Here is a 72,089-nt window from a genome sequence, read left to right as displayed (position 1 = left end):
TCTCAAAGAAGAAATGTTTATTGATTTTGGAATCCTCTAACCATTACAATGGAAACCTTTATCAAAGGGGATTTCTAAATTGGCAAGTTTGCCATTTTTTTGTAATTACAAGCGATAATGGGTAACTGAAATTAATACATTAAATAAGAACTTAAATTACGTAAGACAGTTAGAAAAAAAAAACATCAAGTTACTTTTGAAAAGGTTAAGATTATGAAAGTTGGGGGAGAAGTCTAAGCCATTTCTATATTGTTTCCCATATTAACTTGATCTGATCGATATTAAAGTATGCTAACTCTTGGATCAACTCCTCATCAAGAACACCCAAACTGTATATTAACGTAATGTTCACACATTATAACACAACTACCCAAGTCTTTTTAGAAACTTGTAAGAATGTAATGACTTCGTAGGGTACCAATTAAAACCATTTTTACAAATGGGGTTGTCGCCCATGAGAATGACAATATCTTCATGACATTTTTAGTGTTAAAGGAACTTCCTGATTCTCGAAGAATGAGAGGCAAAGGTTGATTGAGAGAAAAAAATATATATTTTTCTTATTTAGAGGAAAAGGAAATAATTAATTGTTAAATGAAAATTGTAAAAGAATTTTCATAATGAAAAATCATAAGTCATTAAGATATATTTCAATCCCATGCGTAACCACCATTTGTAAAAATGTTATAAAATGATACTTAAAAGTTAAAACTAATCACACTCTTCCAAATTACCGACTACTAAAAGAAGTTCCAAGTTTCCAACTTCTTCTCATGATACTTATTTCACGGAAACATTCAATGTGATAATTCGACACTAACTGCTTCCGGTTCACACTCTACATTGTTGCTTTTGAGTATTCGACTTCATTACGTTAATTTTCACGTATATATAAGGTCCACCTATGTACGATGTTCATTCGGTAGCTGTAAATCAAAGATGGATAGGTTAGTTTCTCCAAAACTCCTAGTCTTGGTGTTTATCTTTCTATTGATCATACTTTATCATCATAATGCCAATGCTGTTCTTTCAGGTAACAAAATCTTTGATCCATTTGTGAATCATTTAATTTGTTAATAATCTTAACTATATATGTTTTGGTGTAATTAGATAATGATTTTGAGAGTAGTCAAAGATCAAGGAAACTGATTCAGGTTGGCAACAGAAACCCGTGGTTCCAAAGAGTCAAAGAATATTAAGAACGGTTACACCAACTCCTCCATCACCACGGCCCGCCCCAGGATAATCCCCGGGGTATTAGCTCCACCACCATGATACGTGCCGAACACATCAGGAATAAAACACATATTTTATACATAAATAGTGTTTTATATATGATGTTACTTGTTTTAAAATGACTGATTATAAAGTCAAGTGTTTTAATAAAAAATTATATAACTAGTTGTGTTTTTTAATATGAATCCTTGAAGAGAACTGAACCAAAGAAAAATTACTACAAAAAAGTAACTCGATAGTCGATACATTCAATCTACTTTTACTAATGTTTCATAACAAAACTCTCGGCTCATATACAGACCGATAAAATAATACAAGTTTACACTCATAATACTTGTACTTGCTCCATCAAAATTGGTTTTTTGAGACTACTTCATCAAGCTCAAATGCTCCACCGATGAATCTAGACCTCAAAAAATGTACTTCGTAGCAATATCATACAGTAGTCGAATCTGGTTCTATTGTTGACCGCAGTCCTTTGCGCATCATCATCTGAGCATAGAATTCTGCGTGTTCCTATTTCACAAGACAAAAAGCGACTTATAAGACACTGGTTTAGTCATTATTTTTATATACTTTTTGTAATCATACTAAACGCGTTATTATTGACTACCCAAACAGCCCATTTTACCACCTCTTGTAAGGGTACATGTATCCTTTTCCATGTATATATAGTTACAGGTAATACAAAACATACCTTGACTGTAACTAGAACAACTGCAAGACCGTTTTCTCGTGATAAAGCGAAGAGTTTTTTAGCATCATCCGGTGTAACAGCTGGAACAGCCTGAGGCAATGCTTTTACAACTACATACACAAATGTAAAAATTTAATTACTAGTCACAAAAGTTTAAGGAGTCCCTAAAACATACTGTTTTAATCATGTGACTGTTCCGCTGTTTATTTTATTTTTCTAGCATGGTAATTAACTAGTAATCTAGCAGCATAACTTTTCTTACATAATTCATAATCCAACATGCTATAATGTCAACAAACTTTAATAAACTAGAAGGAAAGTAACAAAAATTAGAATTTGATGCATATAATCTTGTAGGGGAAAGTGAATACGGTGCTGTCATGCGTGTAAGCTTAGACGCAAAACTCATCAAAACTACGTAGTTTTGATTAAAAATAGTCAAAATTTAATTTTTTACCCTAATCCCTACCATCTATCATCTATTTCTTAACAGCCTGTGATCTCCATCCCACCCACCGTCTCCCAAGGCTTTAATATGAGAGTTCTTCAAGTTTTTTTTTTTGTTTTAGTACCTAATTGATGGGTAGCACTCAATCAATTTTAAAATTGATTTGTATCCATCCTTAATGATTTCATCATATACTTCCAAACTGAATATGCATTCAATCAAAAATCATATTGTTCATTCCCTAAGTTGATCATAAATTCCCCACTTTATGTTTTATTAATATTTTAATTTAATGATAATAATGAGTTATACAACAACTGAATATTTATATTCTTACTTTTGTGGATAGTGGATACAGAACACTAAGTAAACATATTTCAAACAAGTCAACGGATGATATTGATAGAAAAGAGTATTCGGTCTAAAATATACTTTTGATTTAAGGATTGTGTTAATTGCAGATCTAAGCCTTGGGAGACGGTGGGTGGGAGGGAGATCAGACCATTGAGAAATAGATGATAGATGGTAGGAATTAGGGTAAAAACTAAAAAGTAAATTTTGACTATTTTTAATCAAAACTACGTAGTTTTGATGAGTTTTGCGTCTAAGCTTACACGCATGACAGCACCGTATTCACTTTCCCCAATCTTGTATCATAATTACCTAACTTCTCGGTATGACGCTCATCATCGATCAAAAGCACCTTGTAACTATCACCACTACCGGTGTTCTCTCACCCGACCAATATCTCCACCTACAACAAGATAAATATCATCAACATTTGAACATACATTTTCATATCATAACATGCCAAATTTGACACAGAACAATAAATTTACTCTCATTCTTAAAAGGATATAAGTCTATCAAAGTATTTAAGTTTATTATAAGTTTCTTTCTTTCTAGAGTTACACATAGGCCTGTAAACGAACCGAACGTTCGGTAAACTGTTCAAGTTCGTTTATGTTCGTTTATTTAATAAACAAACGAACATGAACAAAAGTTGTGTGTTCGTTTAATTCAACGAACGAACACAAACATATGTTCCGTTCGTTCATTTATGTTCATGAACGTTCATTTATGTTCGTTTATGTAATAATAGAAAATAATTAAATATTATATGGATGAGTCATCTACTTAAAGGTTTTATATCTGTTAATTTGTGTTCATTTAAGTGTTTTCATTTATGTTCGTTTATGTTTGTTTGTGTTCATTTACATTTGTTCATATATGTTCATTTATATCCGTTTATCTTTGTTCAGATATGTTCATTTAGATTCTAAACAAACAAACATAAAAGGACACAAATGCTCATTTTTTATATAAACGGACATGAACATAAATATTTGTTCGATTAAGGGTTCGTGTTCGTTTTAAAGTTAAATGAACGAACACGATTCGTTTACAGGCTTTCATTATTCACATTGATGAATACATCGGTCTTAATCTCTAGGCCCTGCCTTTTATTTGTGTTCGTTTGTGTTCGTGAACATACTCATTTCCTTAATGAATGAACACAAACATAAAATCTCGTTCGGTAAGTGTTCATGAACCGTTCATGAACACATAATTTCCTTAACAAACGAACATGAACAAGGCCTTGTTCGTGTTCGGTTCGTTTATGGGCCCTAGTTGCACATGGTATTACCTTAATTGTATACCTAACTTTGAAACTAATTAATGGTGTAAGGTTCTTAATGGAGCTCTAATTAGGGGTGTAAATGAGCTGAGCCACTTACGAGCTACTCGATATCGGATCGATAAAAAAGCACGAAACAAGCTAAGCCCAAGCCTCAAATAAGGCTCATTTAGTTATTGAGCCCGAACTCAAGCCTTGTATGAGTATACCGTTTAGTGTATTTTTAAGTTTCAACTCTTTTTGACTTCTATATACTAACTTCACACCACACAAACGAGCCCGAGCAGAGCTTTGGCTCGTTTAAGCACTGCACACGAACTCAAGCCGAGCTTCGCTTATAAGGTCTTTCTCAAAATATATAAAAATAACTAAAACTGTGTATAAAATAGTTATAATTAATAAATAATAAACTAGCCAAGCCGGAACTTGAGAAAACGGCTCGTTTACACCCCTTCATGACTTTACAATAGTTTATTATACCAAACAAACATATAACTTTACAGACACCCAAATGAATTTAATTTTGAACATCTTGGGTTAGACCTAAAACCTCAATTAACAATAAAATCAAAAATTAGAATGCTAAACTGAAAGAATTAAACCTTGTTGAACTTGGGTAGCAGGGTCAAACTGAGATTGATCAAAAGAAGGTCTTTCCAACACACCAGCACCTCCCTTTGAAGACCCAAATCTAGCTTTCAAAGACCCATTTGAATTTGAAATCAAAGCTGGAGATGAGTGTACAAGATACAATACAAGATTTTGGAGTTTGTGAGTGATGGATGATGGTTGTAAGAGGCAGAGATGAAGGTGCATTCACTACTGCCATTGGTTTGGTAATGGTTGGTCAGATAACAGCAAATAATTGTTTGGTTGGAAGATAGATGTGAAGGAGTGTGTAAAGTAATGGTCTTGGATTGTGTTGTGCTGTGTTACTTGTGTACTTGTGTTGTGGTGGTTACCTTTTACACATGCTTTTTAAAATAATTGCGGCTATCATTATAAACACATAAAGCCCTTCGCATCACATATATTTTTGAGGCCACCTCTTTTTCTGTGTTTAATAGTTAGTTTTATTTTCTTGATTGTTTTAAAGGATTTTATATTATTTGATGAAAATTGTTCAGATTCGGATTGGGTATTGCTAATCTCGGTATCATATTCGATTGTAAAATCGTGTTTCATAACTAGCCCAATATTTACTGGATATCAAGTATACCCGTTACTTTGTTAGAAAAAAACTTTTTTTTAAGATTTTTAACTGCATTTTCTACCATTATAATCATTATTTACTTTATATTTATACATCAAGTATTACAACTTAAAATACAATACTACATAAATATATATATATGTTTCTATAAAGAAATAAATAATAGCATTAAAACTGTTATATAAGTTTTTTATATATAGTTAATAATATCCGTTCAAAAAAAAAGATACTCCCTCCGTTCCATTAAAAGTGTCCACGTTTTCTTTTTTATTTGTCCTATTACAAATGTCCACTTTCAAAATATATTAGTCAATTTCCAAGTTTACCCTTAAACACACACAAATAATATTAATAAACAATATTGATGGACCTAATTTTCAAGGGCATTATTGTCATTTGGTAAGCAAAGAAAACAATAAGTTTATCTACCTTAAACTTTGTGTTTTTCAAACTAAAACACTCTAACCGGGACGGAGGGAGTAATATACAAAATATCGTTATTTTTCAAACAACATGTAGCACAATAAGTACATTCGTGCGCTATATAGCGTCACATGTTTAGGCATGGGTCACAATTTTATTAAACAATGTTAATAAAACAAATAAAGATACTTTCTTTACGCTTTTGGGAAAGCGTAGTACATGTATCATATACAAAACTAAACGAGAATAACATGAAGCATAACATATATACATATCTTGATTCATACTGAGGACCTTAACGTGTGCTTCAATAGCTAATTCTTGAAATCGGACTGGAGTCAAGTTGATCACCGTGTTGAAAACCGGACCGACACCGAGTTGTTTGAGACCCGAGTATCACCTACGTGACGCGTCTTCTTGTAAGTCCTTGTAACATCCCGAAATTTCCAAAATGATATTAATTATATTACTTAATAATAGAGGGAAAGTTTACTCGGGTTATCGGGAAATAAATAAATAGAGTAGGAGTTGGTATGGGTCGGGCTAGTGTTGGGTAATGGATATGGGTTATGGACTTGGGTTATGAAAGAAGGAAGGAGAGTCCATGGGCTTAAGCCCATGATCCCTAAATATAAATACCATTAACCACCATTTAATCCTCATTCTCACATATTCCATACACACACACCCAAAACACACACGACCCGAACCAAGATCCGAAGGCGAAAACCCGAGCTTGTTGGTGCTGGAACGTTTTGACGGACCAAAACAACATCAAGGCTTAACCGTGTTCGTAGTTCGACTCGTTCAAGGTACGTTTATAGTTAGAAATCGTTCGTATAGGTTCGGTTTGATTTGAGAAATGATAGATCTGAGTTTGTATGGTAAAAACGAATCCAACAAAGCTAATCTTACTGAAAATGGTTATGATTTGATGGGTTAATCGATTGATAAAAAGAACCCGTAACCTATATGCCTAAATCGCACCCTTTAAACATCGATGTTAGGTCGAATTGATGGTTGGGGTTTGTAGGCGCTGGTCAGACGATTCCGTTGATACCTAAATCGAGTTATTTGGTTAAGAAACGAAGGATTTAAGAACGAACAGTAGCTGCAGACGACAACTTCGCCTGCAAGCTAAGTTCGCCTGATGAACTTCGCCTGCAAGCTAAGTTCGCCTGATGACAACTTCGCGTAAAGCCAAGTTCGCCTGATGACAACTTCGCCTAAAGCCAAGTTCGCATGATGACAACTTCGCCTAAAGCTAAGTTCGCCTAGGGTTTAACTTCGCCTAAAGCTAAGTTCGCCTAAGGTTTAACTTCGCCTAAAGTCAAGTTCGATTAGAGAATAGATTAAAACGATAAGTAAAAGTAAGCTAATAGTAGGCCACCAGATTAGATCAGGCGAGTATTGATACGTGTAACTTATACAGTCAGCCGAGCTCAGTTAAAGAAGGGATTTACAACTATCAGAGGAAGAAGCAGAGTTCAGGTGAGTTTCTAGCCCATTCCTTGTTATGTTTTCGGGGCTGTGTGCATACTCGATGTGTTGTTAATACATTTATCCTAAGTGATAAGTGTATGCCATATGTGATATATGTGATGGATATGAATGATTGCTTGTCGGTACGCGAACGATCTTCGGATATTGCGCGTACTGTCAGGTTAAAAATAAAGGTACGAATATTATATATCGAAGATGTATGAATATTACAAATGAATACTTGTCGGGGCGTGAACGATCTTCGGATATTGCACGTAACGACAAGGGGTATGGTTGTTAAATGAAGGATGTAAAGAACGCCTAGAATGTTTTTATGATATAATGTAATTATTGTATATGTGAAGTATGTGTATACAGGTACACGAATGGTATGTGAGTTCTACGTTCGACATAGTAAGTTAAGATGACAAATCCCTCTAGCTTCTGTCGGACATAGACTCGGCTGGTGATGGCGTAGTTAAGGAGTGCGAGCCTTATACGTGATGTAGATGATAGATATAAACGTAGATAGAGACGGTAGGCCTTATACGTGTTATAGGAGATAGACGCCAACGTAGATAAGGACGGCGGACCTTATACGTAACGTAGATAAGGACTGCGGACCTTATATGTAATATAGGTAGGCGTCAGCACAGGAAAGGACTGTGGACCTTATACGTGCTTTAGCATGGGGGAGGACTGCGGACCTCGTACGTGCTATGAATTAGGTTGCAACATAGGGAAGGATCGTGGACCTTGTACGTGTTGTGGATGTATGATGGTATAGGGAAGGATCGCGGACCTTGTACGTACCATGAATGGTGAACATAGGTAAGGACGGCGGACCTTTTACGTGTTCACGACCTTGAGTACAGGTATAGACGGCGGACTATGAACGTACTCTCGGTAGACTGAGGTTAGTGATTGTAGATATGTATGTACGTATGGTAGTAAGTATGTATGTAGAACAGAAGGGTAATTGGTTAAGTATGGATATGTATCTTCAGATATGTATGTATGTGTATGTATTGTGTGGCGTCCGATTAACTAGAACTCACTCAGCGTAGCTGACTTTTAGTATGCACGCAGGTGAGTAGGATGAGGCAGCTCGCTTGAGGAGACACGTGGCACTGAATAAGAGGCTGGCATCGGAAGACTCAAGACGTTTAAGTTAAATGTTTCGATTATTTGAAAGACAAAATGATGTTTTAAGACAAGACGTGTTTTGTTATGAAATGTTTTATGAAAGTTTTTATATTCCGCGAAAGTTTTAATGAACTCTGATTTGTACGAACTGTGTTTATGAGTAAATCCGACGTTAAAGTAGGGCTACCGGGTTCGGGGCCTTACAGTCCTTCACTTTGTGAACCCGTCTTGATCACTTTAAGCCATCTGCACCTTCTTAGCAGCAAGACAAAACAAACTAAAGTTTCCGGGTGTGGCTGAGGATTTATGTTAAACAGAGGTCACTTAAAACAGAGTTTGGGCCACCCAGCGAGCCCGTCTTTTTCTCATGATACAACCACCAAAGCAGTATGTACTGTCGGGATTACAAATTATTTGACAAATTTAATGAAAATTAAAATTAGAAATTCTCAACCATTTGCCTGCAATCTATTTAACCCAAGGCTTGGACAATTATTATTATCATCAACTCTTGTTATTGTTAATGTTATGTACGCATGAATTCTATAACGTCTGGAATCTCATCAGCATCTCATGAGTTCACAATCAATGGCTTCTCTCTGACCAAAGGAATGGGTGGTGGCAAGAGTATGGTGTAACAACTCGGTTTTCGAACTTATACTTTTACCCGACTCGGTTCAATGTTCGGGTTATTTTTATTAAATAAATATAATTGCGTTTATCGAGCTAAATTGATTATTTTATGAATATTTAATTATTTATAATTATATCTTTTAAGTTTTGACATATTTAACCCAATACATAGAGTTTTAACTTCTTTTGTGTCCACCCTCAAACTCCAGGGTTCTTTATGTAAATATCATTATAACCCATATTAGACAATCTGGATATCCATGCTCCAAACCCGGTCCATGTTCTTATATTATACCCGATTTGCATAATCAGTTAACTTGAACCTTAATTTTCATAATAGATATGTTAATTGATCTCCTAAATGTATTATTATTGTTATCATCGATCTCCTAAATGTATTATTATTGTTTCTCGGCCAAAATCGTTAACATTATCCAATTTATCATTTAAACGAAACCCTATAATCATTTCCTATATAAATGATCGTATAAACCTAACCTTCCTAAGCCCTAAATTTAATTGGATTATTATCGTCATTTGATTACTCGTTCATCACATTCTTAGTCGTCACTTGTAGTTGTAGCAGCCAATTAACCTATCTCCGATCGTCTAACGAGGTAGTTGTTTAGTGTTTATGGATTGCAATCAAGTAATTTCAAAAGCCTTATGGTTTGATTAATTAACACTAACATATTTGATCAATTGAATTCATTAGGGTTCTTAATCAAAACTGGTTTAGTTTGCTTCTATTTATATTTAATCAGAACTAGTCTTAGTTGCACGTCGCTGGTAGCCCAGCAGGTTATGTCTCTTGGTTATGGAGGGGGGGGGGGGGGCAGGTCGCGGGTTCGACCCCTGCCACTCCGAATTTTTAGTACTTTTTCTTATTTTCTTTTTACAATCATTTAATAAGTATAATAATAATAATGATGATGATTAAATAAAATTATTTTGTTAAAAACTGACTATAGAACTTGTGTTTTTCTCATATTTCGTTCATGTATGTGTGTATATAAATATATATATATATATATAGTATATGTAATACCACGAAAACTAATATTTATGTTTTAATATATATATCTAACAAGTAAACTTTATATATATATATATATATATATATATGATGAGTATCATTACAGATCCCTTAAATTATTTAAGAACTTAAAGGAACCATTAAAAACTAATGTTTTTTATAAAAAAATTTGTATGTTAGTGTTATTTGAGTGTAGTTTCATCATTTTGTATATCTATATTTATAATTACAGTTTTGAAAATTAGTTATCTATGTTTTATTTTACACCTATGTAAATTTGTTAATACATAAATTTTATACATATGTAAACTTGTGATTGATATATCTAATCAAAATTTTTTATATAAAATATGATAAAACTACTCTTAAATAATGTTAATATATAAAAAAAATTAAAAAAATGTTTGATTGTTTACCAACCCTATATATATATATATATATATATTTATAATTTAACAAACTAACAATATATTTAAAAGATGTATTTTACTTTTATATACTTTATATATAATTTAATAATAAACTTACATATAATATTATATCAATTATGATTAAAAAGAATATGATATTAACTTAATTATAATTATAACTATCGAACTTTCTTATCCGATCTAGTTCATTAACTTGATATCTTCGTATTCTATCTTCCTTATTAGGCTTTATCGTCAACGCGTGATCCTCGGTTGTTATTCTTAATATTCACCTTTCTCTTTTTCTCGTCTATTGAGGTGAGTACCACATTCCCTTATTTCACTTGTTTTCAACGTTTCGGGGACAATGCGTCGATACATTATTTCTCTATGATATATACTCAAACTGCAATTATTGTCACTTGTGTTAACAATTGTGTACCATACTTGTTACGTGCTTACATGTTTATTGTGAATCGCATTCGGAGAGGTCCAACATAATCTTAGAATAGTATGATCATACGACAATTGTAATAGCTTCGTGCTTTTCGACATCTCATTTAATTTACTCATTGGTTGAATTGCTTTTCTCATTTGACTTGTTGCAATATCTATTTTTCTATTATATGTACATTAAAGCTTGTGTGTTGCTCACTCAACCTTGTGTTGACAAATCTACTTTATTTTTAACGCATATGCAGGTTATCGTGTGAAGTGAAGTTAGTTCAAGTTTTGAAAAAACACTTAAGAATAAAAATAGAGAAATTAAACAAGACTTATGTTGTTATGATTTATGTTTGTTTGGTGAACTATTTGTCATTTGGATATTGTATTGAATACTTTGTCTTAATCGAATTTTATTAAATAGATATTAAAATTTCCAATATTGCATTATAGTACCTTGAGAGCTGTGGGCAATCAGTTCACGCCCCGGAATTTCCGCTGTAGGTTGGGGTGTGACAATAAGAAGCTTCACCTTCAAGTCGGGTGGGCATGACTGGGTCATCGGGTCTTAACATGTTTAAACAGGTTAACACGTTTAAGACATGTTTAAATTCGTGTCTTAACATGTTAAAATACCTGTTAACATGATGGTAACATGTGTAGATTCTAATTTTATATATATATATATATATATATATATATATATATATATGGGAGGGATATTTTGAGAACTTGATGAGTTGTGAGAATTTTAAGAACTCAATTTTGGATCACACATTTAATTAAATGAGTTTGAATATGTGGTTGAGATTAAATTTGATTAAAAAATGAATCAGGAGAGAGAATAAGTATTTTTGATAATTACACAAGTTTAAATGTTAGTTACACATGTGTGATAAGTTGATTCGGTGTGTAAAAATTACGGTAATATTTTGTACATTACTTATACTTAAGTATTACACATGTGTAAAAAAATTCAAAAAAAAATTGTTACGTTGAGTTCTTTCGAGTTCTTAAAGCTCAAAGCGGTTCTCAAAAGAAATATATATATATATATATATATATATATATATATATAAAAGTTTATAAGTATCATCATAGCCTTCAACATACAAAAGTTATCATCGTCAACAGACAAACGCCGCCGCCATAAACAGCCGGCGGCGTTTGTCTGTTGACGATGATAACTTTTGTATGTTGAAGGCTATGATGATACTTATAAACTTATCCGAGCCTCTGGTTTATGCAATTTGTTGATTTTCATATGAATTTACAATGATTTCATATATTTTGTGTTATTTTTTTTGTGAATTTACAACGATTTCATATACTTTGCGTGTTTCTTTTTTATGAATTTACAATGGTTTCATTTACTTTTCTGCAATTTTACCGATCTTGTATGATATATGCTTTTACCAAATTAGGTGGTATAGATTGATATAAAGAATTATATCTTTAAAATCTAAAGCCTATAGGTTTGATAAATTTCTTGTATTTTGTTTGGTTTGAGACTTGATATTCAAGTTTGACATTTGGAGGAAGTGCACATTTTTGTAAAATGCGTCATTAGGTTACTGCGTTTTGTAAACTTCGTGAAATGCTCAAATTTGTTTGGTTTGAGTCTATCTTGCTTCCTTGGTAGCGGTTTTATACAAACATATGGTTCTAATGATAGCTTATTTCATGTAAAATACAATAATTTATACCCAACAGAAATTTTGCGTAACTAATAAACCAAATTGTCGACTTCACGACCCCGCCGCGTAGCGCGGGTAATCCAGCTAGTTAACATTTTAAAATATATTGTTAAGGGATTTTCTAATATATGACTTAAGGACACTTGTAAGAAACATTTATTATTATGGAATATTCTTATTAAAACTATCATTTCACATTAATCTTGTAATAACTACCATTATTAAAAGAGAAAATTCCCAAAATAGTCCAAAATATGATAGAGAAATCCAAAATAGTCCAAAAGTTCGCATAATTCCCATTTTAGTCCTTAGAAATTCATCTCCGTCGACGCATTTGGATTCATGATGTGTGATTTCACTAACCACTCAGCTAATGACACGTGTAAATGTGACGTGAGTTTTCCATTGAAATCTGTCTTCTCCGTTAATTTTCAATCCAAAATCATCCCCACAAAAACCATGATTTTCCAATAAAATATATCTTGCCAGTGAGTTTTCAAAAAAAGATGAAATTGGCGTTTTTTTGAAATTCATTTACTCGGATGCATTTTAGATGAATTTAATCTCATCCGGTAAATTTCAAAAAGTTGGAAAAAAACGATAATTTTTTAGTGAATTTATACTTCTTAGATGATTTTCACAAAAGTTTAAAAAAGACGATAATTTCCAAATGAATTTTATCTCCTCAGATGATTTTCATAAAAGTTTTAAAAATCCGATAAATTTTATGTTAACCTTGTTATACTATGTTTTTTTCATTATATTTTCTCCCACTTAAACAAAAATCACTTGTAAAACAATGAAATTTAAGAGATGTGATAGGATTGAAGTTGTTGATATGAGTACTGGGTTCGTCGGTTCGTTTTATGATGGCAACATAGTGTCACGGGTTGGGAAGAAGACCTACGACAAATTCCATAAAATCAACAGATACAACTCAACAATGGTAAATGAAGATGAAGAGATACAATTGAATTTTTTATTTAATAAGTAATAATAAGTGATACAATTTATTGTCAAATTTGTCTTTTACAACACTTTTATGTTAAAATTCATTGGATAGGACACAACACTTCTTTCAAAAAAGTTGTTTTTATACAAAAAAAAAACCATCGAATTCCATTGATTTGTAACAAAATTCATCGGATCTGACAACTATTCTTTCAATGCAAAAAAAAGACGAATTTAATCTAAAAAACCATCGAATTCCATAGATTTAAAAGAAAAATCATCAGATCTGACAACTCATTTTTCAATGCCGAAAAAGATGAATTTAATCTGAAATGCGTCAGAGGAGATAAATTTAAAAAAAACGCGGAACTCGATAACTTTAGAAAACTCATGGGCTAGATAGATTTCATTGGAACACCATGGTTTCTGTGGGGATGATTTTGGATTGAAATTTATCGGGGAAGACAGATTTTAAAGGAATACTCACGTCACTTTTACACGTGTCAATGGCTGACTGGTTAACAAAATCTCACGAATCCAAGTGTGTCGAAGGAGATGAATTTCTAAAGAATAAAATAAGAATTTTGAAAACTATTTTAAATTTCTCCCTCCTATTTTAGACTATTTTAAGAATTTTCCCTAATTAAAATCCTTTGATTATTATTCACATTCCTTTATTATAAACATTGAAGAAACGTGGATCGACTCACTGGTAGACGATCAACTTTCCTCGGGTGTGATTATGCTATTTCACCGATGGATCTCTGGGATCTGGATTCTTCCACCTACAAAATGAACAGCACCGTAAACTTACCCCTCAGAAAGGGGCAGAGGGGTCCTCTTTGGGGTAACCCTCCGGTGTGAGAATAAGAATTTGTAGGAGAAGATAATAATATGAGAGTAAGGGAATTGGAGTGTATTGCTTAATATAGCTGAATACTCTGTAATTGTGTTGTGTCTCCTTGTGGAGTTGATGTGGTATTTATAGTGCTAGGGTTTCCAATGATTGGGCTCAGACCCAATTAGGGCCTTGTTGGCCTCCTCCAATTGCTTTGCGCCACGTGTCCTTGGGGACACCTGGTGCTTTTTCATTGGTTATAATCACGTGGTAGCACATGGGTTATGCTGAGTTGTCCACCTTTCATTGGCAGCTGTCATCATCAGCATATTCTTATTCCTTAAAAACATACCTTCTGGAAGGTTGTCTGACGTGCACAATCAAGGTTGCCCTAATCCTGATTTGGATAAGGACGAGGTTGATTATGTGCATGTGTGATACGCGCCTATCCTGAGGATGCGCGAGGTCTTCTCTTTATTCTCACGCGCAGATGTGATATGCACAAGCATGTGATATGCGCCACGCGCGGATGCGCCACGCGCAGATGTGATATGCGTGAGCATATGTGGTGCGTGAGCATATGTGATGCATGAGCATATGTGATATGCGTGAGCAGATGTGATATGCGTGAGCATATGTGGTGCGTGAGCATAGGTTTTGGCTTTGTGCCTTTATAATATCTTGATTTCAAGCCTCTTGTCTATATCTTGTGGGTTGACCCGCCTCGCTCGGTGTTGAGGCGGGTACATACCTCTTCAAGCCCCCCCAGTCTAATGTGTGTCTTGTCTCGCGTGAGCGAGGTAAGATAGATATTAGACTTAATAGTTTGCTCTTTTAGTAGGGTTTTGTCTTTTTCTTCTTATTACTCGTCGTTGCGCGAAATTCTATCCTTTTGGTTGAAACGAATCGTCTATGTACGTGGTTGGTTGTTGCTGACATGTGTCAGTGATGGAGACGTGTCAGACTTTTCGTGTTCTTGAGGTGCTACAGTTGCCTTTCATGTCCCTTCATATAGTGTCAGGAACACGTGTTGCGCTCGCGTTGGTCCGTACCTGCGAGTGGTGGCGCGTGAACTCTGGCAGCAGCTGTATCGTTTCTTTTCGTGTCCCCTCACACAGTGTCAGGGACACGTGTCGCGCTCGCGTTGGCTTACACCTGCGAGTGGGGGCGCGTGAAGTCCGATCAGTACCAAAATTTCTCTCTCCTGGGCCTATAAAAGCAAGCCCTTAAGAGTTTTTATTCTTCATCTTCCTTGTTGTTTATTCAAAGCTTTCCCTTCTTTCATTCTTTTCCGATTACCTGTCTTCTGCTTCCGGATCTCTGTTCTTCAGAAGCATCCTTTGTCCGTTTTTACAGTTGTATGTCTGATAGCTCAGACAACACAATCTCCCCTATCCATCGCCGTGTGAAATCGTTAGTGATGTCTACGTTGAAGAAGACCGGCAAGGGGAAGAGGGCTGCTGAGGCCTCATCGGAGGATGTAGGGAGGACTAAGGCAGTGAAGAAGTGGGATGAGATCCCCTGCAAACTGAGGCAGGCCGATTTTGACAGCCTTATCGCCTCTCAGGGTTTTCTCCCTGAGTATGGCTGCATGCTGCCGGCGGCCGGGCAAACGGCGGCGGACCCGCCTACCGGCTATATATCCCTTTACTGCCATTTTTTCACCCACTGCAACCTTCGTCTCCCGATGACAAGGTTTGTGGGTGCGGTGCTTAGGTTTTATGGGATTCATATATCCCAAGTCCATCCGTTTGGACTCGTGCGCATGACTCATTTTGAGTTCATGTGCAAATCTCAGCGCGAGGAGCCCACCCCTCGGCGCTTTCAGTTTTTTTATAAGCCCAAGATCCAAGATTCTTGGTTCTCATTTATTCCTCGCAGTCAGAAGGTCAAGTGCTGCACTGTTTCATTCAAGAGCCTTCATGACTGGTCTGAGAGATTTTTCTATATCAGGGCTGGTGTGATCCCCATCCGCATGACCATGCGCGCGATCTCTTCTGCGCCTGCGGATGTGGGTGTCTTCAAGAACCCAACTGGCGCCTGGGTTAAAAAGTTGACTGCCGAACCATCCCCCGCCAAGAACATTTGCGAGGAGGCGCTGGTGGGGGTTGGTATGAGCAGGAGGTGGGCCGACAGTGCGACTGAGCCCGTTATCCAAGTTGACGGCTTGTGTAAGTAATCTCATTGCCTTACTTCTGCGCGAATATAATTCGTTTTGCTGATATCATTTGACTTGTTTTGTGTAGTCAGCAAGGAGTATGTCCACGCCGCCTATGATGAGCATATGGAGGGTGGCTCCGTCGCGCTGGGCGCTGGGGATGTTGGCTTCCCCGATCGCTTCGATGACATGTTCATCCCTGTTGATCTGGGATTTCTCTTTGACAGCGATGCGCCTGGTAAGCCTTTGTACTTATGCTTATGCCTTTATAATACCAGATTTGGCTAACCTTTCTGTTGCGTGTATTGTAGACGCGCTTGAGAACTACGAGCTGGAGCTCGCGGAAGAGGAGGAGGAAGAGGAGGCGCCCCAACTAAAGCGTAAAGCTAAAGGGAAAACTGGCGCAGAGGCCAGTAAGAAACAGAAGAAAGATGATGCCCCTGTTGTTCAGGATCCTCCTACTCAGGCGAAGGGACTTGAGAAGACCCAGGTGTTTACCACCAAGTTTTCCTTGTCTTCCCTGCCTCAAAAAGTGGGCAGACCTCCTGTCCATACGAGGTATGGTGCCGCTACCTCCTCCCTTCGCGCGGCGGAAAAGGGAAGCGGCGTTGCGCCTGCCGTTTCCTCTCCGACAGGTATACTTTGCTTATCATTTATGGTTCTATGAGCGCGATTCTGATAGAATTACTAATGAATCCTTGCTCACTTAAATGTTTGTAGAGCCGGCGACCTTGGTGGACCAACCTCAGGCGCAACAAGGTGCCGAGCCTGCGCCGGAGGTCGCTTCGAAGTCCCCTGTTTTACCCTCAAAAAAGGGGAGAATGGACTTCATGACGATGTTTGCCTCGCGAACGGAGTTGCGCCAAGGTATGTATAGGTTAGGCTAAACGGGGATTCGCCATTGCTGGTTTTGCTTAATGTCCTGTGTGCCCACAGGACATTAGGTAGCTCTTCGACCCAAGAATGGGATTCTCCCTCCAACCTTTTCTTCAGCCCATTTAACAAGCTTTGATTCGCGCGCTCCACTTGGCCATTCCCCTGAGGGTGGTATACCGAAGTGAAGATTTGGTTGATGCGCAATTCCTTGAGCCAGTTGGATATCTTCCTGTCAGTGAATTGTTTGCCATTATCGCTCACAATTTCCATGGGCAAGCCAAAACGGCATATGATGTGGCTCCAGATAAACTGCTTCATCGCTTCAGCTGTGATTTTTGCTAGTGGCTTGGCTTCAACCCATTTTGTAAAATAGTCTACTGCCACTACCAAAAATTTTACTCGCCCTTGCGCTTGCGGTAGGGGACCCACAATATCGATTGCCCATTTGTGGAAAGGCCATGCGGAGGTCACCGGAATCAAGTTGTTCTTTGGCCGCATGGTGTTTGGCGCATAGCTCTGACATGCTTTGCATTTTTGGATCTCTTTTAAAGCGTCCAAGTACATGCCTGGCCAATAGTAACCTGCGCTCATTGCCTTGGCAACCACCATGCGCGGGCCAGCATGTATTCCACAGATTCCTTCGTGTATCTCTCTGATCACATAGCTTGCTTCCTCAGCATCTAGGCATTTCATGAGCGGTCCAAGATAAGAGCGTCGATATAATTTACCATCAAGCAGTTCATAGTTCTGCGACTTGTGTCTTATCTTCCTCGCCTGTGCGCGATCGTCCGGTACTTTTCCCTCCTTCAAGAATTCCATTACTGGAGTTATTCATGATGAAGGGGTTGTATGAGTTACAAGGACAGACTTCGCTCCCACCGACGGGTTGCTCATTACTTCTACCCTGACATCTTTGCCAAAGTGATCGAAGCTGGTTGATGCCATCTTGCTCAGCGCGTCAGCAGATTTGTTTTCACTGCGCGGAATATGAATGATTCTGAAGCAGTCAAATTGCTCGATGAGCTTTTTCGCCTACTCTAGATACAGAGGCATGGTGTTCTCCTTGGCATCGTAAAGGCCATTGACCTGTGCTGCTACCAAGTATGAATCAACATGGGCCTCTAGCTTTTTAACTCCGAATTTGTGCGCGATGCGCAGGCCAGCCAGCAGGGCTTCATACTCAGCTTCGTTGTTGGTGCTCTTGAAGTCCAACCTGATGGCGTAAGTATATTCCTGCTTCTCTGGATCCACCAGCTTGAGGCCTGTGCCGGATCCTTCGTTGTTTGAAGCTCCGTCGGTGAATAATCTCCACACATTTTCTTCATCATTGGCTCGCGGAGGGTCTACCTCGCGCTGAGCCTCTTCAATTTTTCCTTCTGGGACTTCTGCAATGAAATCAGCCAAGACTTGTCCCTTTATTGCTGGACGGGGCTTATAGGCGATCGTGTGTTCTCCTAATTCCAGCGCCCATTTTGTTAGCCTTCCCAAAAGCGCGGGGCGCCGCAAGACTTGCTGGATGTTGTAACCAGTCAGAACTTCAATGGGATGACCATTGAAATATCTATGAAGCTTGCGCGACGCGTGTGTTAGTGACAAAACTAACTTTTCCATGATGGAGTAGCGCGTCTCAGGATCTGTCAGCACCCGACTCACATAGTATATTGGCGTTTGGATTCCCTTGCGATCCACCAACAATACTGCGCCGATGGCGCGCTCTCCTGCTGATAGGTACAATGTCAAAATTTCACCAGGAAGTGGAGCTGTGAGCGCGGGCAAATTTATCAAACATTCTTTTATCTCACTGAAAGCTTGCTCGGCCTCAGGAGTCCATTTGAATTGGCTTTTCTTTAAGCAATTTCTCAATGTGTTGACAAATGGGGTAGATTTGCTTGCATGGTTCGCTAGGAACCTGTTGATTGATACCAATCTACCATTCAGCTTCTGGACTTCTTTCATGGTGGATGGCGAAGGCATGTCAAGGATGGCCTCCACCTTCTCAGGGTTCACCTTGAAACCATCCTTGGTGACCATTACACCTAGAAATTTTCCCTCTTGTACGCCGAAAGTGCATTTGCTCGGATTGAGCTTCATGTTAACTTCCGTTAGGCGCCCAAGGGTTTCTTCGATGTCTTTGAGCATTTGTTTTTCCTCCCTACTTTTGATCACCAAATCATCCACATAGACTTCTAGGTTTCTTCCAATTTGCTCGCTGAAAACGGCATCCATAAGTCTTTGGTAGGTGGCTCCCGCATTCTTCAAACCAAAGGGCATTTTTGTGTAACAAAAAACACCCTTGTCGGTTCTGAAGGCGGTCTTGTCCTCATCTTGTGGTGCCATTTGAATCTGGTGATAGCCCTTGTAGGCATCCAGGAAACATTTTAGCTTGAATGGCGCCACGGAGTCCACCTTTGCGTCGATGTTTGGGAGGGGGTAACAATCTTTTGGGCATGCTTTGTTGAAGTCCTTGAAGTCAATGCACATCCTCCACGACCCGTTACTTTTCTTTACCATCACAGGATTGGCTACCCATGTCTGGTATCGTATCGGGCGGATGATGTTTGCGCGCAATAGATCCTCAACCTGTTCATTCATGGCCCTCGCCTTCTCATCCCCCATGACTCTCTTCTTTTGAGCAATTGGCTCTACAGACTTGAAGGTGTTGAGAGAATGTTGCGCCAGGTCTCGCGGAACCCCAGTCATATCAGAGTGTTGCCACGCGAAGACCGACATATATGCTGTGAGCAATCTTTTCATTCTCAACCTCGTGTCGTCTGATATCGTAGCGCCAATTGTGATTGTTTGCTCCGGGAATTTTGGGTTGAGAATCCATTCCTCTGGCGCGTTGTTTGCCATTGGAAGTTTCAATCTCCCTTCCCGCGGAGTACTTGTCACTGCACACAAATGATCTCGGTATACAAAAGTTACACCTGTTGGTGTTGGGAACCCTAACGCGCCGTGCGCTGGCGACGGTATGGCGTTAAATTGGGCAATCGTTCCCCTACCCAAGATCATATTGTGGCATGAAGTGGTGGGCAAGACCAAGAAGTTGACATCTTCGGCTCGCTTGTGTTTTTCATCCCCCATGGTTAGTTCAAATTGTATTTGACCTAGGGGGTGAATGATTTCATTTGAAACACCAGAGATTGGTGCATTCACAATTTCAAGCCTTGCTTGGTCTGCCGGATCCAACTTCCTGAAACATTGCTCATACATGATGTCTGATTCGCTGCCAGTGTCCACCAGGACTTTTGACACTTCATAATGAGCAATGTGTGTAGTGATGACAAGAGGACTGCTGATGGAAGGGCCTCCCCTGATTCTTGGGAAGATTACTTGTTGCTCGCGCCAATCTCCTTGGATTTGCGCGTTTCTCTTTCTTGATCCTTGCCCTTGCCTTCCTCCCTCGGCTACACAGATTCTTTTGAACTTTTTATTGGCAGAGGCTCCTTCTGGTTGCTCATTTTCTGGTCTTGAGTTTTTCACCAGGTGAGCCAGCTTGCCTGATTTTACATCTTTTTCAATTGCATCCTTCAAGTGGTGGCATGCATCAGTGTTGTGTCCTGTGGACTTGTGAAACTCACAATACTTGCCACTGTTTGATGGTCCCTTGTGGTGTAGTGGCTTGGGGCTTTTGAATTGGACATTCTAAGTGCTTAACACCTGTGAAGGTGTTTTAGTGAGGGGAGTCCATATTCTTGGCAGAGGTCTGTTAGGATCTCTGCCGCCTTCCGTCTTGTCACCCTCCCCGCGATTACGAACGTCTTTTTGGGGCTGGGGTGAGCTTGGTTGCGCCTGCTTTTCTGCGGAAGAAAAACTGGTTGATTGCAACCTGGACCATACAGAGTTCTGTTTGCCCCTTCTTTCGTTGTTGCGCGGTGCCTCTGCTTGATGTCCTCTTTCTCTCGCTCTATCTTGGGCAATTTGTTTTTCATTTCTCGCGAAGACTCGCGATGCTTCCATTAGCTTGGCCCAAGTGGTGGGCATGCCATCTCTGCTTACGAGGGCTCGGCGGAGTTGATCACTGCGCGCGCCTTGTATAAAGGCCACGCGCAATAGTTGATCAGTGATACCTCCGATTGCCAGAGACTCCTGATTGAAACGAGTTATGTAGTCTTCAATCGTTTCATCATTCCTGCGCACGCAGTGCATGATGTCATCATGGTCGCGCGTGTGTCTGCGCTGCTGTACGAAGTGAGCTTGGAACTTTTCCAAAAGTTCCTCGAACCCATCGATTTGCCCAGTCGGCAAGCTTTCGAACCAGACACGCGCCGCGCCCGTGAGGCAGCGAGCAAACATGTAACACCATGTTGGCATCGTCCAGCTTTCTAGGTTTCCCGTGTTGTAAAAACCTTGCAAGAAATCGTCTGGATCTGTTGTGCCGTCATATTTGCCCAAACCACTTGGCATCTTGGTTTTGTGCTGAATGGGGGCCTTCGCGATGCGTTCAGTGAATTTTGAATGTTTCACTAAGATGGCTGGCCTGTACGGTGTGGTTACGTCCACTTGCCCTCTCACTGGTGGGCTGTACGGTGCGTGCAGATCCAGATCGGCTCTGGCTCCAGGCGCCATGTTCATTTGCGCGCGGGGCTGTGAGCCTCCTGCATGAGTATCTCGCGTCCTCCTGACGCTGTGCACTTCTTCATCACTAAACTCAGCGTGTTCAGTGTGAACAGAGTGACCCTCTTCCGGCACGCGCCCCCTTCTTGTTCCATGAACAGTTTGCTTATCAAACGCTTGCCTTTGTGTTTTGTGTTTGACCAGCTCATTGTATTTGTCCATTAGACGCCGTTGCTCGTTTATGAGCCATTCTTTAGGGTCATTAGTTTCATCTTCTGGACCCATTGGTCCTTTTTGTTTCGCGCCGGCAAGATTTTGTAACGTGAGATCGTCTGGAGGAGTTTCAGTCTGGCCATGAGGAGTTGTGATGAAGGGGCGGTTACTGGTGGTGCGCGTAGAATCACGCGGCACCCTCAGAAACTGCTGTCCCTCATTAACATCCTCACGTTCAATATCCTCCAGAACTTGATCGACGTTACGAACACCAGAAACCATGGTGAAAATTATTTTTTTTTGAGATCTGATTAGATTTTGTTGCCGTTGTAACAGTGGATGGCGCCAATGAAGAAACGTGGATCGACTCACTGGTAGACGATCAACTTTCCTCGGGTGTGATTATGCTATTTCACCGATGGATCTCTGGGATCTGGATTCTTCCACCTACAAAATGAACAGCACCGTAAACTTACCCCTCAGAAAGGGACAGAGGGGTCCTCTTTAGGGTAACCCTCCGGTGTGAGAATAAGAATTTGTAGGAGAAGATAATAATATGAGAGTAAGGGAATTGGAGTGTATTGCTTAATATAGCTGAATACTCTGTAATTGTGTTGTGTCTCCTTGTGGAGTTGATGTGGTATTTATAGTGCTAGGGTTTCCAATGATTGGGCTCAGACCCGATTAGGGCCTTGTTGGCCTCCTCCAATTGCTTTGCGCCACGTGTCCTTGGGGACACCTGGTGCTTTTTCATTGGTTATAATCATGTGGTAGCACATGGGTTATGCTGAGTTGTCCACCTTTCATTGGCAGCTGTCATCATCAGCATATTCTTATTCCTTAAAAACATACCTTCTGGAAGGTTGTCTGACGTGCACAATCAAGGTTGCCCTAATCCTGATTTGGATAAGGACGAGGTTGATTATGTGCATGTGTGATACGCGCCTATCCTGAGGATGCGCGAGGTCTTCTCTTTATTCTCACGCGCAGATGTGATATGCACAAGCATGTGATATGCGCCACGCGCGGATGCGCCACGCGCAGATGTGATATGCGTGAGCATATGTGGTGCGTGAGCATATGTGATATGCGTGAGCATATGTGATATGCGCCATGCGCATAGGTTTTGGCTTTGTGCCTTTATAATATCTTGATTTCAAGCCTCTTGTCTATATCTTGTGGGTTGACCCGCCTCGCTCGGTGTTGAGGCGGGTACATACCTCTTCAAACATCATGACCAACAACTCGTTTAAACTATTTTAATACCCACCGTCTAAGCCAATCATCTTGTTTGGGTATGATAGTAATTCAGAAAAAGATGAACTGTGTCTTTCAACTTCCACTAAAATATTAGGAAATTCAAGCCCCGGGGGAGAAGGGGGGGGGATTAAACCCGCATCAATAAAATTTTGACCCATTTATTTATAGTAATTAAGGTAGCGTGGTACCATATATGCATCCAAAGATGGTGTATAATATTTATATATAAAATTCTTCAGTATATACATCTTATAGGTGAAAACTATAATTGAAATTTGTCTTCCCCGATAAATTTCAATCCAAAATATTAGGAAATTCTTCAGGATTTTAATTTACATATATGGTGTATTACATATATGTTAATGATAAATAAAAATTTCAATTTATAATTTATAATTTATAAATTCCTAAATACCTCTTGGTACATGACAATTTGTTTGCATAGGAATTGGATTTGTTTAAATAAGCATACACACTTATGCAAATAGACACGCATACTTAAAACACATACACAAATAAATAGTGTCACACAAAATATATAATACTCAGTTTTGTTCGATGTTAACTACAATTTCAAAAAACAATAAACTAAACTGACTGGGTTGTTTGAGTTAACGAAAAACAAAAAAATTTAATTGCCTGAATAAAACTAAGGTTGTAACCACAAAGTTGGTTTATAGTTGTCCTTTAAGATTTTGCCAAACTTTTATGAGGTAACATAATATTTAAGAAAAACTTGCTATCATTTTTTATTTTTACAAAATTAGAGTTATAAAAAATGTGGGTCTAAATAAACATAAACAAAATGTAACATCTCGACTTTTGGAAACCCTAAAATACTAATTATCAAAACATATTGCCGGGTTTAAACGAGCTACCACCGGTAAAAGGCGACACAAACACGATGTATGCGTTGTTTTCGCAAGCAATCATGATGAAAGAATTTAGTGGCTCAACACTCACATTTAAAATCAACAACAAAACTTGCATTCTTGTGATTGGTTCAGTGGTAAAAAAGTGAACAACATTTTGTTTTGTTTTGCCATTCAATCTTGCATTCTTGAACTCTTGCTACTACTGTAATGATCTCCATGAATATTGAACATTTAAAATCCAAAAGAAATGAACAAAACAAAATAAGTATCAGTCACCATCTTAAGTCATTTTCATTGGAATCTGACCCTGAAAAAGAAAATGTAAGGAAAGCTGAAATTAGGCCTGCCAAAGAAATGTAAGGAAAGCTGAAATTAGGCATGCCAAAATGGGCCAGGTTCAGTGTACGGTACGTTAAACTCCGATACGGCATTTTATTATCTAATATATATAAATTACAAGTTTAGTACCGCTAAGCTGTCATTGGGCCACTTGGCGACATCTTACTTGTCCATACAGTTTTGTTTTTTTTCGTTTTGGTATCGTAACGAATATAACAGAAGCTGGCCGAATGATAATTTAGTTTTTTTTAGTTTGTTTTAATTCCGATATCATAACGAACATGACGAAAACCGACCTAATTCGCATAGACTCAACGTCTCAACGTCCGGGACCGACAACGCTCGATTTTACCAACGCCCGAGTTTACCGACTAACAACACCCCCTTGTCCACTCAATTTTTATATATTTCCCCCCATTTTACCTCTAGTACCGTAACGAACGTAGCCGAAACCGACCGAGTTCGTGTCTAGTTACCGTCTCAATGCCCGGGACTGACAACACTTGATTTTACCACCTCCCGGGTTTACTAACCTAACAAACTTCGTTTTAAACAATTTATTTCTTTATATGTTAATTTGGTGTCTATAACGTAAAGAACGTAAACGATACTAACTGAATTCGCGCTAACTCACCAACGTAACACTCGGGTTTTACCAACACTCAGATTTCAATGTTAAGGTTTTACCAACTGCCCCGGCGCAACGCGCCGTGTGAAAATCTAGTTTATTATATTATGTATTACATTATTCTTGTCTACTAATTAGGCCCATTGGGCTGAGGGTTTGTTGAGGTAACCACTAACCAGGCCTGCCACAATAAAGGTTAGGGTTTCATGATGGTGGCCATGGAGTTCCTATATAAGGAGCCTTCATCATTCATTTGAAGGACCTTCTCGGGGACCCTTGGCCTCCAACATATTATTGTGTCTATAAACAAGAGGAAAACTTTTAGCAGTCACATCCACTCCCCCCAATTTTCAATGTCAGGTCTAGAGCAACCGGAGAAGAAGATCAAGGCGTCAGTTCGTTCATCTCGAAGACTAGGAAACATCGACATGGATCCGACCCCGATTCATTCCATGTTTTGTCATTGCCGCCATCCATGGGACACGACAACGAAGTACTCTTTGATTTTAGTCTCGGTTCTCATATATGTCCATCAAATATTCTAGATCTATGTTTTCTTCTTTCAGATCTGTTCCATGGAAGCTAAAAAAAATCCAAATCTAGAAAATGCTTTCAGATCTATTCCAAGGAACCTAAAAAGTCCATAGATTTGAAAAATTCTTTCAGGTCTGTTGGATTAAAGCTCAAAAGAAAATTTATAGATTTGTTTTAAATTATTGTATATGGATTTATTCTAGATATACATCAACACGGTGGGTAAGAAAGGTGGATTCAAAGAATGAGGTAAAAACATTGGCCGTCACAGTCATAATGGAATTACATTATTTATGTTTTTATAAAAAGCACATATTTTCAGGTCTGGTTTGGGTGGAATAGGAAAATATCAAATAATTTAGTCTCTAGTGGATACATGTCTTATCCAAAGAGACAATTTCTGAAGCAATGACAGAGGCAAAGATGGATAACACCAGCACGCGCCACGGTTGGAGAATGATGGTTGAGAAAACGAATATCATTTCAACAAAAGTTTAGCGTCCACTCTGTCAGCTATTGTGTCGCCGCATAACAAACGATATGGCACCATGTTACGGGCCAGAAATCATTCAGGTCAAAACGTGATCAGCCTGAAACGCACAACAAATAAAAAAAAATCATTTCTTTAACCAACCTGTTCCGACCTCAACCCAGCCCGAATTAAAATACCTACCCGTTTCCTGTTAACTCACCTTAGCATGCACGTTTAGCAGGGGCGGGGGTATAAACATGTTCGTTCAGCTAATACACAATTACTTTTGCTCAATTGCAATGAACACTTACTTGATCTACCAGATGAGTCCTTGGAAGCTGGAATAAAACCGTATGACCTCAATTATTACAGAAACAATCGCGGAACTCTTTTTGGTAATTCACATTCAGTTCCCCTCACGTGTTTCTGTATACGCAATTACAATTTTTATGTTTGCTTTGAAATTGTTATATTTACAGCTAAGGTGGACGCTTATCATCATAGCGAACTAGAAAGTGACGGTACTGTTGGTAATTACAGTTTTTATCGTAACAAAACAGAAAGTGATAGTAGAACTGATGAGCTCCGTGCGCGTTCGTACAAAATGATTCCCGAACGTATTAGTGGTAATTCACATTGGCATCCTTCCGGTTCTCCACATGTGTTTCTATATATGCAACTACAATTCTTATGTTTACTTTACAATAGTGGAGGCTTATGATCATACCGAAACAGAAAGTGACAGTACTAATGCTTCCAAAGACGGTGATGGTACTTGTGACATTCGTCAATTTCGGGTCCTATTTGTATTCGTTTATCATGTAAACCAACCCGTTTTGTAAACCGAAACCCTCGATACAATCAAAATGATGGATTTTATGTTACATATTTGTTTCATACTTGTCGGGTCTCAAAAACACCCTTTTCGGTCCCTAAAATGCCTTTAAAACACTTAAAACGAACTTCAGGGACTAAAACTGCCAAAGTTGAAAATCCGATTTTTCCCTCCGTGACCTTAGCGCCACGCTAAGGTCATGGGCAGAGACCTTAGCGCTGCGCTAAGGGGAGTCTGCACCAGCAGCTCGTTTTGGCTTTTTATGCTTTCTTGTGCTCATAACCAACTCATTTCCATGTATAACACTTTATAAAAGACTTTTTCAACTTACCCTATATATTCAAGACCCTCTTCTTCATTTTAAACCTGCCCATACTCCATTTTCTCTCCCAAATTCTTAAGATTAAAGGTTGTTCTTCATGTTCTTGGCAGTTTGACTTTCCAAAGTCAAACTGACCATAGTCTTTCGTTTTAATCAACGTGTTAGCTCTTATTAATACTTGAAGCTTGTTATACAACATGTATATAATATACACCCCTTGTTACCTTTGGTGGTCACTTATCCGGTCTCGGCCGGTGGAGTGTCGGGCCTCGTAAGGCAAGGCTTCATGGAGGACTCACGTGGTCCTTGTTATATATATAACTATATAACTTGTTTATGCTTACTAACCATGTTTACTTCTGATCATTTTAGTTTGTACATCATATTTATTGAGTTCTATGGTTATGGGTTGTAGAGACTAGCCTCGGTTTAACCGTAAATAGCTCCAAACCATAAACCGAACATTATTTACTAGTTTTGTTAAACAATTGTTTAAACATGTTTTATGTTAGATTTAAGTTTCTAAAATCATTTTTACGAGTTCTATGGTTATGGGTTTGTGGAATCTAACCTCGGTCTTAACCTGAAACAAGATCCGAACCGAAAACCGAACTTTTGTTTAAAGACTTTATTGTTGGATTTTTGGTTGTAAAACTTTAGTATCATCATTTATAAATTATTATACAAGTTCTTTGATGTTTGGGCATGTGGCAACCATTCTTGATCTTATTCCAAGATTGGAAACCGAACCAAACCAAACTAAACCGATTTCACTCGCTTAAGACACACAAGTGTGTTTCTAGCAATCAAGACTAGTATATTTCTTTAAAAATATTTTATAAACTAATTTTAATTATTTTCTTAAAGTACTTGGAATGTTGAATACAACTTGATCTTATAACAAAGTTTGGACCAACGAAACCGAACACTCGCTTAACGGACGTTGTTAATTCTAAAACAATAGAACTACATACTTGGTTAAGTCTTACTAAATTTTATTGAGTTATCTCATAACATTCATTATTTTGGAAAATTGAATTTGGGTTTGACCAATTACCAAGACCCGAACCAACAACTCGAACACTCGTTAAAACCCGTTTTAGTATCTATATTATAAAGGGACTTGCATTCTTGCATTTTTACCCACCTTATTACTTAACATAGGTTGAGTAAATATTAAGGGCTAGATACTTTAATCCGGTTTCGAGCAACTTATATTTTTAAAGACAATTATTGAAATATTTACATATTAAACCTTTAACTTTAAATTGTTTGCTTTTCTTATCTATTATTTTATTTAAAGACTTCCTAGACAACCTTTCTAATACAAGACTTTCTTTCATCTAGGCTTTTGCTCGTAAACCTCATCCTTCCGGTTACTCATTATTTTACCAGTCAAGTTTATTACTTGAATGCGAGTACTTTTATCCCCCATTTTCCATCTTTCATTTTGGGGTGATATTGCATACTTATTCAAACTAAATGTTTTATACTTGAGTTTTAAACCACAAACTTTATTGTATACTTTACTTAAATAAATGCTCTATTTGGTGTTATATGCTTACATGCTTAAAAGCTAATGTGTTTACCGATTTTGGGTTGGTTGATTCATAAATCCGAGTATATTTGGCATTCCCTTATAGAAAGGTGTCGTTAATGTATTCTTATTAACGACTTCATATAAATCCTAGACTATTTGGCATCTCCTTATAGCAAGGTGTCGTTAATGTATTCTTATTAACGATTTCATATTAATCCTGGACTATTTGGCATTCTCTTATAGCAAGGTGTCGTTAATGTATTCTTGTTAACAATTTCATTATCTAAATGGTTGCTATTATTTATTGTTTTGTATACAAGTTGTGGAATTTCCTATTATATACTTATGGTTCGAAACTATGAAATTGCTCATCAACCTTTGTGTTGACAAATTCTATCTTATGCAATGTTACAGGATTGACTTTAGGTTGACTCGAAGACTTGAGGAGAAAACGTTGTCAAGACTATTACGATATTAGCAAAACGAACAATATATTATTTGCTATGTTTGATTTCGGTTATTGTATGAACAACTTATGTGACTTTTTAAGATTTTATGAATTTAAATGAGTTGATTAAATATTGTTACTTTAATAGTATCTTGTGTTCTTAAGCAATCCGTTGCACCCCGGCATGTTCCGCCGCCTTTGGTCAGGGCGTGACAGTACTGGCTACTTCAGTGATGGTAGTGATGAATCCAAAGACAGTGTTGGTACTGATAACTCCAAAGACAGTGATGGTACTGATGACTCTCCTGCTGCCAAAGAAGAGGCTATCCCACCTCTGCCCAAGTAAGCACACAGTGGAAAATATATATATGATCACTTTAGGCTATCTCACTCACTTTTTTTCACTTTTAAGTAATGGTTACATTATAGATTAAATGAAAATAAAATAAAAAACAAGTGTTTGCATGTGATTGGTGAAACACAGATAGATCCCATGCTCAAGCGCCCTCTCACTGTTAACAAGGTAGCGACCAAAGGGGCTCACTGCCCTTGGCGCCCACCCCATTTGGTCTGCAGAGATTAGAATGGTGAAGTGGCTTGGGGCACCACCACACTACACTTAAACCAAGATATGTTTGATAGATGTGAAAACCACATAAGACATGTTCTCATTTTCGTTAGATGTTGGATAATCATTGTTAAGATAGACTTTCAAAATTTGAACCTCGCTCATATTAAACTTTTCCTTTTTCATATTAGTGGTGACTTTATTTGAGAGGGGTAAATGTGAGCTTTTGTTACTCTTCCTTTTCTCTAAACTTAGACCTCTTCTATTGATTTATGAAAAGTTTTTTCAGTTAGTTTTTAGACCAAGCGTAGTGCAGCGTTTTGGCCCAAAACATCGTGGAACACCGCCCCCCCCCCCCCCCCCCCCCCCCCCCCCCCCCCGGCGTTTTGGGGTTTTTTTTGGGACATTTTGTAGATAAAGCGGAGGAAGGCACGGAAATTAAAAAAATATTAAATTACCTTTTAGATGTGAAGGTTAGACAGATGGATGGTGGTGATGGTGAGTTTATGTGGAGGAAGGTGTTGGATAGGGTTAGGGTTAGTGGATTGGAGGTACAGATCAGAAAAGGAGTTACATATCGGTTTATTGTTATGATCGGTGGTGGTGGGTGAGTTACGGTGGTGGTGGTTTATGTTATGATCGGTGGTGGTGGTTTACTGTTAAGGTGGTGGGTGAGTTAGAGATGGAGAAGGAGATGCCTGTAAGGAGATAGAGATGGAGAAGAAGTAGGTGGTTGGTTTATTTATTGTAAAAATAATAATAATAAATAATAGTAATAATAGATTACTAATAATAATAATAGGTGAAACACTAAAAATAAAAAAAAGACAAAAAAATAAAAATAAAAATAAAAGTGACTGGGCGTCACGTGACGCATAACGCCCAGGGGTGAAAAGTTATAACTACGCTATCTTTTTGCAAAAAACCATAACTCTGACTGGGCGTCACGTAGCGCATAATGCCTAGTGAAGAGGCATTATGACTACACATGGTCTTATAAACCATAATCTTTTTAATCTGTTTGTTGCTAACACCTTTTAAAAAGAAATAATTTTTTAATTCTCTAAACTCCAACATCACCGACTCCCTCACACAAACAAAGATTAATCGACTCACGTTGCAATAGTTGTATCCAATAGGCATTTTGACCATTTTGGTAAGGATTTCACCTGAACAGTCCATACAAGATTTTACCCATTTTGATCACTTACCCGACTGGCCATTTTACCACCTCTAGGATCTATAGAGGCATCAACTTCGACCTGTAACTCACACAAAAAGCAATTTGGGTAATATTATATCTTTTAACTTATCAAATGGGTATAATAAAGAAATAACTAAATTTTTGCTATAATAATAATAATAATTCATTCACATCTCATTTTTTTTATATAAATATAAAACCTGAACTAGAATTCTCATGGGTCACGTTGATATACTTGTACTACAATAAATTCCCCATTTGTAGGGTTGTTTTTTATTTATGTTTTGAGTTATGTTTTTTTTTATTGTTTTTCTTGAACTATTTTAGGGTGTTTTCAGGTCACGTATCATATTCACATTTTTTTTGTGTCCCCTTGTATTCCAACGTTCTCCACAAACATAATTGTAATTATGCAATAGAACATATTTTAGTCATTTGTTAAATTTGGCATGTAATAGGACATGCGTTAGTCAAAACTTCTAACTTTTGAAATTATTGAATGCCAAAGACGGTTCGTATAATGAAGACAAGCAAGTATTATTATTATTATTATTATTATTATTATTATTATTATTATTATTCTATTGTATCTTGTTTATATTGAAAGAGTACTTGTATAAAAATACATTTTACCCTATATATACAATAAATTCACATCTCACTTGTTAGTATGGTGTTAGAACATATTTACTATTGTATTGGGACGATATCATTCTCACCATCTAACCTCACATTGTTATTAGATACTTTCCGAAGAATTTGTTTTGACCGACCTTGGCAAACTTCACCATTTTTTAGGTATCACTAGCATTACGTCCGCTCGTGATAAACATGGCCTATTTTTTTTTATCTAAGGCGACTTACACTAGAGACATTTTGCAACAAGCTTTTATGACAACATTCAAACCATGCACCACCGCGGTAGATAAGTCTGCCAAACTCAGTGCTAACGTGAGTAATCTACTACCTGATGGAACTTGCATGAGTCAGTACATCAACAATCATAAATAAAACCTCCATAACAAACCACATTTTTGATAAAAACCACACGATTTTGCCAATCTAAATAAAGCAGGTTTTACATGAAGAAGATTTGGCTCAACGTCTTCTAGTCATAATACTTTTCATCTTAGAAATCAGGGGGAGCCACACTCCCAAGTCCCAAGGTATAAATAGGGGAAATGACTGATTTTAAAAAGAGTGAAATCGTGTGCTTGCTAGTGTGTTACAATGCCTCACGTTCACCCAACCAGATATTACCTACGCCGTCCAACAAGTATGTTTGTTTATATTAAAAGTGTATTTGTATCCAAATAAACTACCGATTCATTCACATCTCTATTGTCAATACAAAGAACCAAGCTAGCCTCGAGACCACCTCCGACACTAAGTCAATCCAGATTTCATGTACATAAAATATAAAACATGAGCTAGAATCAGTGAATCACAGTGCTAGTCAATACACGACCGAAATACCATCCATATTATTAGTAAGCGAGCGTACAGCATAAAAGCATCGATCGCTTCATGCACTAATCAAATATACAGGATCAAACTCTAACCATAACCATAACAGACATCAAGTATACCAAATACAATAAAAAAATATGATGGGCCCGTTTCGGCATTTCCTCCCTTTCATTTACAATCAGAAAGCAAGATCAACAACTCATCATCAGTAATCGCTCCCATCTCCATAGCGCGTTCTAACGCACCCCGCCCACCACCATCTTTGATCGACGCAACCGCCCCTCTGAAACCAGACAACAAGAATCTTAAAACCACATTGAAAAGAGCATGTGTTGGGATTGAGTTTCAAAACAACTTACTGACTTATTGGCTTTTTCCAAAAGCTATTTTTGAATTTGAAAAGCCAGGATTTGTGGCTTTTAGAAAACAGCTTTTTAACCATTTCAAAAAGCTAAAATAAGAAAGATTTTTGTGATTGCCATAAACATGCTTATTGGCTTATTGGTTTTTAAAAAAAGCAATAAGTTAAAAAGGTGTATGGCAATCACAAAAGTCTTTATTATTAGCTTTTTGAAACGGTTAAAAAACTGTTTTCTAAAAGCCACAAATCCTGGCTTTTCAAATTCAAAAATAGCTTTTTTTAAAAAGCCAATAAGTCAATAAGTTGTTTTGAAACTCAATCCCAAACATGCTCTAAATATCATTTTTAACCAACTGTAACTACCTTCTGATCATATACTTAGCGAGTTTGTTACTTCCAGAAAATATACAATGATGAAGTGGGGTCCGGCCATGATAATCCGACATGTTCACATCAGCACCAAACTGTAACAACAGTTCAAGCATCACCTCGTAACCCAAGTCGCATGCTAAATGCAGTAACGTGCAGCCTTGCAGACAGCTTTCTGGTTTGCTGGAATCCTTCATGTTTTTGCAGGTTAACGGGCTGGGCTTTTCAGAGCCTTTGGATGAATCGTGTTCTTGAATGTTGTGAGATAAATCAGCTCCAGAAACCTCGTCGTACGTCGTGTTGATGATGTTTGTGTTTGATGTGACAATAAGGCGGTATACCTCTCGTATATTGTTACTTTCGGTTGCTTTCCAGATTCTAGTGGCGTTGTTCGTGGTTTCTTCTTGAGAGAATAACCGTTTCTCCACATACTGGATTGAAACAAAGTTACAAACCAAAGAAAAATACATGTAGACGGGTCAGATGCGTTGAACGGGTCAATAGATGACCAAAGTGTAACTAACTTTAGTGCATACAACCACCTGTTTTACTTAAAATAGATTATTATTGAAATAATGAGTTTTCTAACGACACTTAAATTAACCATTTTGTCCCTTTACTTACATTTAACCATTTTGACATGTTACTTACATTTAACCGTTTTGACTCAATACTTATATTTTAACCATTTTGACCCGTGTTGACTCATATTTTTATTTATCCACTTTGACCCGTTTTTTGACTCAAATTTAGAAGAAACCAGTTTGACCCGTTATGACTCGTACCTAAATTTAACCATTATGACCCGTTTTGCCTCATACGAAAATTTAACCATTTTGACCCATTTCGACTCATACTTAAACTTTTTATTTATTTACTTATTTCTTCGGAACGGCTGACTCATACTTAGCTATAGCTATTTTGACCCACTGTTTTAACTCGTACTTAAATTTAACCATTTTGGCGTGTTTGCCTCATACTTTAATTCAACATTATCCCGTCACGACTCATACTTAAATTTAACCATTTTGACCCGTTTTGACTCGTGCTTAAAATTAACCATTTTTATCCATCGTGACTCATACTTAACTTTAATCAATTTGACCCGCTTTGACTCGTACTTAATTTAACCATTTGGACCCATTTCCGCACATACTTAAATTAACCATTTTGACCCATCCTAACTCATACTAAACTTTAACCATTTTGACCTGTTTTGACTCATACTTAAATTTAACCATTTTGACCCGTTACGACTCATACTTAACTTTAACCATTTCGAACTGCTTTGACTCATACTTAAATATAACCATTTTGACCCGTTACTTGGCCAGCCCATTTTACCTCAAAATTGCATACTTAAAAATACCTTTGCAATAATATACTTCTCCCTCTGTTGATTTGCATCTCCAGGACTCGGCTTGGTAACATCTAAAGCATTTGATCCATCCTTACTACACATAATTTATTTCAAATAGTTACAGTTAGTAATATATTCGGTCATTAACTTCATAAAACTACATTCTTTTTTGAAATGTAGTTTATACTCACCTATTAGTTTGAAGTAAACCTTCCCATACGGTATTGCAATATGCATTCCCCAAATTCCTAAACAAATCCATCACAGTCGGTTCCCAAACCTTAACATCAAGATTAATCGATCGAACCTGCAATATACAAAACATCACATTAGCTAGATATATAAAAGACTGCATTACTTATTATATAAAGGTACCTTTGATATGTGAACGCCAAGATTTCGGTGGACCCCAGAGCATTCAATGCAGATTAATATGCCTAAATTAAGAGACGCCCAATCAGGGTCAGGTGCACCGCATTCTGCACACGAATCATTTCCAGGAATCTCTTGAAGAATGCTAGAAACAGAATCTTCTGAATGAATAACCATGTCATCATGGATAAATCCCGTGTTATCAGCTTGTGAATACGAAAAATCTTCACCAAGTGCTTCAAGTGCACTTCCCAAACTATTTCTGTTAAAAGGTGTCTGTAAAATAAACACTAGTATAAGAACTTAAGAAGACATATTGCGCTTAATTCAATCCGTTTACTTAAACGAACTGGCTCGGGTTATATTTTATCTTTAATGGTTTTTACCTGTTTAAGGTGGTTGTTCAGAAGAGAGGAAATCACTCCTGTGGTTTTGTTCATCCAGTCAATCCTATCACCTTCATTTTCAGCCTGCATAAACAAAAGAATATGCATTAAAGGGTAAATAGGTAATTTTATTATTGTAAAAAGATACCCTTTATAAATTAATATTTAGATATATACGCTTTATGCTAACTATTTAAAGGTGATGTTATACATACACCACCCAAATCTGCATACCGACGTGCCTGACACATCATACAGGCCACATGAGGTTATACTTCCCGTATGACTTTTGCAGACTGCAGACCTATTGGTTATCGCATCATACGGGCCATATAAAGCAAACTTTTACAGCATACGACACATACGACTTCGAACACAACACACCACTGTCACATCAGTCAGTTTCAGTAAAGTTATACAAGCCCGTATAACAGCTGGTATGATATCTTATACGGGTCTGTATATATATTTTCACCATATCAAACGACCTGTTTGGAGTAATGCATATGAGTATATGACACCATTCTCACCTGCAATGTGTAAGTCTTAACGGGTGAAATAATCCTGAAACACAAACGCAAATCCAAATCCTCAGCATCAACTTTTATTGTTGAAGTACGAAGATCGACAGTATGACATTCTGAGGTTTCATCATCATGTGATGCTGCCCTGTTGTGCCTTGCTCTAAACCTCCCAAACATACGACTATGTTGTTCGGTAGACGTAAGCGAATTCGTTGATTGCGAACCCTTAAACAAGATTTAACACGATCACAATTATAAAAAAACTAAAAAAAAAAATATTGTCATAAAATAAAACTGCAACTAAACCTACCACAGGTTTGTTAGGCAAAACCCTGTGATAATATAAGTTCCCACGGCTATCAAGTATAAAGAATCGTCTTTTCCAATCGGCTCTTAAACTTGAAGATCGTTTTAGAAGATAGCCTTGCTTAATGGTTTGAACCTGAACAAAAAATATATGTTTTAATTATGTGATTTTAAATAATTAGATAACCAAGATTTTGTGCTTACTGCTCCTTTTGTAGTGGACTGCATTATTGCATCTATATTTTTATCAGAGCCCATTCCAACACCATTAGCATTATTAACATGTCCTCAATTAGTAGGCAATGCTTCTTTAATTTCTGTTTGTGTCCAAAATTCTTGAATTTTTTTTTCAAGTTTATCTTGTTCGAGAGTCGCCTGCTCTCTAGATTGTTGAGCATACGTCAATACCTGATGAAAGAAAGGTTCCATTTGACTCAACAAATCATAGCCCTGGAAAGTCAAAGTCAAAACATTGTGGATAGTACAAAGTCAACACATACTATACAAGAAAAAAGATTCATAATATTACAATTTACAAACGAAACGCACCAGTTTAAAGTATCGCAAATGAGCATCCATTATCGCACTCATAGATTCCAAAAACGTGTACTTTTTCGATTCTATATTCATAAGAGAATGTAACTGCAATCCTTAAAAACACCAAGGAGAAAATCTTAAACCTTACACCTTAAATTATGAATAGTATTTAGAACAAATATATACAAGGGAGTGCATATTAACTAGACATACTAGATCGAAACGGCTCGTTTCAAATGCAGATTTTGCGTTTTGTAAGGCCTACAAAAAGGGTATAAAATATAAATAAACTGCATCACATGTATTTTATAGTTTATACAGCAAAATGCAAAACATGAAACATTATTATATTATACATTCATACCTCTTCCAATTCAGCAACAACTTCATCCCGCATACTCTTTTTCAAAGATGCAACCTTTTCACGAGCCTGCAGTAGTAGCTTTTTTGTTAGCTGATAAAAAGTAGAAAGTTTCGGTATACACAAGATTTACATAGAGTCAAACTGGATCAAAATAATAACTCAAAGCAGATATACCTGATCATATGCATATGTAGCTTTGTCCAATCGTTTACGTGCGTCCTGATATTGGATAAATGATTATAATATGAACTATGATAATTTATCTTATATGATAATAAAACTAGTTTTTCTTGAGGAGAATAAGTGAATAACCTTCTGTGCCTTTGATAATTCTACGCATGCAACTAAATTAACGAAAAGATGCGACACTGAATTATTTATTAACAACTAAATTTACAGTGATCGTTAAGGATATTACCCTTTAAAATTTATAGGACGTAAAATAAATATTAAGATCGGTTAAAATGATCACCTTTGTGGCTTGAAGATCATCAGACAAAAACTGATTCAAACCATCAACAAGCACATGTTCAACCTGCAATTATAAAACAATGTTACTATTTAAATCCAAGAGATTAAAGTCAATCTTTAAACACAATTTGTTCACTTACTTGGGTACGAAGAAGCTCCTTAAACGATTCAATCTCGCGAAATGCACTAACAAACTTTGACATCATTGGACCTTGAAAAATACAAACAAAAAATAAGTAACTTTTCATATGCATTTTGAAAGTGAAACTGAATAATCAGAATAAAATAATCAGTTGTAATAAAACAGTTATAAGTAACCTCCAAAAGATGAACTGACAGGGTCATCTTGACCGCCACCAAATGCCTCTAATGCATCTGCAAATACAAAATCTATATTGCATGCTTCTCCAAGACCATCCCTGTTGTCAATAATATTAGTACATCAAACCTTAAATTATATTAAAATAATTTAACCAAGATGTATTGGCTCATAACTTACCTATATTTTTTGCTACCTTTGTTTAGTTTCTCACACCGCATTTTTAACTCATCTGTGTTCTGTTCAATATAACGCACCTATCCAAAAATGCCAACATTTAACTATTTAAGACAACAAACCATGGTCGCTATACATATAAATATACGAATATATACTTATATATAGGGAAAATCACCAAAAAAACCATGGGCCATTGACCAAAATAAACATTGGAAGTCTCTGATACTTAGGGGCTTCACGAAAACTAAGGACTTCAGAAGTTGACACATGGGTGACACGTCTAGGCTTTAGGGGCTTTGTCTAATAGTCAGACCCACAAAAGGACCACTTATTTGCTGACATGTGGCATATATAAGAGGAAACGTCTATGCAAACGTCTTCTAAGGGGAAATGTCTGATCCCTAGATGTTTTCTCTAAACGTCTAAATATGCAACTAAAACGTCTAGGATCAAAGGAAACGTCTGAGCCCTAGACGTTTTCTTCGGCTTAGAAGGCTCAGACTTTTATAGACGTTTTCGGAAGAATTTAGACATTTCTTTTTTTTTTTCAAATTCATTTTTAGACGCTTTCGTACATTTTTAGAGCTTTCGTAGACGTTTCTCCTTAGAAGACGTCTGCACAGTTTCCTCTTAAATATGTCAGATGTCAGCAAATAAGTGGTCTGTTTGTAGGTCAAGCTATTAGATAAAGCCCCCAAATCTCAGACGTTTCACCCATGTGTCCACTTCTGAAGTCGTTAATTTTCGTGAAACCACCAAATATAAGAGACTTCCCATGTTTATTTTGGGTTGTGGTCAATGGTCCATGGCTATGGTGAATTTTTCCACTAATAAATAAGTAACTTGGCACCTATGATTTTGTCACTTGTTACCACCATATTCCTTTTCACCGTTTTCCAATATTTATCGTATTTTAAATAAAATAACTTCACCATTAAATAAGGTATTTTATACTCTTTAATATGATTATAGACCTGTTATACTTATTTTTTAAATCGACTTTTTTCTAACAACTCCTTTTTAACAGCAAAATTCCACCTTTAGGAAAGGCTTGCAAAGATTTAAACCCATAACCTTACATTTGTAAGATGGTGCGATACCACTAGACGACACTTTTATTTTACTAACACGCGCAGTTATAAATAGGTTGTCTGTTTATCATATAAATTGCGTAATTATTTTTATAAGTTGCGTAATTACATATGTGTGTTATTATAAGTATAGGTTGGGTAATCATAACAGTTTTGTTCATTTTCACATTGTGTCACATATTCAACCCGAGTAGTACACGTAAAAAAAATGTTACCTGTTTTTGGAGCATGGGAGAATCATCTAGGTTGTGTAATAATTCTGTTCTTGAAGGAGGAAGAAACTTGGCTAAATCTGGGAAATCAGAATATTTTATTCCTTTACGTTGTTCTTCAACAAGGATGGTCATTTTTAATGTTTTTACAGGTAATTATTATTATTAGTAAATAAAATCAAATTAGGAAAACAACAAATTATTTTTATGAAATTAGGGTTGATTATTAATGGCATGTTGGATGGTAATATTTTCCCTTTTTGCATGTTTAATCTTGGTTTTGGAGATCTTGAGGTGAAAGGTTAAAATTTGTTAGGGTAAATCATTAAACCAAACTAATTTTTTTTTTTTTTGGTGATATATCTTTATGAAAACATGAAAGTTTTACAACTTAACAAATTTGTAATAAAATTAAATTTTATTTTATTTAATTATATAACCATTAGATTAAGCTCATTTCATAAATATAGTTATACAAAATTAATATTTAAAATTATATAATCAAAGAATAAAAAGGAGAAAAAGGTTTGGGTTCATTTATGTCAAAATCTCATAAAATACGAATTAAAAAATAGATATGTCGAAGTTATATAAAATTTATTCGATTCATGACCATAGTCAACAAATTTTAGTAGTATTACCATATATTTATTGTTTGATATTCATTTTCAACACATCTTATTAGTTTAATTGATCAGACAAACATCTATTTTATGTTTAGTGTCAATGTTTATAAAGCCTAGTATGAAAAGTAGACAACTTTTTCCGACCATTTTGTAATCTTTTGGTAAGGCCTTTAAATTAAAAACCGAACTTTGTTGCTAATAGTTACAAAAGCTTGTTTTAATCGTGTTGTAGTAACCCGCATTTTAGATATTTGAATAATTAAATTTAAAATATAAATAAAAGGCAAGTATAGAAGTTTTATAAATAATTTGGTATAGTTTAGTGTGAATGTTTCTAAAACCAAGTTTATTTTATTCTTTAAATATGTTTCAATAATCATAGACAGTCTTTAACTAAAAACATGTTCTATTTCTTATAATTTCTTTCATTGGGGACATTGAAGCAGCCTAATATAATGATTTCTCAAGATATGCATACACAAACACTGAACAAAGATAGTTCATTTTCGCATTACTTCTCTACCAAATTACCATATGTATAAGAAAAGTAACACAACACAAATAACGCAAAAATACTCGCTTTACGCTCTCAAGATATTACATAATTTAAGCCGCCGGACTAACATTCTCTTCTTGACGAGGCGATTAAATAACAATACCTGTCGCACCGCATCAGGGATTGAAAATACTCGAGCCACCAACGTCAAACGTGATAAGTATAGATATACTCGTAATCACAGCAAGCCAAAACAACACTTGCCCTGCAAACAAAATACACATTTTGGTCAATCAAAAATAAAAAACGTCGACTAAATCTCGCAAAATACACCAATACGGTAAATACCTCTAGAGGTACCAGTACCACTCTCGGAAGTTGAAATGTCGGGTGCTGACGTGGCACCACGTGACGTCTCCGTTGACTCTGAGTTCTTAACATCGGTAGAATTAGAATATTTAACATTACTTGTTTCGGAAGCAACAATGCCTTGAAACTCTTCACTAACAAGTAACGCTGCTAAAACATCCATGAAAGCTTCTTTGTTGGTCCCACTTGAGAAATCATTTACACGCTCCCCGTACATGACAGCAGCTTGTTCTAAGTCATAAGATAGCTCATCGTCCGATAGATCAGAATCTGTAGTAACCGTGTCTGTTTTTTCATCTTCTTCATCTTCAACGTACGCTTTATACGTGAGCCGAAGTAGTATCTCTCCCGCGTTTCCTTTTCTAAATAATCCCCAACCACCTCGAAGCGCCACAATTCTGTCGGTTGGTACCGTGTCTTTCAATGATCCTAAATCAACCTGGGAAAAAAATTCACGAATGTTATTTTATGCGTATTTAAATTATACTTCTTTTTTGTTGAAGTTCAAAGTTACCTCCCCTGTGCCGATAGTCGTATATGCAAATCCAAGATTATCTTTCACTTGAATCGACAATTTCTGTTTTCTAGGATTTGTAACCAGCATGTAAAAATCCTGAAAGGAAAGACACATTTATATAGGTTATTAAGCTTGAAAATGAATCAAACGTATGTAGCAGCAGCTCTGTTTGTGTTTGTTTAACACTTTAACTTTAAACGAACAAAACGATCGAACACCAACAATTAATAGGACGGGGTTTTCTTGTTCGTCCGTTATAGAAAATGAACATGTTCATATTCGTTCATGTTCGTTCGTTAACAGTATAAATGAATGGTTCACAAACGTAACCGAACGAACATAGTTGAACATAACTGAGCAAAAACTAGTTAAAAGTAATGTGCAGACCAATGTGTTGGGCCTAAAAGTTATTAAAACTAATCTACATTGTAATGGGCCAAAATATTTTAAATGAATATATTAACGAACGTAAAGTAACGAGCTTAAACAAATGTAAACGAACAAATATAAATGAATGTAAACAAACTAACATAAACGAACGTAAATGAACGAACGTTCACACACATATATGAACAATTTTTTTTGTTCATGTTTGTTCGTTTATTATATAAGCGAGCATAAACAAACTTCCGTCGAATGGTTCGTGAACTGTTCACTGCACGTTCCGTTCGTTTACAGGCCGGTCGGTTATTAAATTTTCAACCGTTTAAAAATGTGCAGATTATAATTCAAGACGTCACCTGATTCCATATTGGCTCACCGGGAGGCCCGATAACTGTCGTTTGACTGTTCTTTTTGCTTCGTATTACTTGATCTCCGAGTCTTAATATCACATACGGATCCGTTTTTGCTAAATAAAAACGAGGCAAATTTTTAAATAATGAAACATTTTGGAGATTAAAATAATTAGATTTGAATGTTCTGAGGCACGATATATACCAAAGAACGCGTAAGAGAGTTTGCGGGCATCAACAAGAGTGACTGATAATTCACCGACAAAATCTTTATTTCCTTCTTGCATTTCTCCAGTCTTGAAATCATTTCTGACCGGACCGACTAATTTTCCCTTTTGAAAGTCTAATACGATCTTCTTCGGACGAACAAATAACCGTGGTAAATCCTCCGTCAAAAGTTTCGTCAAAAACCTTAAATTTCATGCAACATTTAATTAAAAACTGTAATAAATAACTAAGTTAAAAAATATTAATATAGAAATTAGAACAAGAAGAAACATCACTTACATGGAGAGAACAGGAATGGCTGATGTTGCATCAATCCATGCATGAAAAAAACATGTTATTATAATAATATAATTATAATAAAAGTTATAAAGGCATAAATAAAAAGCCATACCCATTAAGTTAAACAAGCGAAACGGTGACAATTCAAATTTTATTTTTGGAAGTGACACAAAAGCCCATGAAACTGCTCCCACATATGGCTCGGTTGGAATTAACCGCAGTTTAACCCAAAGTTCTCCATCAATGTCAAAATCTCTAACGCCCACCGGCACCTTAATTGGAATGATGCCAAATTTTAGTGACAGCATTAAAAGCATACGCGCACCGCCAGTGTATCGGAGTCCTATTTGGTACCTTCATAATAACATCAAAACAAGTCAAATAGATTATGCTAGTAGCAAAATAATAAAAGAAATAGTTTTTCTTCATAGTTCATCCATATTCCATAAGATACATAAATATTAGAGTAAAATTACACTTTTTTCGTTTTATGTTTAAAATGTTTGCATGTTTCATCCTTTTCACTAACGAGCATTTCGTGCGCAATACACATGGGGGCAATTTAGTCATTTTACAACAAAAACGGTAAAATAATCAGAAAAAATAAAAAACTTACTGCAAATCATTAACGCGACGAGAAGTTCTACGTTCAACATTCCTAACCGAAAGCGGCTCGTCCCCCAACGAGAACTGCTTAATCTCAACTCTCTCAACATAATCCGGTTTCTGCAAGTTATCGATAACTGGCTGCAGCAACCCAATAACCCAATTCTCGAGCCCACCTCGATAAACCTTCCACAACTTCCCTAACACCATATTAACCCACTCAACCGACTCCTTCCTCTGCAAATCCTTCTCAAGAAACAACGAAAAACTCGTGGGAACCTGCGGCCACGTCCCGGGCGCCTCGTCATTTCTCGACTTATTCCTTTTCCTCGACGTCCACAACTTATCAAACACAACTCCAACAAAAAAGAAAAACACAAACAACCCGACAATGTTTCGGTTAATCGGAGGCGAAGGGATCGGGTGTATCACTCCGAGCTGAGTCCTGAGCTTATCGACAATCGGGTCTTCGATAAAGTTATTAAATTTATTCAAAGATTCAGACAATGAATCATCAGTTTCCACCAATTTATTCTTCTTTACATTATTGGGACCCACACAGGCCCAAATTAGGGCAAATCTTCTTCTTCTGCAAACCCTAATTGTACCAAATTGGGGGTTTCTATTACATGGGCAATTAGATGATGATAGCCACAGAATCTTTGAGAATTTGCAGGCGGCAGATGATGATGATGATTGGGTTATCATTAATATTAATATGTGTCCAGTAATTGACACATATGGGGATTGAAGTGAGATGCATACGTTAAATGAGCCCTAATTGAACTACCCAGATGATGTAATTGAATAAAGATTAGTAATTTGATGTGGGTATTGAAGAAAGATTAATAAAAACATAACCTGTATTAATTTTCTTGAGAAATTGATGAGATTGGTGTACTGTGAATAATAATGATATTACAGTAAGTTGGCGATGAATTTGTCATCACGAGTTGAGGTTCATGAAAAATTGAAGAGATCATGTTACTGTTACCCACACGTATTAAAATAATATTTTATTTTTTTTTGGCAAAAACTAGTGGTTACAGTATTTTTATAACTATTCAAAGATGACAGTTCTTAAAAGTTTTTTCTTTCTTTATTCTCTGGTATATACTTTATGATGATAAATTGTTTGGTGAGGATAGATTATTAGTTTATAGATAAACTGGTGTTTGTTGACGTGAATTTGATCAGTTTTAGTTACATGTATGTGTTGTTGTACTTGAACTAAAACCAAAAGAATATAAAAATTCAAACGTTGGTAAAACCCGGACTGATGTTGCTCCCGGGCGTTGAGGTGGTGAGCTTATACAAATTCGGTCGATTTCCATCGCGTTCATTATGGTACCATAAATAAAACAAAAACAAAATCGACAATAGGTAGGTTTTCGTTGCCGAAACAAAAACATAATGCGGTGAGTATATGCGAATTCGGTTTGGTTTCCATCGCGTTCGTTATGGTACTGGAACTAAAACTAAACACTAAACAAAGAAAAATAAAACAAAAACAAAACTAGCATTCGATTGGCTTTCGCTATGGATGTAAAACCTTGACGTTGATTAAACCCGAGCGTGTCTGTCCTGGGCATTGCAGCACTGATTCGACACGAATTCAGTCGGTTTTGGTTACGTTCGTTATTTTACCGGAACTAAAACAAAAAAATTGGTAAACCCGATCGTTGGTAAAACCCGAGCGTTGACGGTCCCAGGAGTTACAGAGACTAGTCGATACGAATAACCGTATAAAAATCAAATTTAATACAAAACAAAAAAAAAAGTAGCCAATTAGGTGCCGCAAAGTGGACCAAACTTCTAATTTATTTTAGACAGAATTACAAATTTTGTCCTTTAAAATAAGACGAATTACGGTTCGTGTCCTTTTCTTAGTTTCCTTGAAGGCGGTGTACTTTAAACTTTTTTTTCCTACAAGTTTTGTCCTTTACGCTAACTGGGTTAGAAAAAGTCAGTTAAATCCCATCACGTGAGGCGCATGTAAGGGTAGTTTTGTCCTTTCATATATCTCTGCAACTAAACCCTTTATCAGTCTTCTTCTTACTCCATCTTACTCCGCCGGCAATGCTACCGGAATCCACAAACAAACCACCACCACAATAAACCACCACAATGTCACCACCAACCAATCGCCATCTAACCACCACAAAAATCGCCCACCGACAAACAATCGCCATCTAACCCACGACCCAGAGACCGTCGTCCGTACTGCCTGCCTCTCCGCCACCGGTTCCATCGCCACCCACGTCACCACTCACCTCTCACAAACCCTAAACTTTAACTGCAATCTCTCTACCACCACTTCGCAGATCTGAAAAATCGAAATCGCAGACTGGACGGGTTTCCGGCCACCATTACGGCAGCAGCTACGGCCACCATTACGGCAGTCGGTTTTCCGGCCACCATCGCCATCGCCGGAATCACCATCGATCCCTAGACTCACCATCGCCGTCACAGTCGCCGATATGAGGGTTTCCGGCCACCATTACGGCAGCTTCTACTTCCCTAGAATCACCATCGCCGTCACAGTCGGTTTTTCGACCACCATTACGGCAGCAGCTACGGCGGCTCCGTCGAGGCTGTGGGCGGTAGATTGGTTGGTGAGATTGATGATGGCGAGGTTGTGATTCCGGTGGTGGTGGTGGTGAGTCCGGCGGGGGTGTTTAGGGTGGATTCTGTGATGGGTAATTGGTTGGTGAGATTGATGATGGTGATTGAAGAAGATGTGGTTAGTTGCAGAGATATATGAAAGGACAAAACTACCCTCACATGCGCCTCACGTGATGGGATTTAACTGACTTTTTCTAACCCAGTTAGCGTAAAGGACAAAACTTGTAGGAAAAAAAAGTTTAAAGTACACCGCCTGCAAGGAAACTAAGAAAAGGACACGAACCGTAATTCGTCTTATTTTAAAGGACAAAATTTGTAATTCTGTCTTTATTTTATATAATATTGTCTTGTCTTTCAAATCACCAACGCGATTTGGGCTTAATGCTAGTGGACGAGAGTGGAGCTATACATTTAAACGTGCTCAAAGATGAAAATAGTACTGGGATGGGTAATTTCATGACAAGTCTCCAACTAGACAAATAAAAACAAATTCGTGAGTTTTTCATGGGCAAAATGGACAATAATTGTGGTACAAGGTAGAGATGTTCAAAACGGTTTGGGACTAGGAACCGGAACCGGTTCCAAACCGGTTCCTATATTCAAAACCCCCTTTTAAACCGGTTCCAGGCTCGAACCGGTTAGGGAACCGAACCGGTTCTCCCACCCTCGGACCCTTAACCTATCTACCGGTTCTTACCGGTTCCTAAACCGGTTCCTACACTGTAACCGGTTCCAACCGGTTACAGTGTAAAAATTTTTTTATTTTTTTTCGTTTTTCGTTTGCGATTTGGATTCTAAACTACGATTCGTATTTGTATAGCATGAAAAATAAACAAAACAATTAACATAAAATTCATTTTATTTACTTTAAGAAGTTCAAAAAAAAAAAGGTTACATGTTTTAAAATCTTCAAAAACAAACTAACAAAACATTAAACTTATAAATATAAAGTTGTGACATATTATTTCTAGAAAAGCCTTCTTGTTCGTCGTAATTATTGAGCGGCGACTTCTTCCTCGGAATTACTTGTAGAAATGTCTTCTTGTTCGTCGTGCACTCGAACATCAAGTGGTGTTTCATCTTCGAGAGTGGTTACGTGTTGAATACGATCGATTGAATCCAAGTGATCCTTTAAGCAAATGCACATCTCCACCGACTCCGAATTTAGTCTTGTTCTTCTCACCGATATTACCCTGCCACTAAGAGAAAAGGCGGATTCCGAAGCTACCGTAGAAGCTTGGACGGTTAGTAAATCACGGGCCATGGTGGCAAGAATCGGAAACTCGGTTTCCTTTACCTTCCGCCAAGCCAAAACATCAAAAGTGCCATATTCCTCTTCGGATAAACCGGTAGAGTAATCATTTGCACTATACCTTCCTAGTTCGCTTGAAGGGGTGTTACCCTTTTGTTTTTTAGCCGTTACGTTGCGAACGGTGTTCATAAGGCTAATCATGGGATCTCGTACTCTAGTAGCACTTGAACTTGATGAAGACCCCCCGGCATAGGCATGTGTATGTTTGACCCATATTTATTTAAATAAAAGTCATACATAAATTTAAAATTCAAGTTAAAATAATTTTTTGCCTCTGTTGAAAAGTTTGGGTCAATTTCATGCATATCTAAGGCTGAAAAAATTTCGTCTATCACACATTCAACCCCCGTAACATTTAACATTGAGTTTAAAGCGGCGGCGCAAGTAAAAACCAGTGGCAATTCAAGAAAGTATTTTTTTAATTTAAATTTCATTAGTAATATGATGTTTGAAAACATTGGACTTTTATTTTCAAATTCTTTAAGATTGTTAACCATTAAAAATAACTCCGAAAAAACCAAGGGACTTGTCGGATAATACGTTCCCGATAGTTTCGTAGTTGATGTTTTAAAAACTTCAAGAAAAGTCGATAAGTCATTGATAATTTCCCATTTCTCATTTGAAAAGGGGATTGCCAAATCATTCTCGGCAAGACTAGAATGAAACATTTGTAAAGTTTCTCTTTGTTCCAAAGCACTTTGAAACATTATGCAAGTGGAATTCCATCGATGAGGTACATCCCAATTAGCTCCCAAAGCTTTTCTTCCCGTATCTTTACAAAATTTTCTATAATCCATTTGTCTTTTTTTACTTTTCTTAAAAACTTCATGTAGCATTAGTCTAAAATCGTTTATAACCGATGTAACCTCATCCGAAGCAAGTCCGTCTTGCACGATTAAATTAATGATATGTGCAACACACCTTGAGTGAAAAAATACACCATTGCAAATCGGCGTATATTTTAATTTTAATTTATCAACCGCCGATGTATTATTCGACGCGTTATCAAATGCCATTGAAAATATTTTATTTTCTAGTTTATAAGTTTTTATAACATAATCTAAAATTTCAAACAAATTATCTCCCGTATGTGGATACTCAAAGAGTTCGAAAGCAATGGTGCGTTTCATCATTTCCCACGATGACGGGTCTACCCAATGAGCGGTGACACAAAGATAAGATTCGGGTAGACCATGTGGAGCCGACCAAACATCACTAGTTAAGTTTATTCCCGTATTTATATTTTCAAAATATGCAATTAGTACCTCTTTGGCCTTTTTCCACAATTTTAAACAATAACGTTTAAGAGTATGACGACTTACGTGAGTGTATTGTGGTTGAAGCGTATCTCGAATCATGGCGGTTAAGCGAGGGTTGTCGAAGTGGCTAAACGGCAAAGCTTCTTGAATCACAAACTTCGCCATACGATCTTGAACTCGATCAATTTGGTATGTAAATATTCCGCCTTCACTATCCATTTGCGTTTGTTGCGAATCGACGTTCTTTTTCAACGCCTTGCAATACGGTTTTTCGATGTGTTTCTTCAAATTTGAATTCGAAAGTGGGTTTAAATAAACCCCACAAAACTTGCACCGAGCCTTCAATGAATGGTCACTCAATTCAACCAAATCCCAATTGCACCAAATCTCTTGATTACGATTATGAGATACAATACGAACGAAACTTGGTTCGGCGTTGGAACCTTGACCAACCGATGATTGTGAGGCAGCCATAACAACAAATATGAATATAGAAGAAGAGAAAACAAGAGATTAGAGAACTCAAAACGTTGTAGCGTTTTTTTGTATTTTTTTGCGTTCGGGTTTGCGTTTTGAGTGTTGTGATGAACCCATGACACCAAATACCTATTTATACTAGTAGTGGGGTGCTTGGGGGAGCCAAAAAACGGCTATTTTTGACCCCAACGGTCAAAAAACGGCCAAAAAAACGATTTCCAACGGTTTAATCGATCCAACGGCTAGAACCGGTTCCTAACCGGTTCCGGATGGAACCGGTTCGGTTCCGGTTCCTACCTGCCCCCACTCAGAAACGCAAGAACCGGTCACGGATCATCGGGTTGAATCAGATAGGGTCCGGTTCCTACCAAAAGCGGGTAGGAACCGGTTCGGTTCCGGTTCGGGTCCACCGGTTCGGTTCCAGGAACCGGTTTTTTTGATCAACTCTAGTACAAGGGGCCGGATGTTACGATTAAATGACGGGAAATTTTGAAATCTAATCTCCTGTAGACTTGGAAAAACGTTGTTAAAGAAAATGTTTTTATTAAGCTGCCATTTTTTAACATGTTATGAGCAATAACTGTTTTTAGGATGTGAAGAAAATAGAATAAGTGGCGAGAGGAATATATTGTGTTATGAAAAGATGAAGCATAAGAGAGGTTTTTTCAACTAATCTGCTTGCTTCTATACCCTTTAATCTAGATATTTTGCTTTGAATATACCACTTAATCTAGATGTTCATAGCAACATGTGGCTTGAACCGAATAGGCGAATACTATTAAATCGAGTATATGATAAACACATAGTAAAAAACGCAGTTCAATTGCAAAGTGTTTTGTACGCTGGTTAATACTTGGATTGGACACGCTTAATATGTAGTGTCAACATTGTCGTACCATAAATAAAAGGGGTCTACAAAGGGTAGCACATATATAATCAAGCGAAGCTCGGGCTATTTGTAATGGCAAAAACCTCTAGTCAACTCTAACAGGAAAACACCCTGCACATTGCTCCCCGGGGCGCTTTTGTGAGACTTTTTCTGTCTTCATGACAATGACATGACGGAACATTGCTATTATGAATGCCCTCAGAAGGGGTGTGAGCAAAAGCAGAATACAATAATGAAATATGCCAGAAAATCTGTTACAAACCGAAAAGTTGTTTCTCTTGAATCTAAACCTGGAAAGTTTGGTATCAAGCATAATTTCTAGATACGTAAAGTCCATAGGTAAGTAAGTTCAACCAACTTCAGCACTCCGAAAGTGATATGCACAAATCCAAACACATTGTTCGGTAGGACAATATCGCTTTAACAATAACGATCACCAGACCGGAAGCAATAACTTTAAGTTTCAATTGTCATTTTCAGCCTACTTTAGCTATTACTTAAAACCAACACTCGTCTCATCAACAATAACAGGCAATGACAACAATATGCACCAAGAAAAAAAATGGCTGTACTTTTCAAGTTCAAAGTTTGTCAAAACTTACAAGTCTCATGCAAAAGCCCCGAAGAAAACTCTATTTGCAAAACAAAACAGCAATCTGTAACGATAGCGTTTCTCCACATGCTTATCAAGCTTTAAATCCTACCAACAGCGCCTGTTTTGACCCGATACCCAACTTGCTCATCTTGTAAATACTAAAAAAGGTACCTCTAATCAAGAAACAAAGCTTCCAAATAGTCATCAACATAAGCAAGGCACGGCCAATGATCCGTTCGGATCCTAACTAGGGTTGAGTTAACCCCAACTTCCATTTGGAAAAGAAGATGAGACGTTGGAGGAAGAAATATCAAAATATGAAACCGACCCATGTTTCTTTTATTAATATTAAGATTACTCCCATTTTCATCATCTTCTTCATCATACTTAAGATAAAGTGGGCCCTCAATCGTACTCGAATCAACAGCAACAACATCAAGACCAGTGCCAGAAGCATCATCAACATCATCGTTCCAAGTAGCATCACTTATGATCCCTCCATCCTTAACAATATTAACAAGCTCTTCACCAATAACATTGACAACAAAAGCCGATAAATTCTTCTCAACCGCCTGAATCAAAGAAGTTGCTGAAACTTCTAGAAACTTGACTGATCGCGTTCCGTTGACAGCTGTAAATCCTTTACCTCCTTTTAAAAGAAACGTCTCTCTTGCAGTGCTGGATGAACTACTACATGCTTCCCATAAAGCATTAAACAGACTTACATAATATCTAGGTACTTCATCATCATGAATGTCGTCTGGAACTAAGGCTTTAAGAAACATGTCCTCGATGCCTACAGTAATACTCTGAAGGTGACCACTGATGATCTGACCATTTTCTGCATTTGCTTCTATGGACACATCGACAAGGCCCGGAGTCGGTTCTCTCGGTTGTAGTTCAATCAAGACACGAGCATTAAAGCATTCTTCTTCTTCCTTTTCTTCTACAATACCATTGCTTACAGGAACAATATCTAGTGAATCATTTTGACTTTGCCCAGAAGGTATGTCGTTTTTGGTGGGTCCCCCAAGAAGAAACGGTATGCGGTACGGTTTAATTGACCCGAATGGTGCTGAAGAAGAAAACTTGAGCACAGTAGCATACAATGCAGGATGTAGAGCATCCATCTCAGCAGATCCATTACTTCCCCATACCCGATTGAACGGTTCAGATTCAAACCTCAAGGTACATGGTATTCCAATTTTGATGCCCGGCATGTATCTGAAATCAGGAATCAATGAAAAATGTTTCCTCAATACTTCAACAATTTCTGAAACTTTAGAATCTGTTACACGCAGGGATTGATTGGGTCCTTCAAGTGCAGGGATGATCGGGCTTTCGGTACTGTTATCAGGTGTTTCCGGTTGCCACGATGGGGCATTATTGTCTGTGATGACTTCCATATAATAGGGCTTCTCACCATTAATGTTTAAGGAAGTCAAAGACAAGGACCATGATTGTTTGACCAATAGTGGTATAACTCGTTCAAGGTGGATATAGGATGAAATATTTTTTGATTTTTTAGAATCATAAGAAACCCTAGGAGATTGAACAGTGAAGAACGGGGTGGAGTGAGAAGATGGAAGCTGATCCTCAGCGCTAAGTAAGTGTCTGAGCTTCTTTCCTGGTACACAAAGCAGCATTCGCAAGTATATTCTGCAAAAAGAAAAAATCAAATCAGTTTTGGAAAATGATGGATAACTAATGATGTTTTGTGTAATATCAATTATCACGATTATTCGAATGCTTTGGGTACCTTGCATTGTCGCGGACCTCAAGATCTGGAAAATGAAGGCAAGTGAATGCAAGGAGACGAGATAGTCCAAGGAAGATTTTAGAACTCTGGTGGTGCATCAATAACGTTCGACACAAAACGAGAACCTTACTTCCCTGAGACCATGATCTTAATCCTGAATTAAGCCCGTGTTTTTCGATTAGAATACTCATGTATTTACCAAGTAGATTTAGCAGTCCACCTGGCGGAACCGTTTCATTTTCAGCAATTTTTCCAAAAAGTGGGAAGTAAGAGCCCAGTCGATAGTCAACTTTGACTTTTGGAAGCAAGTGATTGTCGAATGTCTGAAGCAGTTGCTCTCCTAAAAAGTGGTGTGTGTGACACTTTAGCAAGCGGTTAATAAAACCAGCCATAACAGGAATTAATCCCTGAGACTCTAATGTCATAGTCACTAGCATCCTCTGGCATAATGAAAGATAAATGCATAATAAGAATACAATACCAATACATATAATCTTCCATAATCCATATGATATGAAATGACTTGAAAACACCACAAGCTGCCTCTTTAATAATTCGTACGACCACCTTTCAGATATTTATATCAAAAACAGGTTAAATATGGTTTGTAACGTGGATTTCCTCATAAACAATATAAAACTGTTCGCAAATCGCAATAAAGAGTTTTATATTGTTGGGACCAGCTTTACATTGTTTTATAACAAATCCAGTTCAAAAGGTTAAATTAACCAATTTGCATTACAAACATCAATACAGAAACAAAGTAGATACAAATCTTGATGTAATCCTTCATCTACTTTTTATTAGTTCAATGCTTAGGCCCTCTTGCAAACATTCAGATGACAGGTGATTTGATCAGCATGACCTTTGCAGTTTGCATACACCGATCGGTAGTGTGTGTGTGTGTGTAACAAGGAGGTTGTCAAAAGATGTAACTAATGAGATCAATTAGTGAAGCATACACCAGTAGTCTAGCACAAACAGGGGTTGATAGGAATCATTCATTAGTCCAGTTTATTAGTTTGCTACTTTGTTCAAGTTCATTGTCCAATATACTTTGTTCAAACTTAACTAGCTGGCAATGTACAATAAAAGAACGGTACTGAATATTATTAAACTATCAACATATAGAGTTGCTAATCATTTAAGAACAGTACTAATCCTAGGCTTTCTAACTTACGATAGTACAATAGTAGATTTACATATATATGATATATATTATAACATTATTACCTAATAAAAAATGAAACACAGCTATGAAAGGTCTTACATTGTACCTCTGTAGCATGAAATATTGTAGACTCCACAAGACCTCTAGTGGAAGAACCAGTATCAGAATGAGAAGATTCACCAATCACAAGTTTATGAAACGTGCGAAAAGCAACAGCCGTTTCAGTACTCCATGGCGGCAACCACTTAAAACCAGATACTGACTCGAGACCATCTTCAAACAGCTTCACAACAGACCCTTCATAACCGCCTACATTTGAAACCGCTTCACCATTTGCATCCGCCACACTAGACTTATCAAGTAAAATCGAGCAATACACAATCAAATCAAGCTTCAACGCTTTCAAAGCAAGCGGATCAAACACAGTCGGGTAAAACCGTAACGCTGTTCCATAAATTTTCTCTTTATTCACCTTCCTCTTCAACACCACCAGCCCCATGAAACCTAACAACCAGTGAAGCGCAAGCAATCTAAAAACTAAAGCATTCTGCGTCTCTCTCGAAACTAACGACAAGCGTCTAATAACCTCGTCTTCATGTCCACTAAACGCCTCCGGAAACTGCAAATACATCCCTAAATACGCATGACAAAGCAACATATCACTCATATAAAGCAATCCCGAAAACTGCACCTTCAACAAACTCGCCTGCAACTCCAACGCCACCGCCACCGGCATCACAACCGAAATAAACTCAAACAATCCAAACGGCGTCAAATACTGCGGCCACTCAAGCAAAAACGACATCACTCTCCTCAACTCCTTCACCCCTAACCCAAACCCTTCCCTCCCCAAACTCCCCTCAATCAAAAACTGTGGCACGTTAAACGGTACCAACGGAACTGAATTACTACCAACCGAAACATTCACCTTCGTAACCACTATCCCGTGCACCACATTCGCTAACATCAACACGTAACTTTGCGCCACGTGACTCTTCTCACTCTGACACAACTCCCACAAATTCCCAACCGTTTCCGATAACAACCCGGGGCACTCCTTTTCCAACTCTCGTAAACACTCGCACGCCACGCCGCGTAACTGCCGGTCTACCCCGTGGTTCGGCCGGTTAATCAACATCAACAATACCTCAACCAAACCCTCAAGTTGACTTACAAAAGTCAAACTACTCTTATTATTATTATCGATACAGACTAATATGAAAACAGATGTAACGGAAACAACTAACTGTTCTTTAAGTGAGTAACTGAACGAAACGGTGTCGTTTGGGGAACTGATGACCTGGCGGAGGGTATCGAGGATGCGAATTAGGGTTTGTTCGGTGGTGGTGGTGACGTGTTCTTCAAGGAATATTATTATTAGGAGTTTGAGGTTGACTGAGAGGTCTTTACGGAGGATGGAGGTGAGAATGAGATCGAGCAACGGTTGACCGGTGTAGTTTAAAGTGATCCAACGGTCACGGCGGGATCCGCCGTACTGGTAGTCGTCGATTAGGATCTCCCATTCCTGTGGTGTTAGGGGTTTTAACGGTGCCGGTGCCGGTGCCGGAGTGGTGTCCATTTTGGGTGTGGTTAGTTCGTTTGAGATGAGTAGTTAGTAGGATATAGAGAGGACGGTACAAAATATTGTTTGACGGAATGTTCGTTTATTTAATAAACGAAATGAACGAACATGAACACATATTATGTTTGTTATTTTATGGTCATTAAGGGTGTTTATAGTTCGGTTTCAAACTGTGAAACCGTTCAAACCGGTCTTCAGTTTGGTTTCGCGTCGGTTTTCTTCTTTGAATTTCGGTCGGTTTCAAAGTTTTCAAACTGTATCGAACAGTTTGGTTTATGGTTTATACCAAAAAACCGGCCGTATAAACCAGACTGGAGCGTAAACTCTAACATTATTTTTTTTGTTTTTAATATATTTTTTATGTAACGTCTAATAAATTAGGAATAGGAAATACGTGTACAAGTTAATTGTCTAATTCAAAATTAAAGATACTCTAATACTCTAGATTAAACTGAATGAGCTCTAATAGACATTGAAGGAGAGTAAAGAGAAAGCTGTATTTAAATTACTTAGATTTAACATTTTAGTTTTAAAACATCTTATTATATAGTCTTAGATGTTGTGTAGAAGTGTAAAACTTTTAAATATAACAGAAACTAACAAAACTAGATGGAACAAACAGTAACTTGGATTAACACTAAGTTTCGTGTCTAAATATTAATTTATTTATCGGTTGATTATTTCAAAACGATTGATATATTATGTGTTTTTCGTAAAGGCGTAGCAAAATCAAACCGTGAAACCAAACCGAATTGTTAGTAATGGTTTGGTTTGGTTTGGTTCGGTTCGGTTCGGTTTTAGTTTTCAACAGTACGGTTTACGATGTTAAAAAACCGTTACTAACGGTTTGGGTCCGGTTTGACCTAAAACCGTCAAAACCAGACTGTAAACACCCCTAGTGTTCAAGAACGTTTGTTTATGTATTAATAGAAATAATTTAATATAATCTGGATGAAATGAGTCTACTTAAATGTTTTATATTTGTTAATATGTGTTCATTTATATATGTTCATATACATTAATTTGTGTTCGTTTATCTTTGTTCAGTTATGTTCATTTAGAGTTTAAACAAACGAACATAAACGAACACAAATATTCAGTTTTAAAATAAACGAACATGAACATAAATATTTGTTTGGTTAAGTGTTTGTGTTCATTTGAAGTTAAATGAACGAACATGAACATGCCCTTGTTCGTGTTCGTTCGATTTGTTTGCAAACTTTCATTATTCACATTGACGGATACATGGGTCTTAATCTCTAGCTCCTGCCGATTTTATTTGTGTTTGTTTATGTTCGTGGACACATTTATTTTCTTAATGAATGAACACAAACATAAAATCAAATTCGGTAAGTGTCTGGGAACCATTTTTAAACATATTCAAATTTTATAATTTGTGGTTGTTATTGGGTAGTATAGATCAAGTGTTGAAAGATTTGTGAGCTGAGGATGCAAGTGGAAAAGGGTTGGTTTGGTTTAAAGCATAGCTAAAAAAAGACTCATGAATTTTTTTAAAGTTCAAAGGTTTGTGTGCTGCTTTTGACCGATGCGATCAAGAGATCGAGCAGGGGGTGGTATCGGACTAGATTATTGCCACGGCTGACTCATGAGCCAGCAAAATAAAGATAGTGTTTTAGGCCCGTACTTAGTTGAGGCCTCCAAATTAAAAAAAAAAGTATATGTAGATATATTATTAATCGACATGTTAGAAACAAATATGTCTATTGGTCTAGTGGTAAGTTTTTGTGGTGTTCAAGACTCATTGTCAGCACATTTTTCTTGTTTTTTTAAAACAATTGTTATAAAAGGGCCACAAAATTTTATTTCAATTTAGGCCTCCAAAATCGTTGAGCCGGTTCTAATTATTGCATATAATAGACAAGCTAAATCCGGGCATGGTGTGATCGAAAAAAGATGCATTAAAATATTAGAGGTCGAGATTGAAAGTTAAATGGACGTCAGAGGGGATGAAAATAATTAACGGTTCAATCAATGTGACGTTAAAAAAAACTCGGTGAAGGAAAATAGGTTGAAAGTTGGAACTATTCTGGCACATTTCTACACTTAAGAAATAGGATTAGCGTTGGTTAATAACTCAAAATTTGGATTATTAAAATCTAGTTTTCCTTTGTTAATTGATAGGTTTTGAACAAAATCCCAATGCGTGTAAGAATTTTACGTTGATATGCTTTAAACGCGTGATGTAAAGATGAAATAACGTGCTTTAAGTGTTTTTATATTGTGTGTTTTACTTGTTTATATGGATCGAACACAAGTACTTTAATTGGTTTTATGTTTATAGGTGATCGGAGCTTAAAGGAGCGAATTTGGAGCATTCATGATGGAGTGTAAATGAAAGTAATGATATATGATATGATAGAGAATTGAAATACGATGACGTAGCCGCAAACGGAGAGGAAAACGGAGTTGAAATGAAGATTTATGAAGAAAACGATGTTTTCGTGATGTAGTCGCCGTAAGGCAATGACCAGAGGCTGTAGGCTACGGTGGTCAGGCCATAGGCTACGACCAAGTCTGATGGAAAATCATTTTTTCTTGTTTTTCTTTCATATTTAAGTCTAATTAAACCCTAAATCGATGAGGCATCATACCCTAACATACTTGGGCGAATTTGGGGCCATTCTCCACCATCATAACACCATCCAACCATCATAATCATCCATGTTATCATCCTTGCAACAATCAGTGAAGCTATTCAAGATCAAGATGCAAGGCTAAACCGTTCTTGACCATCTTCGGGAGTAGGGTTGTGTTTGTAAGCAAGACTTTTTTTGATATTTGAATCTTTACATTGGAACTAGAGTTGATCAATCATTCGGTTGATTAACCTTTTATGTTTGTTTATGCATTCAACAGTTTTTCGTAATTGAATGTTTTGTGATTTTATCAGTTAATTGATTTGTGATCATCAACTTTTAGGATTAAGTTCTTTGAGCCATTGACCCGTTTTTCTTTAGCCATTAAATCACTTATATTTATCAAACCATAAAACTAATAATCAATTAGGTTATTATTTAACTAAGCCAATTGTTAGGATTAAGTTATGACGATCAGTAAGGTTAAATTTATAGTCTTTTGATTACACGTGTAATCAAACGAGTTTTCCAAATAGGTATAATCAATTGGTCTAGTTTGCTTCACAACGTGAAACCCGGAGTTGGTTACTTTTTCTCTAATTGTTTCACAACCAAATCAACATTTAATTTGTTTGACATCGTCTGTCAACCTAACATAATTAGTTATTAAGTATTGAATTTAATTAGCATTTTCCACTGATTCCCTGTGAATTCTACACCTTACTTGCTCTTGCTAGTAAAGGTATTTTATAAATGTTTTTTATTGACCTTTCGACATCGATCAACGCATATTAGAGGAGACGGAGTCGAGGAGAGCCGTGAAGAAGCCAACACCGGCTGGAAAAACATGAACACCACCCCCGAATCCGAGGTTTTTTTCTTTCAAAAAGCTCATATATAATCTAGATGAAACAAGCATTTTCGAAGCCATCAAAATTTCAAAAATACATGCGAGTTTTTGTTTTCTTTGGACCCTTTAAAAAGTTTTGTATGTGGGTGAGGATGTTTCATTCATCCATCAAACTTTAAAACCCATTTTTCAACTAATGCCAATAAGTGTACTATTTCAAAAAGATGAAGTCCACATGACTTATGTCTTTAATAAAGCAAAACATATTGTCAGTGTAAAAAGCCACAAAGACCGGAAACATGACAAAAGGTTGATGGTGATATACATGCCATGACCAACAATAATACTAACATAAAACTTATATTTTATCAATTAAGAATTTGTTTTATATATTTCTTGTAAATGTTTTATAAACTTACACAATATATACAATATTATAATAAAGATGAAATAGAATTAATGTCCCAATAACATTAATTATATCGCAAAGAATATATAAAACATTTCATAACATACTCGTTACATGCAATAAACCAATAATATAAATACAATTTATATATCTCACCCCTCTGTACAGTATTGGTGTTTGAAACTTTGAATGATAAAGAAGAAATAGAAACAACTCTCGGGATGCCCTGTTTGTTTTTATTTACATAGGCTTTTTAAGTGGGACTTTATTGAAAGGAATCTACTTTTATTTGAAATATCAAAATGACAATATCATCTACTTTTAGCAAACATAGAAAAAATATAAGAAACCTCCAACCTATAGTTTGTTAATTTATATTTTTTGATCTCGTAAAAACATATGAATTCTTTTAGTTATTTATTGTTTTAATTTTATTATATTCACTTTATCATGTTTTTTAAGTATTTTGTTGTAACTTACCTTCATACAAAAAGGAAAACCTTAAAACAAATATTGATCAGTATTAATGTCTAGCATAGAGTTAACAACTTAAAATCGGTTAAATGGTTGTACACCAATGAAAAAAATAACCTATTTTTTTATACATTTTTGCAAGTAAGAATTACATTGTGACCCCATGTCATAAAATCTGGTTCCGTCAAAAGTAGATGATGTTTAGGATAAATTTAACAAAATAAAAATCCGTTTTTTGTGTTTCTGTAATCATTTTTTGTGTGCCACAACCATTAGCGTTTTTATTTAGTTTTTGAACTTGAAAGTTGCTTCCTTGGACTTCAAATGTCAAGCTTCACCTGTTTTTTATAATTTTAGAGCTTCAACTTCTTCATATTTACATGAAGTAACTTATTTGATGCATTTAAATGTTATAAAATTTATATGCAGGTATGCTAAAATTTACTTTACAAAGGTTGAATTTTCGATGATCAACGAGTAGGCTACTGATTCTCTAAAACCCAAACAACCCGACCTGTAAAAATCTAAACTTGAGAAATAGTTTCTTTTTACCTTTTATATTTTAACACAATGTGGTTTTTAACCATAATTGGTTACTGTTATATAGTAAAACTAAATGTATCGTCGGATGAGTTTAGGGTCTATTTGGATAATCAATTGCGGTGTATAGTAAAACTAAACTATAAATGCTAAATTGCAGCACGAATGAAAGCTCAAGGATATTTTGATTAATGAATAATTTTTCAGGTTACACTGCTTTAAATAGAAAAAGAAATACATAAATTAAGGAACAAACTAACGGCCTCAAGGGGAAACCTCTTGACCAGTTATTCAGCAACTACTTTTTCGCCAAACGGCACGACAGCGAGGAGCCGGTAAAACCGGGTGAGATCATGACTCGAACCCTGGCAAGCCAGGGTCATCCCTCATATCTCCTATATAAATTGGTGGTAGTGAGGTTTGAACCCTCTACCTCTCACTTGTATAGTGAATGCTCTACCATTGAGCCACAACCAATTTATTATTCAACAACTACTAACTAGAATAAAGGAAACTTGGCTATGACTTATTCAACAGCTTTTGCTTCCACATCATATCACACGTCATCACTAATTACATCTGTTAAAAAACGAATAAGTCACCGTATGCCAAAAGTAAAACCCATGCCCATGGCCATCCACTGACTCGTGGTGAAGTGGAAAGGTCACGGTCACGCACGCAACATGTGCATCGGTTGCCTTGACAGTCTATGCGAAGCTTGTCTGGGTACCCGGGCAAACCGAGACACCTATCAACGCAGAAATCACACGTACAATTTGTTGTCTTATAATCATGGACATATTCTTTTGCATCTGCATTTTAATTAATTGGAAATTACCAAAACAGAATTAAACATAAAAATCGTAATTATAATTAAAGACTTGTTTATTTCCAAATATTAATTAATTACTTACTACATGTGAGCACAATTCATGTGGGGAATCCGTTGGGGAGCCTGTTTGAAAACCAAAATACGAAGTAGTGTAAAATCATGAAACTAGCATAAATATTCTGGTAAGAAAAAAATGTTTTCACAGTCGGCTTTTAAGTATATTTTCAAGTCGGTCGGTATAAAATTTTTGAAACCGTATTGAACGGTTATTTATCGCTGCATACACACGGATAAAGAGTCCATAGTGTAGTTAGAATTTATGCCATTAATATACATTGTCTTAAATGTTTGTGTTTGGATTTTTCAAATAGATCTTTTGGCTTGATCATATTGATCCATGTATATACCTTAATGTTAAATTGAAGGTATTAGTTACGATTAAAGTCTGATTAAGAAAATTTTGCGCTCATCAAAACTAGAATTAACTGTACCTCTGGCCTTAACTCCACCAGCAATGCAAACTGTCATCGGATCCCTCGAAACACTAACGTTGAGTGAATAACTTTTCCTCTCATAATATAAGCAATCCCAAACATCTTATTATTTTTCAAAAAGTTTATAAGTTATAAGTTGGTAAAAATAAGCAATCCCAAACACCCCTTTAGACATGTTAGAGAACGTTGAATGAATAAGTGTAGAGTATGAATTCAAAGAGGGGTTATGAATTGATATTTATAAAGGCTAGAGGCAAATCGGCATGAGACAGGTAACATTGTGGTGGGACTCTAGGCACATGGCTTAAAAACTCAGGTTCCACTTTAGACAAATAGCACCAAAACTTTAAAGCATAAAGTGTTTGAGAACATGTACGAATTAACTGGCTTGTTTCCATCAATTGTGCTACTTTTCATTTATTATACGGCTCACACTTTTTCCATCTTTTTCACGCAAAATAATTCGTGATGACATGCTTAAGTCGAAGAAATATAGGAATTCTTAAGTACTAGAGAGACCGGGGCATCAATATAGGTTGAGTGTATGGCTTCCAAATCATATGATAACACCGTTATCACCCTATGACAAACGTTTGCCAAATAAAAATCAAGTAAAAAAGTTATAGCGTACTTGTGGGTATGTGTTGTCAGTGATTTTGTGGTTTGTGGGGTACCTGTGGGCAGGCTTGGCTCCGAGAAAGCAAAAAAACTTTTGGGTCGAAGGCGAACATTTTGGTTGAGAGTAATACCACTTTGCCACTAGATCAAGCTAGTAATCATGTAATTAAGTTTAAACATTAAATATACATATTGTTTTTAATAAAAATAAATACAATTTTATTTTAAAAAAAAATCGGCCTTAACGGGGTGTCGGGCTCGTGGCCGTCGACCACCCCGCCACCCCTATGGGCCGGGCCCCGCCTGTGGGTATGAGTATGTGTTGGACAGTGCATGGGTAGTACCCATGACTCCATGAGTGCCCCTTTCCTTATGAGATAAGTGTAATCCGGTTCAATTAAACGTCTAATGCTTGTTTTAAATATTATAAATTTTCATATAATTTGGCAGAAATAATAGACTATGACTTATACTTTGTACCAATTGTATAGTGTAAGGACATGATTGTATAATATCTCTTATACTTTTAGGAGATTGCGTTGTATTGATATAAATATATTATGAACTAGTTTGATCCTCCTGTGTTACGGGGATTTATTCAAGTTTTGTTTTTAATCGTTTTGCTATTTATGATGATTTATTTATTTTTTTACGTAGTTTTGTTTTAATTTAATACATATATATATATTAGTTTGTTATTATATTTTTTAGCGTTTTGGTTTTTTCCATTGAGATGTGTAGTTTTTTTAGTTTTTTAACGAACAAACATAAACGAACATGAACATGTTGATTTTTATAAATGAACACAAATAGTTGTCTAATAAAACAGGGGACGTTGATGTAGTTGACGATGATGGGTAGTATCGGAAGTTAACCGGCGATGGAGATGATAGACCAGCAATGGAGAACATGTAAAGGAGATAAATTAAATTAGGGTTTGATGATGAAAGTGTATATACCAATAAAAAAGATCTTATAACCCATTTGAGGGCTATTATGGTTTGATAATACCTATAACTCATGGAAATTATTCTTTGATGATTAAGGGGTTATTTCACAAATAAATGAGATGTTATAACCCGTTTAAGGGTTATCCGGGTTTAGTGAGACCCATGACCCGCAAAAATTATTGTTTGATTATGAAAGAGTTTCACAAATAAATGAGATGTTATAACCCATTTAAAGACTATATGGGTTTGGTAAGACTCATACCCATGATTTCGGGTCAAATGCATGAGAAACCTCCATTTAGAAATCAAGCAATCTGGTGGCTCTAGAGAATGGGGGGAACAACCTAAGAGCGACACGTAGAATTTCATGGTAGGCAATTATATAGCTAGTTAGATGACAAAGAGAAATAAACATTCTATCATGGTATAAAGTAGTAAATCCTAGCCCACCTTTCTTTCCATCGACGCTTCCATTCTTTACAATGTCTCTTTTCTTATTATGAATGACAAGAAAGAGGCAAGCATTGAAAAATAAACATTCAATCAAGAAATATTAATGCAAAATATGTGAAATATGTGGTATTAAACAGACGGAGTCAACTTATTCTAAAAAAAATGAGATAAAAATGATAATGATGAGAATGATTTGTAGTTACACAAAAAACCTCTCAAAACATTAATAAAAAAATCAAAACTCAAAATTTAGTAAAAAACGAAAATGAGTAAAAACAACAAAATGTTTCAACCGTCTTACTCGTTCTTAAAAAAAGACACAATGTTGAAGAAAAAAAGATCATGGTGTCTTCTATTTATCATTGTATTTTTTTTTTTATTTTCTTGATTGATTGTGTCTTTTTACTTTGACATTCTGTTTTTTTTCTTAATATTGTGTTTTATTATTCAACATTGTGTTATATTTTATTCGACATTGTGTTATATTTTGCGATCTATTGTGTCTTATTTTTATTTATAATTGTGTCTTTTGTTCATTTTCATCATTGTGTCATTGATCTCCGCAGGGTCCGCCACTACCGGTGAGTAGATCCGTTAAAGAGGAATTTTCAAGCATGATATTAACGTGAATCGATTTACTTTTTTTAATTCTTTGATTAAGAAAAAAGTTTCTGATCGTGGCGGGTAAACAGAGGTGGAAGCTCGTCGTTTGAACTCGCTAACCCTTGCTGTGTATGTCCTTTAATTCGGTGAGTTTACCGATAAACTGGAGGAACGTGATGGTGAAAGTGGTGGCGGCGGTTTTCGATGGCAGAAGTGGTGGCAGTTGTTTTCCGATGGGAGGAGTGGTGGCGTGCTTGTTGTGTGGTGGAGGAACAATGGCTAATATTATGTGGTGGTGGTATAAATGGGTAAAGTGAAAATTAGGGTTAGTATATGAAGAAGAAGATGATGAAAAAGACCAAAATGCCTCTTCTAACCTTGGTCAAAAGTTAGTTTTATCCTCGACATAACCAAGGTCGGGGATAGGGTGGTCTACGGCCTCTACCCTGACACCCCGCTAGATTCGATTTTTTTTTAAAAAAAAGTTCATTTGTATTTTTATGAAAAACAATATGTATAGTTAATGTTTAAAGTCAATTACATAACCATTAGCTTTATCTAGTGGTAAAGGGGTGACTTCCAACTAAAATGTTATGGGTTCTAGTCTCAATTGAAACATGTTTAAGTGTATTCTCACACAAAAGTTTTTTACACAACCTAAATCATAACCAAGTAAGTCCATTTAAAATTTATTTGTTTAAACCCAATAAAATACTCCTTTTACTTAAGGCCCAAATATTTTTTGATTTCGGCCCAAAATATTTTAACAATTCTCAAAGACGGCCCTGGACATAACTATGAAGTTAAAGGAAGATAGTTAGTTGGACGAATTTGGCAAAATTTAGGAAAGCTCGATGATCTTGTTGCACAAAAATGATTTTCTTGGACGAAAGTCGCATAATTAACTAAACATCTAGGACGATTTTGGCACTTTACTCTTTAATTAAAAAAAAAGAAAAGAAAACGTGTAACTAAATATGACCCACTTAATTGAAAATGTTTAAAACAACAAAAGTCGATAAAACCAAGACATTAGAAAAACACAGGCGTTATGACTATCGATGTGAATATAATTAGTATAAACAAGGTTCATTAAGGTACCAAAAGTCAAGTCAAGTCAAGTCAAGTCAATCATACCAAGTGAAATCCCACCAATAACAAAACTATAAGTAGTGTCTGGGGAGGGTGGGATGTAGGCACATCATACCTCTATCCAAATGGGATAGGATAGAGGAGTGGCTTCCAGAGAGACCATCGGCTCTAAAAAACATAGGTATAAGGAAATATAAGAGGAAATCAAAGTTCGACAGTAATATAATTAGTAATAACACGTAATAGAATTAATACTACTAATAATTAAAAATATATAATATATGAAAAGAAAATAGCATAATGGTATGCGACCAAAATAAGGTAAAGAGTAGCCCTTAAATAATTCATTTCGCCCTAAAAATCCTTAGCTTTAATTCTACGTCTCCAAGAATTCTTATCCTCAACCATGTCCTCGGAGAGGTTTACGTCTAGCAAATCGTGCCTAATCCTCTCTTCCCAAGTCAATCTAGGTCGACCTCTACCCTTCCTCCCTTCTATAGTAATGTTTTCTACTATTCTAACAGGATTCGTCGCCTGTCTTCTCTTCACATGACCAAACCATCTGAGTCTCCACTCTTTTAGCTTGTCAGATATGTTAGCTACCCCTAATCTCTCCCGAAACACACTGTTTCTTATTCAGTCTAACCTTGGGTGTCCACACATCCAGCGTAGCATTCTCATCTCTGCTACCTCCATCTTCTGCACTTGTGCCTTTTTGATAGCCCAAAAATCTGTTCCATATAACATTGCAGATTTGACAACCACCCTGTAAAATTTTCCCTTTAATTTAGATGGGAATCTCTTGTCGCACAATATGCTTGTAGCTGCTCTCCATCTACACCATCCTACCTGAACTCGATGGGCCACATCACTGTCTAATTCCCCATCGCTCTAAACAAATGATCCTAAATACTTCAACTTCGTTACCTGCGAGACCACTTGCCTTTCAGTGATCTGGATTGATATTAAGAATACTTTGATAACATTTTATTATATTCAATCTATATACATATACATAAGTGTGGTAAACCCAACCCAAATGAATTGTTTTGGGTTAAGATGGATAAACTTTAAAAGTAAAATGAGTTAGGATAGATCATAAAAATTCTTCAAGGGGGTCAGGATGGGTTTGAAATATACAAGTGAGTTTCATTTATAGGTTAAAATGGGTCAAAACAAAATATCAAAGTTACCCAAAATTTATCTAATTCAAAATACCCAAACTATCACGTGCGAAACAAAACTCATCCGAAATCCATAAAACGATCAAAACGAAACAAAAACCCCGAACCGACTAAAACGAAACAAAAAGCAAACTGAACCGAAATAGAAAAACGGTCGAAACGAACCACAAAAAACCGGAATGAAATCGAAAAACTGACCAAAACGAAACAAAAAAGCTAAATGCAACCGAAAAGCTAACCAAAACTAAACAAAAACACCGAATCGACCGAACCGAAACAAAATTGAATCGAAATAGAAAAACGAACAAAACGAAACAAAAAAACCGATATGAAACCGAAAAGTTGACCAAAACGAAACGAAACAAAAAAAAGCAAAATGCAAATTAAAAGCTGACCAAAACAAATCAAAACACCGAACCGGCCAAAACGAAACAAAAAACCGAAACGAAACTGAACTGAAATAGAAAAACGACCAAAAGAAACAAAAAAACCAAAACGAAACTAAACCGAAATAGAAAAACGACCAAAACAAAACAAAAAAAAAAGAAATGCAACTGAAAAGCTGACCAAAACAAAACAAAAACACTGAACCGACCAAAACGAAACAAAAAAACCGAAACGAAAATGAACTGAAATAGAAAACGATCGAAACGAAACTGAACTTAAATAAAAAAACGACTGAAACGAAACAAAATACTGAATTGAAACTGAAAAACTGACCAAAAGGAAACATAAAAAAACTAAATGCAATTTAAAAACCGGATCAAAACGAATCAAAAACACCGAACCGACCAAAACAAAACAAAAAAACTGAAACGAAACTCAACCGAAATAGAAAAACGACCAAATCGTTACAAAAAAAACCGATATGACACCGAAAAACTGACCAAAACGAAAAAAAGAAAAGCGAAATGCAATAAAAAAGCTTACCAAAACGAAATAAAAAAACTGAAACGTAACCGACCAAAATAAAACAAAATGAATCGAAACGAACAAAAAGAACGAAATGAAACCGAAAAAACTGATTAAAACAAAACAACACTGAAAGCGAAAAAACTGAGAAATCGAAACCGAAATCATTGAAACGAGCAAATACCGAAACCGACCGAAACGAAAAAAAAACAAAATCGAACCGAAAAAAAACCCGAAAAACTCGAACATGAACCGGTACAAAACGTTTTTTTTTATTGAACGAGGATGACGGGGGAAACATTTTAGTTATTTTACATTTTGCGTTTTTTATTTATATTTTGAGTTATTATTTTTTTAATAGTTTTTTTGAATATTTTTATGAGGGGTTTTTAAAACCCTTTGTATGTCAACCTTAACTTGTGTCAAGATGTGTTAGCTTTACTAATCTTGACTCATATTCATCCTAACCCTTTATTTTAAAAATTCATTCTGACCCAATACCCATCCTAACTCATACTCATCACCCAAATCCAACCCAACCCACCCACATCTACATATACATATATTTATACCAACTTAAGAAGATATTTAATGACTTTAACTGTTCATTGAGGCACTCACATCTTAAACAATCTTCTTCTTACTAAACACTAATCAAATACGGAGTAATACTTCAAATGTACATTATAATAACTTAATAAAATAAAAATGCAGGAATGTTATAAAAGGTGTATACCAAATAAATAACAAACACCAAAATGATAAATATTTTATTTTTCACCAACAATAGTTTGGTAAATAGTTTCCAAAGAATACTAGAATGGTAAATATTTTTTTCCGCTAAACCAGTTTTGAAAAATAAAACTCCTTAAATAGGTACATTTTTCAACATGTCTAACGATTATATATATATATATATATATAACCTTTAAAATTAAACATGACATTCCCCAACTTTATTGTTCAGAAGAAACAAAGTATGAAATTCATATCAATAGAAAAATCACATACGTTGTTTTCTATTCTAGACATGTAATGGTTATGATAGTGAAATACGTTTGTTTCATAAATATATGTACACTTTGCCTTACATTTTGAAATCCATGTAACTAGATTATATGTTATGGGCAAGTATTTTTGGCCATTTACCACTACATTAAACACATTTTGAATTTCATGACATAAATTGCCACCAAAAAGTTTACACATAATACATTATAGAAAGAGATGTCAAAAATGATGAATAACAATGGAATAATTATTCATTCACTCTCAAAACAACAATAACAAGCTAGCACCATCCGCCAAATCTTGTTGCTTTGAAGCAAAAGCAACCCTGCATGCACTTCATGATATTCGTCGGAAAATATGCTGCTAATTAACTGATCAGTCATAGGTTGGTACATTAATAACTGCCATAAAACGGTTAAACATAAGTACAAGCCCAAGATGCTACACAACATATTATAAAAATACCAGAAAGAAACGTTTACCATCTCCATGTGATTGCTATATCTTTGCCTGTTACTTCATGTATAGCTTTCAAGAAATACTCTACAGGTCTCCTGTTCACATTATTTTAATATTCTGAATTAACCAAGGATAAAATATATTGTAAATAAGCGGACAATTTAAAGATTATTAAAAGCTTTACCTCTCCCCATATGTCAATAATTGTATGCCTGTATCTAGAGGTGCACAAACCGGTTTTTTTAAAAAAACCGGTTCGGTTATTAACCGGACCGGTTGTTTTGGCCCGGAAAAAAACCGGTTCGGTTAATAACCGGTTTTTTGCTGTCAAAACCCTAACCGGTCTAACCGGTTAGGACCGGTTTAGAAACCGATTAGAACCGGTTTTTTTATTAACCGGTTTTTTTTTTTTTAATTTCGCGGTTTCAAATACGAATATTTGTTTTTTATATTTTGTACTTAATGAAGACCATTATTTTTTCACAGTATAAACAAACCGGTAACTACAAGGCAAAACGGTAACTACAAGGCAAAACGGACTGACCGAAGCCATTCTTTGCTTTCGTTGTTAGGGTTCTTTGCTTGGAAGATGAGTATGAGTGTGTGTTGGTGAATGTGTTTTCAACAAACCAAAGATTAAAAACACATAACTTTCATTTATAGTTTTTACATTAAAAATACAAACATTAAATCGTTATCGCATATTCGTAACTCAAAAATACAAACATTAAATCATTAACACTGAAGAAATCTCTGCCAAGAACTGTTGTTCATGATTTAACTCAAAAATACAAACATTAAATCGTGAACTAGCAGATGCTCCTGTTGTTCCCAATCGCAGTTTGTTCATGATTTGCCTCCATGTTTGCTGTTTCTTTAACTAAATTAGAAAAATCCAAATCAACAAGTAAATAAGAGCACATATTAGGAAAAATAATGCTTAGACACGATTACATGAACAACTTGCTGTTTCTTACTCATGATTTGCCTCCATGTTTGCTGTTTCTTTAACTAATTTTCTTCGCTACCCGATCCCGAGCTATTTCTTAGGTAATCGTCGTACGCGTCTTCTTCATCGGTCATTGGTTGAGTGTGTCCTTCATTGACCTCGTCTTCATACAAGCCCGCTTCATACTCCATTTCCCCCTCGAATGAGCGTTGATGTTGTGCCCTATCTAAAGAGTCCAAGTAATCCTTGTAGCAAATCGACATCTCTATAGCTGGTGCAGTGAGTCGAGTCCTCCTAATCGATATAACCCTGTCAGAAACAGAAAAAGCAGACTCCGAAGCTACCGTGGAAGCTTGGACCGTTAGTAAATCTTTGGCCATAGCGGCGAGGATCGGAAACTCATCCTCCTTACCTCTCCACCAAGCCAGCAAATCAAGACTTCTAAATTCATCCGGAGTCATGTGTTTCACAAAGTTGGTACCACCATACCTTCCAAGTTCATTGCTTGGGGTGTTTACCTTTTGACGTTTACCGGCGTCTTCCCAAATCATGTAGTACATCCCCATTTCAAGGTCGGTTTGGGATTGGGATTGGGCAACAGCTCTTAACGAGTCATGAATTTGGGAAGACGACCCGTATTTTGTAAGGTAGACATCATACATGTTTGACAAGGTGGTGTTGAAAGCATTCTTTAAAGTTTGGCTATAATAGGGGTTTTGATCGTCGTTTAACCCTAGCTCATCACAAATTTTTTCTATTAAAGCTTCAACACCACCAACATTGATGCAAGGGTTTAACGCAGCAGCACATGTCAAAACAGCGGGTAATTCTTGAAAATATTTTCTAAATTTTTCTTTCATTTTTACACCCATATCAAAATAAGGTGCACCCCTACAATGAAGTTCACTCAACTTTGTGCACATGACAGCAATTTTTGGTAAAGCAATGGGGCTTGTTGGATAGTAAACCCCGGATAAACTAGTTGTGCAAGATTTAAAAATTTGAAGGACCTCCGTAACGATCTCAATCAATAACCAGTTTCTAGGATCGTACGGTGCACATTTACCCCTACTTGACAAAATTTGATGAAACGCAATTAATGATTCTTTTTGTTTGATGGCTTTCTCAAACATATTACAAGTCGAGTTCCATCTTGTTGGACAATCCCAATTTGGCCCCAACCATTGACAATTAGCTTCTACACAAAATTTTTTGTATCTTGAAAATGTTTTATTGTTGCTAAAAACATCTCGTAACATTCTTTTAAAATTGTTTCTTTGCGTTTCGATCACGTTTAACCCATCTTGCACGGCCAAGTTGATAATATGTGCAATGCATCGGCTATGAAAAAACGCTCCATCACAAATAGGTTTATACTTTAATTTTAAATGGCCAACCGCGGCCGTATTGTTGGACGCGTTATCAAACGAAATTGAAAAGATTTTATGTTCAATCTTGTATTGTCGAATGACTTTATCCAATATTTGAAAAATATTTCTACCCGTGTGCGGGTAATCAAACAATTGAAACGCAACGGTTCGTTTCATCATTTGCCACGACTCGGGTCAACCCAATGAGCCGTCACACAAATGTATGAGTCGGGCGAACCATGAGGTACCGACCACACATCCGTTGTTAAGTTTACACCAGTTTGTAAGTTTGAAAAGTATGAAATTAGTTCGGATTTAGCGTTTTTCCATGCTTTAAGACAATCTCTTCTAAGGGTCGAACGACTTACGTGTTGGTAGCGTGGTTGAACATAGTTTTGCATCATCTCCGTGAATTGAGGGTTGTCGAAGTGGTTGAAAGGAAGTGTTTGTTGAATCACAAAGTTTGAAAACTGTTGACGTACCGCTTCAACGTCGTACGTAAACACCGCTCCTTGATTCGTCATCTCCGGCTGCGAACCACTTCCCGATTTGTCCTTCAAGGCCTTGCAAAAGGGCCTTTGTACATGCGCTTTTAAAGTGGAGTTTGCATCTTTGCCATAAAACTTCAAACAATGTTTGCATCGAGCTTTTTGGCTACCGTTAGACATTTCGCATAGGTCGAAATGTTGCCAAACATCATGGTTTCGTTTCGTGGGGATGACCCGAACGACCGTTTCTCCCGTGTTCGAGGCACCCATGTTGACGGATGAAGCAGCACTTTGGGAGGCCATGATAATCGACTACGAAATAAGAGTGGTATACTCGAGTATGAAATAAACGACTACGAAATAAGAGCGTATGGAGTGGTAATGTGGTATAATTGAGCGTGAGATAACAAAATAATCGCGTATGAAATAAACGTTTAGAGCGTTTGGAGTTGTATAATCGAGTGTGATCTAACCAATACCCAACTTAAACTATATATAGATGTTTGTGGGGGTAAAATGGTAAAAAAAAAAAACGGCCCAAAAACAAAAAAAACGGGCATATAGCCGTTATAAACCGGTTTTTTTATAAACCGGTTAACCGGTTTTTCCATAACCGGTTAATAAAAAAAACCTGTTCTTTTATAAACCGGTTAACCGGTTTTTCCATAACCGGTTAATAAAAAAAACCGGTTTTTCCATTAACCGGTTCGTTAACCGGTTTTGGATCTAGAACTTGTAACCGAAAGACGAACCGGCGGTTTCTAAACCGGTCAAACCGGTTTTTAAAAAACCGGTTTTCGTAAAAACCGGTTTCCGGTTTAAACCGGTAAACCGGT

General features: G+C 36.6%; 2 protein-coding genes and 2 pseudogenes across 3 annotated transcripts; all 4 read right to left on the bottom strand.

Moving 5' to 3' along the window:
* Nucleotides 1-1,671: 1,671 nt before the first annotated feature.
* Nucleotides 1,672-4,880, bottom strand: LOC143539916 (ATP-dependent Clp protease adapter protein CLPS2, chloroplastic-like; annotated as a pseudogene). The gene is made up of 4 exons (XR_013136510.1): nt 4,623-4,880; nt 3,045-3,135; nt 1,934-2,043; nt 1,672-1,752 (listed from the first exon to the last, which is right to left on the bottom strand). The product of XR_013136510.1 is annotated as an ATP-dependent Clp protease adapter protein CLPS2, chloroplastic-like (transcript).
* Nucleotides 4,881-32,760: 27,880 nt separating this feature from the next.
* Nucleotides 32,761-39,579, bottom strand: LOC143540844 (ADP-ribosylation factor GTPase-activating protein AGD4-like; annotated as a pseudogene).
* A 1,163-nt stretch (nt 39,580-40,742) lies between these two features.
* On the bottom strand, nt 40,743-44,233 carry LOC143540833 (synaptotagmin-2-like). The gene is made up of 8 exons (XM_077033809.1): nt 43,310-44,233; nt 42,806-43,047; nt 42,694-42,712; nt 42,392-42,597; nt 42,193-42,302; nt 41,450-41,548; nt 40,915-41,374; nt 40,743-40,831 (listed from the first exon to the last, which is right to left on the bottom strand). The coding sequence occupies exons 1-8, from the start codon at nt 44,005-44,007 to the stop codon at nt 40,743-40,745; spliced, it is 1,923 nt and encodes a 640-aa protein (XP_076889924.1). The 5' UTR covers nt 44,008-44,233.
* Nucleotides 44,234-50,422: 6,189 nt separating this feature from the next.
* On the bottom strand, nt 50,423-54,965 carry LOC143540823 (uncharacterized). Its single transcript, XM_077033802.1, has 3 exons — nt 53,493-54,965; nt 52,216-52,655; nt 50,423-52,115 (listed from the first exon to the last, which is right to left on the bottom strand). Exons 1-3 carry the CDS (start codon nt 54,963-54,965, stop codon nt 50,630-50,632), a joined length of 3,399 nt encoding a protein of 1,132 aa, XP_076889917.1. The 3' UTR covers nt 50,423-50,629.
* Nucleotides 54,966-72,089: the final 17,124 nt, after the last annotated feature.

This window comes from Bidens hawaiensis, unplaced genomic scaffold (genome assembly GCF_021521415.1).
Source record: "Bidens hawaiensis isolate Kalapana, Puna unplaced genomic scaffold, B.hawaiensis_p1.1 tig00000820_1, whole genome shotgun sequence".
Lineage (NCBI taxonomy): Eukaryota > Viridiplantae > Streptophyta > Magnoliopsida > Asterales > Asteraceae > Bidens > Bidens hawaiensis.
Note: the sequence above shows the minus strand (reverse complement) of the source record. Positions and strands in the feature narration are given on the sequence as shown.

What these genes read in the sequence shown, in the direction of transcription:
- LOC143540833 (XM_077033809.1), bottom strand. Translation starts at nt 44,007, where the DNA reads ATGATAACCCAATCATCATCATCATCTGCCGCCTGCAAATTCTCAAAG. An exon ending in GTGAGCCAATATGGAATCAG is followed by an intron (nt 41,549 to 42,192) that starts GTGACGTCTTGA and finishes CTTTCCTTTCAG; the next exon opens with GATTTTTACATGCTGGTTAC. An exon ending in CGACTATCGGCACAGGGGAG is followed by an intron (nt 41,375 to 41,449) that starts GTAACTTTGAAC and finishes TTTTTTTCCCAG; the next exon opens with GTTGATTTAGGATCATTGAA.
- LOC143540823 (XM_077033802.1), bottom strand. Translation starts at nt 54,965, where the DNA reads ATGGACACCACTCCGGCACCGGCACCGGCACCGTTAAAACCCCTAACA. An exon ending in CAATATTTCATGCTACAGAG is followed by an intron (nt 52,656 to 53,492) that starts GTACAATGTAAG and finishes TCATTATGCCAG; the next exon opens with AGGATGCTAGTGACTATGAC. An exon ending in GAGGTCCGCGACAATGCAAG is followed by an intron (nt 52,116 to 52,215) that starts GTACCCAAAGCA and finishes TTCTTTTTGCAG; the next exon opens with AATATACTTGCGAATGCTGC.